The sequence below is a fragment of the Amblyomma maculatum genome, chromosome 3 (assembly GCF_055883805.1).
Source record: "Amblyomma maculatum isolate TAMU_Amacu chromosome 3, ASM5588380v1, whole genome shotgun sequence".
Lineage (NCBI taxonomy): Eukaryota > Metazoa > Arthropoda > Arachnida > Ixodida > Ixodidae > Amblyomma > Amblyomma maculatum.
This window is the reverse complement of record NC_139346.1, coordinates 32,394,948-32,463,692: the sequence shown is the minus strand read 5'-3', so window position 1 is coordinate 32,463,692 and position 68,745 is coordinate 32,394,948. Positions and strand designations below refer to the sequence as shown.

At 46.0% G+C, this 68,745-nt stretch overlaps 1 protein-coding gene across 1 annotated transcript; it reads left to right on the top strand.

Annotated features, from left to right (window-relative positions):
• Positions 1 to 8,775: 8,775 nt before the first annotated feature.
• Positions 8,776 to 67,207, top strand: RabX5 (RAS oncogene family member RabX5). The gene is made up of 9 exons (XM_084597418.1): positions 8,776 to 9,394; positions 25,770 to 25,861; positions 30,715 to 30,780; positions 40,998 to 41,099; positions 47,116 to 47,180; positions 47,936 to 48,072; positions 50,452 to 50,542; positions 56,826 to 56,942; positions 63,719 to 67,207. Exons 1-9 carry the CDS (start codon positions 9,350 to 9,352, stop codon positions 63,793 to 63,795), a joined length of 792 nt encoding a protein of 263 aa, XP_084453544.1. The 5' UTR covers positions 8,776 to 9,349; the 3' UTR covers positions 63,796 to 67,207.
• The last annotated feature ends 1,538 nt before the right edge of the window (positions 67,208 to 68,745 follow it).

Genomic DNA, 68,745 nt, shown 5'->3' with positions numbered 1-68,745 from the left:
AAGAAAGTTGTGCCGCGAACATTGAATGTAGGCTCACAGCACCGCGTATCACCCGTCAGATGCTGCTGCCGCGATTCCATAAATTCGCCACTTTCGACGGGGCGCTTGTACTCAAAGCAGAATAAAAATACGATAAGAAATCGCAAAAGTGCAAATGTATTAAACTGGTTTATAGGATAGGAAGCGCGTAGTATCCGTCAGACTTCTCCATGATTACCTGACCCACACCTAAGGGAGGGAGGATACTGGGAGTGAAAGAAAAGAGACAGAGGTGCGCCGCAGTAGAGGGCTTTGGATTCATATCTACCACCTGAGGAATCTTTAACGTGCACTGCTATCGCACAGCACACGGCCGCTTTCGCGTTTCACCGCCATCGAAACACGGCCGCAGCGGCCGGGTTCGAATTCGGACACAGTGTTCAGTAGCTGGGAATCATAAGCACCGAGCCGCCGCGGAGGATCGCCTTCATTTCGTGCTGTTGAAATTCGCCTTCAACTGTACAGCGTTCCCCTTAGCGACATATATTATGGTGAGGCTACAAAAAACAAAAAACAAAATAATATGCCTCAGCCCGTCCCCTTAGCGACAGTGATTATCCTTGGGGGGCTTCGAAAACTTGGTGTTGCTAATGCACGACAGCAGGCGGTTCTCATTTCTTCCTCCAGTGTGTGACGCACTCTTCAGCAACCTCGAACTCGCGTACCGCCGCGCAGGTTTTCGACGCCTACACAATTTCCCAAATGCTGCCTGTGCCGATCATCGGCGTTTGGGGGGAACGACTCGCCCCGCTTTGCAAGCCACTGGGGAAGATGTGTTGTTTACATGACTACTCGAGATGAGAGAGCGGCGGGGTGGAGCGCTTATCTATGCGATAAGAGTCACTCGTGCACTCGTTTTGAAAATAAAGAGCCACGACCAACCCTTTGAAAAGTACCGGTGACAGCATCCGTCGTCATTTGTGAAAGCTCGAAGCGAGGAAGGCAACGCCTGCATTAGCATAACATATTGATGACGTGGATGCCTCCCTTCCTGCTTTGCGTTTGTTGTCGATTTCGTGCGTTGCCCCGGCCCCAATTGTCGTTTGATTGGCCGCCGAGTTTGGAAACTGTTACCCGAAAAAAAAAAAAAGAAAAATACATTGATGTATTAGCCAGTACATAGGGTAAATTCGGCTTGATTGGTTGTAAGTTCTATGCTGGTCGATCAGTCAGTTGGAAAATTTTCAGAATAACTGTCTGTTTCAATCAGCTTAAGGCGCGAGTTGGTGGTTTATTTGACAGTTCTTTCTTTACTCAGTCCCACCGGGTTTAGTCAAGCGCCGCAAGTTTTCATTGGGGATTGAGAAACTATGGCGTGATTTGGGCAACGTTCATTCTCGAAAACAATGTGGTAGGGAACTGCGATTTGATGAAGGCACTTTTTGGGACTTCGATATCTGCGGAAGCAAATGAATACAGTATATGCGGGGCAAGGAGTACGCAGGCTTGGAGTGCATTCTTAACAAAGAGGTGCGTTCAGATAACCCTGTGCTAGCTCAGTCTATAATGGGCTTTAATTGTTGTTTATAATGAATGCGATGAAGGTCAAAAAGCAATTACAGACAAGGTATTTCTAATACTGCGGATGAAGCATGCATATCAACGCGGAGGTGTAGAGATCAAACTGCAAAGGCGGGGATAACATAATAATCTGCATCATTGCGAGATTGACTACATTTTAAAGCGAATGCACTATTTATGAGGTCTAACCGAGCATTAAGGATGTGCGTCGCAGATACGGCGCCTTTCCTATCCTGTAAACCAATTACTAATAGAAGCATTAGTATGAAATTATAAATAGTGACAATGGTAATTAATAATGAATACTAATTGAACAATAATTCACGATAATTAGTGAAATAAGGAATCCTTGTTCACTTTGCGAATAAAGAGATTCTTGATAAGTGGCTTAAGAACAAACACGAATTGTGAACAGGTCACAAGTGCAGTACTTATCTGAATGAGAAGCCGACAAAGTGGAAACGGCAGCTGCTGCAGCCTGCAAAGTCGTGGGCGCGTATGACCATGGATTCGGTTTTGCTTTGTATAGAGACGGGAGAATTCATGCGAAGTACGGAAAGCGGCGAAACCGCTTATCCAATCAAAGAAGAGCGCGATCTTGACGAGATAGTCTCCTAGGCCGCCAGTGTCTTGAAGAGCAGTAATACACGAGGAGAAGAAAAATTACTTTTCTCTACTTGCTTCCCGATGAATTGAAAGACGCTCTTGGTTAAAAATATCGCGCATTACTTAAACATTTCCACATATATCCGCGGTAACTCAATAAAAAAAAATTTCTGAAATAAAGGTATTGTTATCTTCATTTCATTTCAGCAATGCTGTTATCATGTTTACTGAAACTTGGCTCTGTTGATGGTACGTTCATTTTTCTATGCTATAACAGCTCGTTTATTAACCGCAGCGGTGTCGTCGTGGTAGTGGCGTGTCTTTTTTCGTCAATAAGGAACTGAAATGTGACACTCTTGACATTGTGTTTCCTGTAATGACTATGAATTATTAATGATAATTACTGGCGAAATGTTGGAGGCGACTTGAATCTAGATATGATGTGTGAAATTATTCATACGCGAGGTTTGAACGTAGTGATCAAAAGCAATAACTGTGGAAATGTCGTTTCTGATATTTCTGACATTGAAATGACAAGGTGAGATAGCCTTCATTGATAAGTGCCTTTCTTTGCAGAGTAATCCTTGATGTTATTGTTTTTTAGTTTTACGCGTTTTCTCCATGTAGATTTCATGTGTTTTCAAATAAAACTGCAGTTGTTAGCAAGCGCCCGTGTCTTCTATTCTTTCTTCAGCCCCTTGTATCATTCGCGCTATTGCACAAGATGAACTACTTCCAACGCGCCCAATACTGTCATTTCTCAACCAACTCGTATTACGTGTGCTACTGAAATTCTACTTGATCGTTTTGTTACAAATTATGATGCTTCATGTGTTCAGTCAGATGTGGTCCTATGTGATATTAGTGACCACGTTAGTATATTTATGGCAGCTGAGAAGCGTAAACGTTGTAAAAAAAATCTAGGCTTACTCATGCTGCTCAGTGTGTGTCTCAAAAAAAACGGAGAAAAGTTTCGAAATGATATCAGTAAGGTAGATTTCTCTGACCTTTATTCTTTGGAAGATTGTAATGTTGCTTATGAACTGTTTATTGATATTGTGAAAGCGGTGTACGCAATACATTTTTCATATATAACCAAAAGGCGTTTGAGCCGTATACGGAAACCATGGATTACATGTAATTTCTTGGATCGCATCAAGAAGAAAAAAAAAAAAAGACTATGCAGTGAATTCGTTAAATGCAGGGATCTTGAATTGTTTGCCACCTCCAAAGCCTATCGAAACCAACTAAAGAAGGGCGTTAGGTGTGCTAGAGATCGATATTTTTCTTAATATTTTGAAGGAGGTGAAAATAATTCGGACCTGGTATGGAAAACTTAATTCGCTCTTGAAGCCCTCGAGAAAGAATGACGTCATCAAAACTATAATATATGGCGATAATGTGCCTACGGGCACGGCTATGTCGAATGCTTTTAACACCTTCTTCACAGAAGTGACAACCATGCCTTGTGACAATACCGATTACTCATACATAAATGATAGCGTAGAACATAGCTTGTTCCTTCAGTCTGTTTCTGAAGCTGAGGTCGTACCGACAATTAAGCTTGTTTTTTATCGCCCCCAACGTGTTTATTTACCTTTTGGGTTTTAAATGGTATATTTCCAAATCAAATGCAGTTGCTAAAGCAGTTGTAGTTTAAAAGAAATGCGATAAGAACTTCCTTGGAAACTACAGACCGATTTCTCTTCTGCCTATCTTTCCTAAGGGCCTAAGAAAACGTATTTCTTCCCGGATAGAAAAATTCATATAAAAATGACATTATAACAAGACGGAAATTCGGATTTCTTAAGAACAAATGCACTCAGCTCGCGCTTCCCCCCGAGAAAAAGTGCATATTAGACAGGTTTGAAAAGAAGCATATTGTGCTATGATTTTTCATAGACTTCAGAAATACATTGGACTTTTTAACCCACGAGCTGCCTATTGGAAAGTTTGAATTGTATGGAATTAGAATCATTGCACTGACACATTTAAAACCCTTTCTTTCGAACCGTGCACAATATGCTAGCATTAACGGGCTTGAGTATAGCTTCAATTTTATTAAATGTGGAGTGTTACAGGGCGGCATATTAGTCTCTCCACAACTTGTATATTAGCGAGATAGTAAACATCAGCGTGGCGGGACATGGTCCATAGGGTCACGAAGAGTCGGACACGACTGAACGCCTGAACTGAACTGAAACATCACTGACCGATCACTGCTTTTTATCTATGCAGGTGACACTGGTATTTCACTACCCTCGAAAGATTGTGATGCCCTGATAGACAAATGAAACATTACCTTATCTCAACTAAACACCTGGACAGAACGAAATAGGCCAAAATTAATGCAAGCAAAACTAAAGCTGTTATCTTCTGACCTAGAAAACAAATGCTGCATACTAATAAACTTCGACTAATAAATTCAGAAGAGATTGAAATAGCCGACAAATTTTAAACGCTCGGAGTCATCTTTCACGAAATAATGTCATAGAACCATCATGTAGACAGTATAATGCTCGAACATGCTCGATTTTTTCAAGTTTCACTTAGTTATCAGCCCAACCAGGCAGATAAATCTTTCGAAATGTTTAGCTTTCGACATTTATATCGCCTCAAAACAATGCTCCAGTGAATATCAAAGAATTCATAAATATATGATTGTTTTTATCTCATCTGAAATATTGTCACCTTGTTTGGGGCATGACCACCCTGAACAATATTAAGAGAATTTACCTACTTCAAAAGACAGTGATAAGATGTATGTTCATGTTTAATTTCGGAGTACAAGACAGTATTTAGAAGACGCGGGTATTGTGACAATATTTGGTATGTATAGGTTTCAGTTGCTTTCGAGGTATAAAAAGGAATAACTGCGTTATACTGATTATTTAGGGACACTATCCTGTCTAACGCCGAGCATAAAACTGTATCCTACGAGACGACACTCCCCCATCGCAGATTATTCAAACCAAATCAACTCAGTTTATTTGCCATCAGGAAATGTCTAGATGGAGGGGAGCTGCAAGAAAAAGCTGCCCGTTGGCAGCTTGACTGGCCCGAAACAATCAGTTTGGCTGGATGTTGCGGGAGAAGAAGAAACTACGGGTTACAAATTATTGCTTCCCAGCTACGGAAACACCTAGACACGTTTCATCACAAAAATATTCATATAATTAGTACACCGTTCCGCGGTTTTCGTAACTAATTCCTGCTCTTTAAGAATAGCCTAGTTGTATATTCTTTTTACCTTTTGTTAGAATATGTACTTCACAAGTTATTGAAAATATTTCATTTTAGTTTTTATGGTATGTGTCTCATGTTATTTTCGCATCGTTGACTAATATGTATTTAAAGTTTTCCTGATCCCTTTGTAGAGTCTTTGTCAAAAGTCTAGAGCTCAAGGGGTCCGCTTCTGAGCCGATTCGTATGGATTGTAACGCATTTCCGGTTTTCTGAATTTTGAGATGGTAAGAGTTTTTGCTTTACCCTCTCCAATGGCAAGGATCTCCACAAATGCTAAATTAGCCGCACTACACAACACCACAATAGACCGCCAGGCTCTACACGTTTGACAAAGTCTGCAAATGTAGGGGCCGAGGGCTCGTCAAGCGCCTCAAGCTTTTTTCCTCTGCCCTTTTCATCGTTCTGACGAAGATATACCTATTATTATTAACATTATTTATTATTATTATTATTATTATTATTATTATTATTATTATTATTATTATTATTATTATTATTATTATTATTATTATTATTATTATTATTATTAAATTTATGATTAAATAAAAGCTGAAAATGCAAACAAAATAAATAAAATAACATCTTGCTGCGCGCCATGGTTGCCTGTATAGGTGCACCGCGCATTTGCTATGGTATGTCAGACCAAGCCAGAATGGCGAGTCAATCTGGTCCTTCTACTGTCTCGGCCGAAGAAGCGACCGGCTGAGTTGGAACGGGAACGTAAGCAGCTAAAATGTGTATATCCTACAGCGTAAACAAATCGAAACTTAAAGCAAAACCAAAAAGAATAATTCACCAACAACTAAATCGAATTTAACCGTAGTTTCGCGCGTCTAACTCGGTTTAATTCTTCGTTGAAACCATGCTAATTTCTTCACACACACACACACGCACGCACGCACGCACGCACGCACGCACGCACGCACGCACGCACGCACGCACGCACGCACGCACGCACGCACACACACACACACACACACACACACACACACACACACACACACACACACACACACACACACACACACACACACACACACACACACACACACACACACACACACACACACACACACACACACACACACACACACACACACACACACACACACACACACACACACACACACACACACACACACACACACACACACACACACACACACACACACACACACACACACACACACACACACACACACACACACACACACACACACACACACACACACACACACACACACACACACACACACACACACACACACACACACACACACACACACACACACACACACACACACACACACACACACACACACACACACACACACACACACACACACACACACACACACACACACACACACACACACACACACACACACACACACACACACACACACACACACACACACACACACACACACACACACACACACACACACACACACACACACACACACACACACACACACACACACACACACACACACACACACACACACACACACACACACACACACACACACACACACACACACACACACACACACACACACACACACACACACACACACACACACACACACACACACACACACACACACACACACACACACACACACACACACACACACACACACACACACACACACACACACACACACACACACACACACACACACACACACACACACACACACACACACACACACACACACACACACACACACACACACACACACACACACACACACACACACACACACACACACACACACACTATACAATTCTTGCTCTTGGCGCATGATAGCCTCAGTTGCTTATGCGCCATAAAACCCCAATACAATACAATACAATTCTAAAGGAGATGCTGTTGTATGGGGTACCAGACTTTTTAAGCGCATATTTTGCGTGAATGTTTCAGCAGTACTTTACATGCGTTGTTTCTGGGCTTCTCTCACTGACAAATTTTCGCGCTGCCTCCAGGTGACAATGTTATCAATATGATGCGCGTGATGATTTGGAGAAGTTTGGACCGCTCCTTTTGGCTTCCCACCACACCAGAATAAGGGGCCGTGTTATGCACGTCACTGATAAGAATGCCTCTTTTCAGCGATGATGTCGCGGAAGTCTACTGAACATTGCCCTTTTCCTTTGAAACAGTCCGCTAATGTTTCTTAATATTTCGTCTGATTGCCACTCTGCACAACCGTGCAATGCAATCAAAGCCTTCCCAGGAATTGTGGTTTATTCTAGGCTTCGAGCGTATCGGACGTAGGAACACACAGAGTTCTGAGATACCGCCACCGGCGCTGAAGTGTCCGGAGAGTAAATGTCGCGAGTGGTAGGCGTTGACCTTCTCGACTAGACAATGTGGCTCAAAACGTAGGGTCGAGAGCCTCTACGTTTCCCTTTGTTTTCGAAGGAAAAAGCGAATCTGCTACTTTCGCAACGTCACAATAGGTGGCGCGTGTCGACCTACTCTGCTATGCTGCGCAGACTGCACAGGACCTTGGGGTTCGCAACAAGCGCACGCACCGTGCCATAAGCGCCCTTCCCCAAGTGTTCGCTGAAGCGCACCCTGGGTGGCGCAACGCTCAAGCCATGCACCAGCCCGTGGAACGCAAGCGCGGGATTCACGCAGTGGGTTCTTTCTTCGGAGTCTGGCCACTATGAGTCATCTTATCGACTGCGTTTTCAGGGTCACCTGCTGATCGATCCAAGTGTAGACGGTAACGTGTTCGCGTCTCTCGCAGTCTGCCTATTCTTAATCTCCGCTGTAGGCAAGCCCAAACTGGAGCTCCACGAAACAGACGTTGTCCAGACCCGGCGCTCGTTGAGGTCGGTCCTGGAGCGCCAGAAATACGCGAAAGCGAAAGGGCCAGCGATGATGCCGGTGGCGTCGTCAAACAGCAGACGACCGCATGCGCGTCGCGTCGTCTGCTGTGCGGCGCGCGCGCTGGCCTCGGCTTCTTGGTTTCGCTTTTAGGTCTCCTCTCTCACATCGAGACCGAAATAAGCGCGCCTCTTGTGCACTCCTCGCACCAATGAGCGCCGACTTTATTGTCAAGCGCCGGCCGGCGAACAGCGCAGCCTCTTCATCTCGTCGCCTCTCAGAAGTGTCCCAGAAGCTCGGCGACAAATAATGGACGCCCGTTCGGGCAGCTAAGCGCCGAAGAAAAGGCCCAGCGCTAGCTAAGGGGCGTCTACTGCTTCGAAACTCGCAGGGCTGCCAGTGTGAAGGCGTGTGCCAAGTCGGGCGCCGCCGGATGTTTGGAGGGGGGAGGGGGGGTCCAAAATTAAACCTTTTGTTGCGCTCTTTAGCTTTGCTAGCTGGGACGCCAGCCGTGGCCTCACCACCGACGTAGGCGGCGGGCAGGGGCGCTGTTCCGCGCGCTCCCCTTCGCCCCAGCGCGCTCGGGCGTTGTTGTCGGCGGCGCTTGAACCGTGACGATCTGCGGAAAGGGACGACGCGACGCTATGCGTCATGACGCTACCCCGGAATCGGTAAATGTTCTCTGACGACGACGCAGGTGGAAGAACAATTCGTCGTACCTGCCCACTCGCTCGGCCGCCGCTCCCGTGTACCTGGTTGCCGCTTTCCCCGCCGACGGACGCCCGGGAGTCACGTTGCCGGAGCCTCCCATCCCGCAGCACTCCAGGCGAGAAGGAAGAATTCGCGTTACGTGCCGGCGACGCTGTGCCCCTCCTCTCTGCTCGTCGTGAGCGAGGCCCGGAAAACCCTTGCCTGTCTTTTTAAATGGACGCCGACCATAACAGCGTGCGGAGCGCACTGTGAGCGAGCGTCGTTTGTTTTGGAAAGTGCGCGGGTGATCGGAGGCGAAGTGTCCCTTCGGGAGTCGTCTCCCTGACCTTGATCGGTTGCACCCTGACGGTGTGCGCGGTGTCCGCCGGGCCTTCGACCGCTCCGATGAGGATTGACAGCGAGGGATCGGGGATCGAACATTTCCCGCAGGTGAGTGCCAAGAGTCCACTGTCGCCTCTTGTAGGTCACTTGTCGCGCTTTGAGTGGAGAAGGCAAATTAACGCGGAGGGCATGTAAGCGATTGTCGTAATCTTAGTCCAGGGTATGACAGTGCTCTATGGAAGGGATCGACATTTAGGAAATAACAGTAAAATATTAATAATAATTGGCTCACAGGAAGGGAAAATGCGCAGCATCCGTCACACTTGTTTCTACGGACACCTAGGAAATAATGCAAATATTGTATTAAAACCATCCCCAATCTATTTAGCGCTCATTTTTATCACGGGCCGTTAAGCATTGGCTTTGACATTGTGCCATGTCTTGACGAATGTACTGAACCAACGCGTAGATCACTTAGTAATGAATGAAGAGGTTTTTAATTAAAAAGAAAAGAAAGGTTGTGCCTATTTCTGGAGGTAGTGCCTAATGTTTCCGTATGCAGTGATGAGCTGTTTCGATGGGCTCTCCGTCTTACGCATCCCACGGTTTTAATCAAATGCGCATGAAAATCGCACGCTAGCGAAACGCAGAGGACCACTGTTTCTACGCCCGTATGAAGGCAGTCTTCGGACTTGTTCTCATGTTTGTGCGAAGCGTCTCATAAGTCAGCAGACGTCTTAATATGCTTAAACCGTTATAGAAAGAACAAATAGGAACAAATAAAATGAAATGATGCCTGCCGCATGTCTCTGCTTGCGTCTGTTCTCGCAACAACTTGTCAGCACTACGGCAGCGGGGTAATTCGACGTCCTCGGGAGATAAAATCACTTGACGGCCTCCATCAAGGAGGAGATAAAATCCCTCGGTCACCTCTTGAACTTTCTTCGATGCAGCATTTGGCAAATGAATCCTGCGTCTCCTCTCGGAGTCCAAGAATCCGTCTGAATACGGGCCTCACGAACACGTTCTACTGAGACTACCACAATGAATCCGCAGCTGTAACTGCAGCTGAAAATGCCTTTCACTACCACCCCCAAGTCTAAACGGCGTGGCTGTATCTTACCGTTTAGAGGCTTCATTTGAAGAGAGACTGAACAAACCCTTATCACTCTACTACGGCGTCCCCGGGTAGCCATGTTTACATGAAATTGACAAAGTCGATTCGTGTCCTTTTTTGGAGGGAAAGTGTAAACGCGTGAGCCCCCTTTCTCCTTACTACGAAATTCAATCTACATTCTTCCGAGTTCACACATAAAAATATATTGAGACACGCAGTACAATTTTATGCGTACTGCCGATCGTCCCGTAGTGAACTTACCTTGAAGCAGGGATATTCCACTTAGTATTTTCCCGAGTACGCGGAAACCTTTGCATGGCTCACACGCCTATCCTGCCAGGTGTATCGGCTTCGGTAGTTGGGCGTGCGTTGTGCAATCGTCGTTACGCACGAGAAGCGTTATAACGCAACCAGCGCGAAGAGGTCCTCAAAAACGACCTGAGCAGGCGCCCGTGCTTGCTCGCTTCATAGAGTAGAAGATCATAAAGCGGTTATTCACAGAGTAGTAGTTTCACGGTCTGCATTTTATAGTAGTTCACAGGGCCCCACACTCGACATTGGCCAGGAATCACTGACGGGGGCAATGCATTTATATTAGTGGCCTGACAACGCACTTTCTGCTCGAATCTTTATTCCCCCAGACTACCCAAAAGCGAACTTTAAACGCGACCGCAAGCTTTATGCCATTCATTTCGGCATAGCCATAACGTCATATTCTTCGCATATATATTCTCCACCGCTGTTGTGTGGCTCACTCTGAGCAAGAAGCTCGCACGAGTTTCAAAGCCTTTCTTTTTTCAGCTATGGCCAGTGACAGCAACCCCATCAGCGTAGAATATTGTGATTCGAACGTTGGTTTTAATGCCTGCCTCGATGCATTGTACCTTTATTCCGCCGAGGAACCAAGCGCCAGGCAACGTATAAGGGAAGACGATTTCAAGCCGTCAAATGTGAGGCGCGTGAAGTCACGAGTGCGACGCGGCTTTAGTCACAAAAGTTTGCGTCGACGCGAAAAAGAATACTGACAGGTGGCCTCATTTGTCACGCATCGCGTCGCATGCGGAAAACAGACAGCGACACTTTGTAGATCATTAAAGAAAAATCCGCGCCATTTGTCTGCCTGAAAGGCTGCAAAGATGCTCAAAAATATATTTTGCCTTAAAACCTCATCGCCTTGATGCAGTACGTCTTTCAAGTGCGGAAAATTGGCGTATCGCAAAAAATTATTAAAAAGTATATTGAGTTTCGATTTACTCTACTGCAGGCTCTCTAGCGGTAGTGATTTTTGTGGTTTTTATTTGGAGCAAGTATTTGTCAATCCGACGTCTGACGATTTCGCTATTTGCATTTGTCTGCGGTTAAAAAAATAATAAATAAAGATAAAAATCAAGCCGTTCGACGCAGCCGAACATTGATATCGAACATTTTGCTCATGATACATTAAGGGAACACGTCGATGGTAGAATTGAAGCCTAAATGTAAACACTAGAATTGTTTTTTTATTCATAATTTTATGATGTTACCCAGTGGTATGCAGAATATCACTTGGTGCGGCATCACTCCGAACTCCGTAATGTCCGCAGTAGAGGCGACGCTCTAAAACAGTCACCTTCCACGTTGCCGTCATGAGTGAGCATGAAAGGAGGCTTACTCTGCTCAATGGCGCCTCATTTCCGCTTCTGCAAGTGCTCGACCTCAGTGCGCGTTTAAGTTATCCACAGGGAAGCGCGATGGTGTTCCTAAATGTCAGCTTTGCAGAAGCTCGTTTAGGTTCACCTTCTTGCTGGCGGTGGATACGAGCTGCTCACCGAGACGGGGGATAGTGTTACGCCTTTCAGTTTTGCGCACGAAACCAGCGCGGAGTGAAGACTACGCATGTGCTACTTTAGCATGCGTGAAGAACGTGAGCAGCTGACCTACGAAACTTCGTTCAGGTTCGCGTTTTGGGTTCTTCTAGGCGGCGATACAACAACGGATACCAAAAGCAGTTCATACTCTAAACGTAACATTTTTCACCTCTCAATTTTTTCACGAACGGCTATGAACCATTCGGCGCGCGCTTATGTCTATAAACCGATACCGACAGAGACAATTCAGAACGGAAACCTAAATTCCTCTCCCCGTTCGGGCTAATTATTTATTCAAAACATAATACCGCTAAACTTGCGTAAAAGTTGCGAATAGGTGCCTAAATGTTCCTAACCCCAGTTTCTTCGGGACCCTAAGGCCCATAAACTTAAGCCAGACTCGCCTCTAAGCGTATTCTTAGCATTCAGATGGTCCCAGATGGGAGGTCTGCAGGCGGATCGCATTCGTAAACGTGTAACAGAGTATATTGCAGACAGCTGCTTAGGGCCATTGGCTATATAGGGACGCAGTCTGCTTCATCCGTGCGCGTCTTGGCGTGCAGGGCAGTAGCCTGCGCTGCCACTCGACTTCTCATGCAAAGCGGCGTGCTGGGGGAGGCTATATTTAAAATGCGTGGGACACCCCCCCTTTCTCAGCTTCTCCTCTGCTCGTCTTGACTTTAGCGCGCTCTGAGCGTGGAGTTGGCTCGCCGTCATCTCCGCACTTTTCGTCACGCCTAGCGCGCGTTCCTATTCACGGGCTCGAAAAGGACGACGCGCGAGAGATCGGTTGCACGCTGCTCAACAGCTTTCGAGCCAGGCTAAGCCGGCACGAAGACGTTTCAGCGCTTCAAAATGTGATGGCCAAGCTTGCGGGCACGAAGTTAACGTGCCGTGGATCTATAAAGGCGCATATGTCACGCAAAACATTCACAGCAGAGTGGCGACAGCTATATTAAGCTGCGTACACTGACGACACTGCCTCTGAACGCCTGGAGCTCCGCGTGAGCAGGAGTGTGTACTCGGAATTTTGAATGGCCTTTTTTATTTTTTTACATAATCTTTTCAGTGTTTGAGCTGGCAGAGAAGTCCCAGCATATCGACATTTTGCATTTGTTACTTGCACGCTTAACTTTTGAGTGCTCGAATGAAAAACAGCGACAGCTTAATATCCTAGAAGTGATGAAAGTTTCTGCAAGTGGATTCCGCTTGCACGTCTGCACGGCCGATACCTAGCTTTGGTCACTCCAGTATTTGCTTCAGTTCATATGGGCTGAGTGACACAAAGGCGCTTATGGCGGCACATTTAACATGGCCGAGCACTAATTGGACGTAGGGCTTCCTGACATTACGTTTGGCAGGAGATATGCCAACTCGGGTCTCTCCTTTTATATAGAAGGGTGACATCAGAATGAACATACGGCTCGGTTGCAACGGAGCTTTTTATGCATGCTGGTAGCTTATGCTGTGGCGTCATACCCTTCAAGGCGAATCTTAAATATCCCCCAAATTTTTTTTTTCAGTTTTATTTTTGTGCAAACTGGATAAAAGCTAAATTTTTATGAGAAACCGGTTTGGCTTGACCTAAGAGTATAAAAATAATTCACGGGTAATGATTACGATTCAAGCGGCGAGGTATGCGCTATGTGCTATGACTTAGACTGTATAGAGACGAAGTTGTGGTTATATATTGTTTTATTTTCTCGAGATCAACGTTCCAAAGCAACTCGGGCTATGGAAAGAGTAATTTCCGAAGGGCTCCGAAAATTAGGGTTCTTTAACGTGCACTGACATCGCACAGCACACGAGTGCTTTGCTCTGCGCCCCAACGTAAAGCATCCGCCATGCCCGGGATCCGATCCCGCATCACTGAGCGCGACAGTTGAGCGCCCTAAAAACTACACGCGTTTTTTTTTTTTAGTCATCAAATATCTTTATTTGCCTATGCGCCCTAAGCCTTCATATTGTTACGGGGCAGGAGAGCTCGAGCTAGGCCCGCCGCGATTATTTAATTAAACCGTATCACCGTCATTCGGCCATCTTTTCTCTGTTCTCCTTGTTCATCGGCTTGCTGCTCCGTATCAATATTCTTGAATGAGGTTAATTTTTAAATATATCCGGTCCTTTATGTTAAGGCCTTTCGTCTCTGGCGCCTCTAGCTACAAGAGGGCAGAGTGGTTCCCACTCTTCATTTTCTCACTTGCCAACTAACTGTGGTAAGTGTTGAGCAGTTTATGGTAGGTGGCAGAAGGCAAAGGTTTCTGAATCACAACGCATTTTCCGTGATTTTGTGCTACTCATCGCTAAAGCAATAGGGTTCGTAATATGTACCGATTGCTATCTCGATCCTTGATATTTTTCGCCAACCTCAATATCAGTTCAATACTCAAGTGTATGGTTGTCGCAGCTAGGTACGTATCAGCACTGACGTTACAAGTGGCAGTGACCTAATGGCGGTATAAAGAGGAATAGCTAAAGAATTGTAACATTTAAAACGGCTCGGGTTTATGCGGGGACCAAGCAGCGCTTTCCATTGTCGCCTTGAGCACAGAGTCGCATGTTTTGTGTTGCACTTTTAGTGTTATTTAGTTCGAGTAGAATAACTCAAAACAACTGCAGCAACCCGAAGCACTTCCTCCTGAATTTACAGCATAGCTTCTGGGTCATTACACGCGAAAGACGACAAGTAAAATGTTTGATACTTCTTTCCAGCGCGCAAAAAGTTATACAGATTGAAGAACGTTGTGACAAAACGAGCAGAAAGATTATTTTTACAAAAAAAAAAAAAAACAACTTTTGTTTTGACGTTATACTAAAAGTGAGGAAAAATCATTTATTAAGGGCAACTTCTCCTTAAAGCATGTTAGCTCGCGCAGGCGTCTATGGCGACATTTGGAAAAATGAATGTGTGCTCTTTCTTGCCTAAAAAATGAAACTTGACTGTCGTTACTTTCTACGGGAAATGGCACGCTAAACATCGTTAAAGTCGTGCTTTTTTTCGATTTTTAAAGTTTAACGTAAATGAAAAAGACTTCCTCGATACTTGTTTGAGGTGTTTTCTAGAACCTGGTTTCGCTGTTCCCTGTGTTTGAATTCCGAAATTTTATTGCATTGTTTTGTGAAAGAACGACGAAAGGCCTAAATGTCACCGAAACCGCCACAATCAGGGCAGGAAACATCATGTGGGCCCCCCAAATGTGAGATACAGCGTCCCTGAACGACCTATCCAATCTTCGACTTCAGTCAAATAAATGTCCAGAGCCGCCATAACCTGGGCGAAGCGTTATTGCGATTCTGTGCTATGCGAATTGCATACCTGCGCATATAATCGAAGCGACAGATGGGACCGTACTGTCTATAAGGTACAATCGTGCCTCAATGGTATACGCTGACTGCCTCGCGGCCATCTGGGTCAGGGTTTATTGCTAGGCATATCACTCTCGTGTTCCTAGCTCTGCTGATGCCTTTGAGCGTACACCTGCATTACGCGCGTGGTGCAATTGGTAGAACAAAAATGCCTTCTGACGGACAGGGTAGGGCACTTATGGAGGAATCCATGAGGTCCACTCGTAACAGTAGAAAGCCCCAAACGCGAGACCAAATTCGAAATCAGGTTGTGTGCCGCCCACTCCAGGCAAGCGGATGTAACGAACAGGTCTGTGCTTTATGAATCACTCGCAGCAGCGAGATGTATATCTAAACAAGAGAAACGGTATGCGAAACGTTGCAGACAGGTCCGTGTAGCAGCACTGTGCAGGTGTACCTAAGCTTGTCAGGGGCACAATGCGTGCACTGCACGTGGAGGAACTGGACAGGTGTCGGGACAGCCGCGTTGCGCACTGCGCATGCTCCACGCGCCACAGGGGCCACACCGGATTCCGATAGAATGCATGGTCCGCAGTTTTGCTTTACGCGTTTCGACACGGCGGCCTGCACAAGAAGGGAAGGGGCGTCCGGAATTGCCCAAACGCTCTTCCGCGCATTGTTTTCTCCTCCGCGCATGGGTGGCACGCATGCATGCGAAACTCTAGCGACGATACACCGTCCTGTCTCCCTCCCGGCCGACGCCTGTTTTGAGTACCTTATAGGTTCGCCCCGGCGGGATGGCCCTTGCCACGCTCATCGCGCTTTCTTTTTTTTTTTTTTGTTCAAAATTCTGACATCGGTTCATCACTGTAGCTTCTTTATGCTTTGCTATATTTTTCGGTTCTATGCGAGCTACAGTTGAAAGAGGCCAGAACTGCCCATAACAGAATGCAATGCATTGGCCCCACGTGGAAACCACGCGACACTCAAAAAGCACGCAATAGGAAACAGCGGGTGTCAGAAGCAGGTCAGGGCATCTACCCACATGCGTCCCAAAACAAACATTTCCTTTACTGAACGACACAAAAAAGCGACGACAGCAGCGGCGGTCGGTATTTGAGTCGTATGCCAGGAGGAACACGATTCGACATCCAGTGCTATTGGGTCTTCATTTGTTTTTCAAAGGACACAATGTCTTCTGTGAATGGTGCCTGACCCGTCTGATTAAAATACTCGTGGAAACGAATCGTTTATGTGTCGTCGCGCAATCAAAAAGACGTCAGCTGCAGCTCTTGTACAGCTGGAAAGAAACATTGGAAATTAAATACTTTAAGTAGCAGCAGGTTCAATCGAGACTGTCCTTGCCGGTTGCGCGCTTTTATTATTTACTGAAAACGTCAAATGATCATAATGCCGTGGCCGGACTAGGGACCTCAGAATAAAATGTGCAGACAAATGAAAATAATTGACTCTGCGATTAAAGCATGGCATTACGAAGACGTTTTTAGAATGTTTGCCTAATAAAAATTTACTAATCCCTTCAGCTCACGCAACAGAATTTCGAGACACAGGGAATCTAAATTTATTTTGCCCGCTTTCATGGTCCCAATAGTACTTAAAGCATAGAAAGTGTACCTATATGACGTAAACATTTTATAATAAATTTTTAATAAATATTTGTTTCGATAGTTTTGGCTTCGACAGCCGAATGGCGACAATGTGACATCGCAAGTCGAGTACGTGTCACGGAATGCGTACGAAAGCTGCTTCGCCATTTTTAAGCTCTACACTATATGCCACTAAGCTGCCCCAAAAGCTTTAAAGACGACGACCGGGCAAATAGCTGTTATATCGTATACCTTCCGTGCACCACCCGTGACCTCAATCATAGGTAGGACGTCATAGCCCCGTTTCAGTTACTGATATCGAAACGAAGCGTGCAGTAGGGGAGAAATATAACTGAATAATGTATCCTGATTTTATTATTATGCAGATTACTCTAAGACGTTCGAGCCCTAGAAGTTGACCCGTGAAATGTAATGTTTTCTTTGTTTTTTTTTTTCTTTTTCAGTCAGCTCTTGGCGTATTGCCCCTGGTAAGCATTATCAAATATCACATTATTCGCTAGGTGTCAGCGGTACATCCTATGAGGTCAGTGGTGTAGCAGCAAAAAAGAAAGATAATAAAATGAAAAGAACGCAAAAAGAATCGTTCAGTTACACGGCCGTTGCTATAGAGCTATCATAATCAGTAGCCTGCCTTGACTGCGAAGGCCTCTTTCTATATATATATATATATATATATATATATATATATATATATATATATATATATATATATATATATATAGAATTTATAAAACCTTGGGTACATTTAGCTCTAGAGCACTATACCCGGCGCACGCACACACACACACACACACACACACACACACACACACACACATATATAATATGTGTGTGTGTGTGTGTGTGTGTGTGTGTGTGTGTGTGCGTGCGCCGGGTATAGTGCTCTAGAGCTAAATGTACCCAAGGTTTTATAAATTCTGTGTACTCCAGCCCAGTGCAATCAATTCCGAGGTGTTAAGAGTCAGCTATACTAAACTGCAGTAGTTAATTTGTTCACCAAAGATAATTATTTAGTTAAGACTAATAACCTATTTTTAATTGCCTTGAGAGAAAACGTGTCAGTAGAAAAGTTGTAGCTCTCTTCGAAAAACGGCTGGCTAAGTTGTTTCCATCACGTTACGACTTACGCTGCCCTATTTATAGGCCTTCAAACAATACTGCCACCTGGCTAGCTGTTATTTTAAATCATATTTGCCAAGTGCGTACAACCAGCTTCATCGTATAGAGCATGGCCCAGAAAAGCGGATTTTGTTATCTCGAACGCGTTTCGGGGCGCAGTCACGATGAAGATTTTTTACTGCGGCAGGCGTCATTTTCGGCTGATAAGAAAATCACTTTCCGTAGACGCTGCGCTAGTTTCATAGAAACAGCGCAGCCAGCAGTTTTTAGAGGTTTACAACTTTTGCATTGACACGCTTTCTCTGAAGCCCATAATTAAAAATAGCTAATTAGTCTTAGTGAACGAAAACAATTCTGCAGATTAGCATAGGCGACTGGGAACAGTTCTTAATTGAGTTGACTGCGCTATCGCTCGCAGTATTTTTAAAAACCTTCGGCATAAATTAAGCTACGGGCGCATTCGCAGGCCTTCGTCGGCTGTAAATGCCACCAAGGCCCTGCGTTTGGGCTCATTTGTTTGCAATGTGTTTTCTGGTAGTAGGCTGTGGTGTTAATTCTGTTTGCCGAACTTCACCACCTAGCTCTTGAGCTGCATATTTCAAGGTGACTTCGTCGTTTCTAATAGCTGCTTTCGACCATAGTTGCGCCCAGTGGAAACCGCAAAACGTATGTGCTTACATCGCAGAGGCTTTCACCTCTCCTTTCAAAGCAGCAACGTCCGCACCACGCACTGCACCGTTAGCTTATACCCTTGTGTCAGACTTGAGAAAAAGAGTTTGGCAGCATTATGGACAGTATATACGGCACACATCTCGTGTTTGGGAGCTGTCACGAACGGGTTACTATATTTCGCAGTGCCTGGTTTAGCACTCCTTTCTATTTGATCTGCCTCCATGCTCTTTCTTAGCGTTCCCTGTGGCTTCAGTACCTTTCGGATATGTCTTGCAACGCAGGTGAGCACGCGCTACAGTTTGCACAGTTTGATCAGCAGTACAAGTACGCAACTGATTTGAGCGCTGTTACAGGCAGCTGATTCAAGGCAAAACAACCAACTTTAAAAACTGCGCAAAGCGATCACATCGCACCGAGGAGTTTCAAAGAAAATTAATCAACGCTTGAGCGGGCGCTTTTAAACGTTAGTCAAACCCAAAACAAGTATAGAAGTCCACTTGTATAAAAACGTTGGTCAGCACACTGAGGCCACCCCTCAAGCGTTGATTGGTTTCCTTTGAATTTGCATATCTGATTCTAGACTGAACCCTCAAAAAGGAACTTCCAATAATACTTTGGCAACCGCGTGTATGCAAAAGGCAGGTGCGCATTAAATATGCCTGTGGCCTGACGATGTTGACGAGGGCGGTTTCGCATTCCCCATGAATTTGAGCAGGGAAAACGGAGAGACGCCTCAGCAAAAGATCCGACTACTGTTGCCAGAATAAGGAGGGAGCATTGTGTAGATCTGATCTGGAGCTCCGAGGTCAATGTTACCACGCCGTTGCTCAAGTCATCACTGCGCCTGGGTTACACGCATAGGATTACACGCTTTGTCGGCGGTGCGTCGGCGCAGCCCACGCCTGCAACGACGATGCGTCACACTCGGCCGTCTCTGCGCCCCGCTAAATGCACACGCGCCATCTGCACGCTCTCGGGCTGATTGCATCGGGCATTATTTACGACCTCAGCACTGCTTCAACCTGCGCCCGCAGCGGGAGAGCCTTCGGTGACATCAAACATGCCAGTCGGGAACAATGCGTTACTCATGCCCTTTACATTTGTCATGAGTTTACTTTGTGTCTCATTTTCGTTACCTCTCTTGTAGCTTTCATCGCACACGCCACACTGCATTTATATTATTGATCCATATAAGTAATCCTACGCAAGTTAAAAAGGACGAAAATATGTAATGGGATTATGGTGGAAATGAAAAGATCTTGAATCGGTTGGTTGGATTGTGGGGTTTAACGTCCCAAAGCAACTCAGGCTATGAGAGACGCCGTAGTGGAGGACTCCGGAAATTTTGACCACCTGGCGTTCTTTAACGTGCACTTACATGGCACAGCACACGAGCGCCTTGCTTTTCGCGTCCACCGAAAAGCGTCCGCCGAGGCGATCCCGCGTCCTTGTGCGTATAGTAGTCGAGCGCCGTAACCACTGCGCCACCCCGGTGGAAATCTTGAATCGTATTGCACAGATCGAGCACTACAATATCCAAGAAGAAAATATATATAATTTGGATGTCACTGAAAATCGCATAAAAACGACTGAAGAGGCCTCTTTCAGCGAAATGCTGTAATTGTCACTGTAGTAACCCTCGTGACTGCATCTCGGAATAAATGTCATTAATTTTCGCAAGTCTACAGTGTTCTCTATTATTTGAAGATTACTCGCCCGGATTTATGGTATCTTGCACTCTTATGGTATTTTGCACAGCACAGCAAAAATCACATTCATTCATTCATACGGATGATCTGAGGCCTAGAAGGGAACCCGAGATGAAGTCTAGCAGGGCACTAAGCTTGCGCTTGGCATCGGTACTGGGGGCTGTCCAGTCTTCGTAAGTGTGATGGTGGTGAGCAGATGTGTAGCGGGCGCGGAGGCTCGCCGTGCCAGGATAGGTCCAGATCAAGTGCTGCAGGTCAACGGAGTCAGCAGTGTGGTTGGGGCAGCCGATCCTGGTTCGGCACCATCGACTTGGGAAGCGACAGGAAAAAGAAAATTGAAAAGTGCAGTGTTCTTTTTAATACAAATTGACGGTGGTTTTTCACGTGGCTACGCCAAATACAAATTAGATGCGCTAGCATTTCGGGCTTGACTTCTGCTTCGTTTTCGGGTCGCACACACGTATTGTCAGATACAGTCGTTAATCTACCAGATTATAGGAAAACCAGCCAATATGTACTGATTGAAATTCCGCATCAAACCAGCCGCAGAACGTGCCTATTTGGCCCATAGGAGTCGCATATCCTATTCGGAATCCCAGGGTGCCGGAGTGCCATCGTGTGCTCTACTATCTCAAAGGAGCTGCCTGAGTTGGAGCTGCTGCGTGACGCAACTTGACGGCCAATCAGAGCCGCTCGTGATAATTGTCAACTAGCTTGCGCCAGTATAATGCCCATCATTTTCGCTCGAAACGCCGACAAATTCGACGCCGAATTGTCTGCAAAACACGATCTCTAACGACATCTAGTTAAAGGCCTTGTTACGGGAACCCAGCTTTGCCTTTTATTAACGGGCCGAGACGAAGGCGACTGAGCGAGGAGACATTCAGGCTTCGAGCGCAGAAAAAAAAAAAAAAAGATATATCTTCATGGTGGCTAATTTCGATTAGGCCTGGACACGCGTAGGTAAAACTACCAAACGGAATGTTCACAAACTCCAACTCGAACGTTCTCGTCGCCGAAGCACTGGCTGTAAACCGTATGGTGTGATCGGCAATTCGGCGCCGTCGTTGTTGCGTTTGAATGTTTACGTAGAAGCAATGCACCGACATTCTCCGCAAAGTGTTTTACGGCGAGTCTTCTTGGCGTCTTCCGAATCTTCTTGCTTCCTTTGAGCGGCTTCTTCTTTTCCTATCCTTTCTCTCTCTTCCAGTATTCCTTTTAGCATCTTCCCAATCTTCTTGAACCATTCGATCTCCTTCTTCTTTCTCTCCTTCCCCTTCTCTTTTCCCTACTACGTCTTTTCTTCCGTGGCTCGGAGCAACTAGTTGCCATGGCTATGGCGCATGCGCTGTAGCGACTAGCGACGCTTACCCGAAATGGGCCGGTGACTAGCCCAGTATAGCTTTCGCTACAAAAATAACTTTGCAGATTACACAGAGCGACGTTTTTTGGCTGCGCCACGCATATTGCCGAGTTGTTCCTGTCGTTGGCGCTTCTTGATATTGATGCTATTAAGAGGAAGGCGAAGATTAGCGACCGAAACGAATGCATTTCGTCCTTAATGCATGGAAAAGGTCGTTTTCACAACAAGTTCGTTGCGTTATGCGCGTTGGCTGGGAACTAACGCAGATATATAGCCCTTCACATTTCTTCTCTTTAGCGTTGTGAAGCTATATCGCCTTCTTCGGGAGCAGCTGAATAACGTATAGTGCTAGCATGAGATCCGAGGGACTCTCCTGGTCTTTTTAACGCGATAATAGGCTTGAAAGCCCCATTTATGAGAAAATTCGTTGCTGCTGACGTGAGGGAGAAATCATGGGCATGTACTCGTGGCAGGTGAGGTGGCCAGATACCGATTGGCCGGCAGTTTATGTGACGCCCCGAGGCCACTTGATACAACATGACAGGAGCTATCAACTGTGGTAACTCATTTGAGATGGGAGGCCAGATGAGTATCCAACTGGGGACCCTGGTATCCCAACCAACCGCGCTATTTCAAGGCTACGGCTAACAGCTCGGTTGGAGAGGAGCTTTGTGTCTATGTCAGGTGCATTCTTCACATTATGCGGTGGCTTATGACTGCATACAGATGAGGTATATGATATATTAGACGCATTTTTTAAGGAGTCAGTGATTAAGTTATACTAGCGATGTACACGTGCCAGAATGAAGATCCGCGAAGGAAGCCGTAGCAGTGAGCCATTAACGCTTACGCGCCATACCCTGAAATGTTCACGTACAGGGTCATGAACCATGAGTCCAATATTGGAAAATGTCGACAATTTCCTGGCCCAATTTAGGGCAGGGCATTGCCAACATAGCGGAAATATTGGGCAATCGTTTGTGTTGCCTGAGTGGAGTTTACGTATGCACCTAACTTTGAGTGCACGACCATATGATGAATACTTTTGCTTCATCATGCTTCACAGAATGCTATTTTCACTTGAACATTGTTGTGCAAGTTGCAAGTCATAACTCTCTAAGCTTTTTAATCGGGAGCTGCAAGTTGGTTTCCTTAATTTTTTTATTGAATGAGACTGATAACCAGCTCACGCTTTATCAACAAAGCTTTGCTACATGGCTCTCACGGTTCATTATCAAAATCTGAGACAGGCAGAGGGCTACCCCGACTTACGATGGGATGAGTTTGCGAAACGTGTAGAGAGGTCGTGGTTGGCACAGATGAGGCGTGCATGCAGGAAATGTACTTTGCCTCATCAAGATCCTATTCTCTATATCTTACGATCTATGAAAATGTCTTCATAATCTCTATATTCTCGTAATACCGCAATTCTCCCCGTGCATTAGGGCCTTCTGGCTCACTTCTGAGGATCCGAGGAGAAAATGGTAGTCCAGCCGTCCTGACTTCTGCCTATATTAAGGTTTTAGAGGCGGTACTGCAGCAACATCCCGCAGCCCTGTCTTCGCACATATTACGTCCTAGCAGCCACAGCGCGACCTGATATATCATGGCCAGTTTAACTAAGCACCTGGAATTGGATGCCATCATACGATGACGCCGCATTCATTAAAGAAGTACTGGCAAATTAATAGTGCCACGCCAAGGGTAGAAAAATAAATCGCATTTGGGCGCCTAACATCTGCCTCTGTTCAGTTTGTAAATTATCAATACGTGTTACGGCTTTCGGTCATAATATATGCGCTTTCATGAACTCTGCACCCCATTGGAAACGGCGAACGATGTAGCTTTCTAAAGCTCATTACGCGTCACTAAATAACGAGTGTGCTGGGTCTCGAGTTATGTGGGAATCATAGGTTATGAGAGAGCTCTGCTTAATGTCGAGGCAAGCAAATAGAGTAAATATACCCTTTGAACATATACCCTTTAAGCTTGAAGATAGGTGGCAGCACATTCGGAATAACTCAGTAAATGACAAAATTCAGGTGTAATGCCTGTGTTGGGAGAGTGGGAATTATGTACTCGCCACGGAAGTTTTAATGAATTAATTTTATTTCGTCGTCGCATAGGGCACGCACACACATCTTACGCATAACTTCATACTGACAGGACAGGACACTATACGATGCATGCGATGATGACCTTAACGTAAACAATGTCTTATATATGCTCGTGTAGAAACATCCATACGCAAAAACAGCATTTTACACAGTTTACAGCGAATGTATTCTTTTATTCATCCTGCCTTGGTTGTAGGCTAGAATGCTAGTGTACACGTGTCCTGTATCATCAGTGTTTGAAAATAAGCGCATATCTTAAAGAAACTATAGATACGAATAATCAACATTTATGAATTATTAATTGCAATTATAAACAATTGTAAATCACAATTACGAAATTAACTGACCTGAGCCAATATCACAAACTGCAGCTGGCAGCACTTCTCGAAAATGAATAGCAGTATTTGTATGGCGGGAAAAGTTAGAAGGCCAAGGCAAGGGCTTGAATGACCGCGCAGCGAGCAAGGAAAAGTAAGATGACGGTTACAAAGTTTAGACTTTAAGGGAGCGATGTGGGATGTCACTTTGTTCGAAATTAACAAGAGTTGGGCGTGGGCAAGACACGTAATCCGAATACAAAATAACGGTTGGTCGCCAAGGGCAGCCACTGGATTCCAAAAGAAGGCAAGCCTATTAGAGGAGGTGGCAGATAGTGTGAAGGGCTGCCGGGGTAAAAACGATTTCGGTGCCAAGGTGCCGTAGATCGATGTTATTGGAGAAATATGAAAGAGGGCTTTGTTCTCTAGTATAAGGATGATGATTCTCTGACCGTGTTCTCAATTACTTCCACACGACTCCTACTGAAAGATAGTAGGAAAAAAAAACGGCGAAAGCGCCGATTACTATCTTTGCGGCGACATCGAGTATTTTGGTGTCCGCGAAAAAACGAAGAGAAAAAAAAAAAACAAAAAGGCTCATTTGCGTCGCCAGGAAGAGCTTTAACGACGCGCAGAGCGGAGACCGGTTGGCCGTAGCAGAAGCTTCTTTTCTTCTGTTAACGTGGTCGGAGGTTTGCGATGATTATAAACCTGATGCAGGCTGCCCACACTACTCGAGCGTTTCTCGCAGCGACCTATCATTTACGGGGCTTCCGCATAGTGCGTGTTGGATTGCCGTCGCGGCCTTGCTCTCCGCTGAAGGGAAACTGCGCAACATTGGCGCCAAGACTCTTCTTCGCCGACGGAGGACGACTCTTTTCTTTGGCGCAGGCTGCAACTGCACGTGCGACAGCTCGATTGCATGCGGCTGCCTTTGAAAGCCTTTTTTGGCCTTTCTTTGATCCATTAAAATAGGGCGCTCGAGTGTGAACGCAGTTGCAGTTTAGCTGACTTAACCTTACCGAAAGCAATTAATTGCCACCACGTCTTGAAACCACCCACGCTGGTCGGTAAGTGGTTAGTTCTTGATTTGACGTCATACTTGACGTCGCACCTGACGTTCCGCGAAACTGACGTCTAGAGTTTTGGAGAAGGCCAGTGAAGCGTCCTTTCAGTTTAAGCCGTATTTTTGATGGCTACCGCTCCCATTTCCTTCTTTCTGCCCTCTCTCCCACTGGTGCCCGGATTTCCGGACTGAACTGTTGCTTTCGGGTCGGTCACCGCGCAGGCCTACTCGTACCTGGACACGCCGTATCCGGAGACCGACTTCCCGCCGGACATACGCGATGCCTGCCTCAGGAGGAGCTCCGTCGGCGCAGAGTGAGTCGACATCTCGCTTGCATCATTCATTGCCACTTTGAACGTGCACTGGTTAAAATGGCACGCCATTTTTCCCTTTTAGTAAAGATGTATTGGCTGTCTCTTACGAGCTGTGCTAATGCTTTCTCAACATCAAAATTTCCATTTATTGCTTCGTTTTTCATAATGTGTTTTGTTGGCGTCATCGCAGGGGGCTTGTAAAATAAGCCACTGATGTCGACACCCGTGTTACGTAGTTGTATTACGTCTATACGCTATAAAAGCAGAGTTTTCTGTTAAATTTGACACCGTATTAAAGCCGGATGAAGCACCGACACAAAGACAAATCGGGTTATTCCTCAGTGTCCCTTAATTCAGAGCCCTGGTATAGCGCGGCTTGAGTTGTTAGCCATGTCGCAGGGTGAGCTTTGAACGGCAGTCACGCTATGATACATGAGCGTAAAAAGCAAACAAAGCGTTCTAACCACCACACCCGCTTTACTGGCTAGCTTCTCTAAGGCTCCTCTTGAAACGGAGGGTCAGTGCGCGACTTTCATGTTAATCTCAGGATGTTAATCTCAGGAAGCAAAGCGCACAAGGAAGAGAGAGAGAGAGAGAGAGCATTGTTATGAATGCAGAAAGGAAAAGGTTCACGAGTGCACGAAGCGAAGTGGTCGTGGGTTAGCAGATATTAATTCTACCCTCTTCGTCGAATACCAACTATTGCGGCCGGCGCAGCTGTACTACACGAACGGTGAAAACTATAGCAAAGCTGGTAGTGATATGCTTTCGTCGTGGGTGACATTTTTCACACCAACGGAAAAGAGTGTCCTCGATAGGAGGCATTGTAATTCTGCCCTTCTCCTCTAGCATTCTTGTAGCGATTCTGCACGCGTTTCCAGTGCTGTTTTTTTGTACGGCTTTATTCGGGCCTTACTTGTATTCCGTGTGAGCGCAAGATTGATTATAATTTGCGCTATAATGCTTCGAAGTAGCTTCTACATACAGGCTATACTTCCACGGTAATCACGGGGGCCCAAAAGCCTCCTGTACGCTGTGTGGCACTTTCTGATCTTGCTTCACACGCGCGCGTGGGCGCACACAAAAAGTTATATTTTGCCCTAAGGTAAAGTGTACAGTTATTGGAAGCTCCCATCAAAGTCAAGGTGCGTGGGCGGCAACCCTGCGGCGCTGATTTTGGAAAAGGGGCCTCTCATGTTTTCCTCAAAAGAACGCCTGGCGTTCACGCATCACTACATTGCTGCGACCGGCACTTGACCCCGTCACGGGCAGTGCTTTACAAATAAATCATCATCATCATTATCAGCCTGACTATGCCCACTGCAGGGCAAATGCCTCTCCCATATTTCTCCACTTAACCCACTCCTGTGCTAGCTGCATCCACTTCAGCCCTCCGAACTTCTTAGTCTCATCCACCCATCTAGCTTTCTGCCGCCCCCTGCTACGCTTTCCTTCCCTTGGAATCCAGGTTGTTACCCTAAGCGACCATCGGTTATCTTCTCTTCGCACTACATGTCCTGCCCATGTCCATTTCTTCTTCTTAATTTCCACGACTAGAATGTCGGTAACTTGAGTTATTTCTCTGACTCACTCTGCACGCTTCCTATCTCTTAATGTCACCCCTACCATTTTTCGTTCCATAGTCCTCTGGGTTGTCCTCAACTTAAGTAGAACCCTTTTGGTTAGCCTCCACGTTTCAGCCCCATAGGTCAGTACAGGTAAGATGCAACTGGGGTATACTTTCCTCTTGAGCGATACCGGTAAGCTGCTAGTCATAATCTCCGAGTGCTTGGCAAATGCGCTCCATCCCAATCTTATTCTCTTTATTGGTTCGGATCTGCGGTTACTACCTGCCCTAAGTAGACACATTCGCCTACTACTTCCAGTACTTCGCTGCCTAACGTAAACTGCTGTTCCTTCCCTAGGCTGTTGAACATTACCTTAGTCTGCTGTTGAGCATTATACCCCGGTCAGACGAGCAAGTTTAGTGTCACTTTCAACGAGTGCACTCGCCTTTAGTGTCATTCGCATCGTGCCACACGATGAACTTTAATGACACTCGCTGCCGAACACACTCAGCGCAGAGTGAGTTTGGGGAACTCACTACACTTTGTCCGGCAGGCGAGTGTGTAGTCTGGACAGCAGGACACTTCATATTACTCATACATTTTTTGAGAATTACAATGTTTTGAAATGTTTATCGTAATTTTATGAGCGTTTCTATTATTAGGCAAGGGATTTAAGCTGTCACCAACTAAAAACAATGCGTACACTTGAACAGCTACCCTCGCTCTAAGTGCTTGCGCTAAGAGAAAGGTGTTCGTCTGCTGCTGCACCTCGATGGTATGCGGTATCTCAAGCTGCATCAGCGAAGTTGGAGTTATTTGTAACCCAATCTCTAGAACGTCGTCACTTGACACGGCAGCATTTCGCTCAAGCGCCGGCCGAAGACAGCACCGCTTTTGCTCCCGCAAGCCACCAGCTCCATGCTAGCACCTTTACGGCGCATCCGGCCCCGCTGTCACCGGCGTAAGAAAAGTGTGCGAGAATTAGTTTTTCCCGTAAATAATAATCCCTGGAGTAAAGCAATGTCAGAAATTAATCTTTGTTGGGGATCGTTGACCCGTACCGAGTCGCTAGCAGGAGTAATAGCTGCGATACAAGCAAATTTCTGTTCACTACTTCAGAGCCATCGTCGCCGGCGGCGCGGCGCAGCTCACCCTTGTAGTACACGTATACGCTAGCTACGCTCCTAAGGAGTCGTCGATTTGAATTGCACGTTTCTATCATTATTCTCATTTCTCTCAAGGCAGCGCCACAAGTGAGCCATATATCCGATTAAGCTGGCCATACGAAAACGCCGCCCACTGATACTTCGATGCGAAACAAACTATAGGCCTAGCGACGACCACGGAGGAGCGCACGGCCATGCGCTACCTGCCCCGCGCGCTCTGCCGTTCACGGGCGCTCACGGGCGGCATACAGCGGAAAGCTAGTAGCATCCGGTGCTGTGAACGCTGCGAACTTCTCGCCTACTTTCGTGATGCTGCGGAAACTGGACATTTTTCGACACTGTGTTACAACTACACGCCAAGCAAACGCTGTGAAGACGAGACGATGCTGCCGTGCGTGGGAGCTGCGCAGCTGGACATTTTAGGCTGCATATAGAAGCGCCGTCGGAGATGATTTCGTGTGAAAAATGCACGCTACTCTGAATTGTACAACTCGTGCACTTTTCGCGCTCGAACACCGGTGACTCCGTTCCATACCTAGGCGCTATCGGTTAACGATGCAAATCAAAGTCGCAAAGCTACGTTCACGATAACCGCAGTTAGTAGCGCAACTATATATAATAAACGAGGTCGGTTTTGCTTGTAAACAGCAGTAACCATGCATGTTAGCGAAAAGTGCGTGTGACATCGCGATGTTTTTTTTTTTTTTTTTTGTGTGAAAACCATGTACTGAAATGCACAAATAAACTGAATATTAGTTAAGGTAATTGTGCTTGCAATAAAATTGAATTTTAAGGTATTTTTGTGAAAACTAATTTCCACATAGGGCTGCAGCATCCGCATCGGCACTGCCGTCATTTGAAAATGACACTTGATTTTGCCGTGTGACAGCGAGCACCGAAAGTGTCACTCTTCCTATGTAAGTGCACTTCGTGAAAGTGTCACTAAACTTGCCCGTCTGACTGGGGTATTACTTTCAAATAAAAGCCCGATCATTTTGCTGGTGGCCTATTCTCCCAATTAAAAATTGAATATTACTTGCTTTGCTCCATCAATCTATTGTCAGACTAGCCTGCATAATAAAAACAAAAAAATATTTCCCGGATTAGTTTCTTTATAGGCAGGAAATAAATAAGGAAAGCTTTAGATTTGCGTTGGTTTTACAAGTGTGTTACGCCATAGTACTGCCGTGCACAGCGGTGAGTATCATAAGATTTTAGTCGGTTTGTTGGCGTCAGATTCTTACTTCGGCTCACATGATAGGGAGCATGTGAAGTACGAGACGCACGTGAATTCTGTCGTTGTCCGGGATCCGACGAAAGCCAAGTGCGAGCTGTCGTTTTAGCGCTTTTTAACGTTAGCCTATGCTTCAGTTCCCCAAGGTCGGAAGAGCGACCGCCAAGCTGTACGACATAGATTGGTTTGGTATGTGCAATGGGGTGTTTGCGATGTAATGTTCACCCCAAAAAAACAAACGAACAAAATAAAATAAAGATCATAAAGGTGACCGAACTCGGATATTTTACATCAGTGTCACGCGGCAAGGCCGCTTCAGCGATCACGTCTTCATTTCAGAATTCCACCGCGCTCGCATCGTCAGTGACAAGGAAGGAGCAAATAAACTAAGGAAAAAAAGAACGCCACAAAGATTAAACAAACTCGGAGCCGCGATTGTGATGCGTCATTGAAGGAAAAGCCGCTCTCTGCGGGTCAATGTCACTGGGCGCGGAGGCAACGACTCCCTCCCTGGCCACGTTAATGACCCGACCGGCCCACATGCTGCTCGTGCTGAATGCAGGCTCTCGAAACGGTAAAAACAACAAAATAAAATAAATACCGAAAGCAAGCTGCAAAGAAGAGACCGGCGTTTCCGTTGTTATGGCGGCCCTCGCGGGGCCCCGCGGGCATTAATAGCATGCGCGCCAACGCGTGATCGTGAAGGAAAGCGTTTTTTCCCCTCTTTCCGTTTCTCGGAACAAAGTGGTCTGTCTGTCTCACTAAGATTGTACGCTTGTTCTGAGGCGGTATTTCCAAACTTTGCTTACATGCGTGAGGCGTTTTGTTCGTTCTAATGTGGTTATTTATTGCCCCTTTTTTCTCACCGCATGTTCCCCGGTGCAGCGTCCGCGCAGCAAAGGTGGTGGTGGTCGGCGACGTTTCCGTCGGAAAGACCTGCCTCATCACGAAGTGAGTGCGTTCGCCACTGCATTCGTCCGCAGTGACGACAAGCGGATGGCACGGACGGTTATACTTAGTGAGGCATGCTGGGGAGACTGATCGCTGTTGCACGCAACGAGGGGATTACCCGCGCACGCGCAGAATGTTTCAGTCGGGGGTAGTGCGCGGTGAAAGTTTAGACGTGTTCTACGAAGTACAACCATTTTAGTGAAACACTGAGGGGCTGCAGCAGAGCGGATGCAACTCATCTGTACTAGGCGCTGTGCTTTCCGTTCCTGGATGACCACAAGGAGGTGAGTACCTAATCTGAACATAATACCATGCTTAGAAGAGGTCATAGATATGTATTGATGGCGTGCAGGCCTGACGTCACGGGCACCTTGATGAAGCAGCGGACACAGCACATCACGCTGTTTGACTTGGCGAAGGTAGTGGCTAGGAAACAATTGCAGGGTTATGGATGAGCATCTTCTGTGAATCATAGCAGTCTGTCTCCATAATATCTTCGTAAGCAGGACATGCGGAGACAACTGCACGCGGGGACCCTCCCCAACGCAAACTAGTAATGAAAATTCATAAGTAAGGATATAAATCTCTTCGGCCGCTTTTGTAGCAAGAATGTGCAAGGTCTTTAAGCCTCCCTCAGAACTCTTGCCTGATCCCCGTAAAGAAGCTTGTGACAAGATAAGGTCCGGCGGTGACCCGGACTTTCAGTTCGAGGCCGTCGAACGGGCCTACATCGCCAAAGGTCTCCACGACTGGCTGTACTCTAGCTGTGAATTACCTCGATTATCCATCCCTATTGCGAATAAAGTTTTATTAGGCTCATCGTCTTCGTAAGCCACCTGTGATGTATTTCTCCCAAGCCTCATTTTTAGGGGAATGTTTTCTTGTGTTCCTGTCATTGCGTGGTTTGAAATGGACGGAGATAAACTGACATGGAAAGTACGACCACGGTTCTGTAGCTGCTTCGGGGCCTCTCAGAATGAGCACGTCATCATGACCACATTGGTTGCTAAGGGCAACTGCAGTCTCTTCTATGTGGCGCCAACTTATGGGACGCGAAGTTGGCGCATTGAAATTCATAAATGTTTATCGCTTCAGAACAGCTATGTTGTACGTACTACCGAATAAAAATTTACTATTTGAAAATTTTCAGTTTTTGCTATTCAGCCAGAAATGTGGAATTACTGATAAGCACAAGACTGATGAGCGTACGGCAGACTGGAACATCCTGCATCATGCGACACAGTGAACATGAACAATGAGGTTCTGTTTATATATATATAAGACGGATGGTGGCAGAGTACCCCTGGAACTGGGTGTGATGGCTATCACAAGTCTCGGGCAATACTGACTGAATGTCTAAACGTTTTTTTTTTTTTTTGACACCAATAACTGTATAATAGAATATTAACACTTGATTTAACGTAAATGTTGTAAGTATTTTTGAGATGTAAATAGCTTGATTCCTGAAAAACCGTTTCCCTGTTTCTTTTCCCTGCTTTTAAAACCACCAGCTCTCCGAGAAAAAGGTCCGCTTGCAGCCTTGAACCGCTGCTTCACGAACGGCCTGCCCCAGTGCGGCATTCGCTATTATGCTTAGTAGCGCTTCCTCATCTCTACACTTTGTTCTGCCAAAGTCGTTTACCTCGCCTTTCTCTCATGGCTCATTTGAGCACTGTATATGTGCTTTTCTGTTTAACTTTTATGCTCTCACTTCTTTTCTTTCCCACATCAGTCACACGTGTTCTCTCACTCTCGACTCAGTGTAATTTTGCAAGCCTCTTAAAGGTAAAAGAAGTTGTGATTAAGAATTAGATATTCCTAACCCCGTTCCGGAAATTGACGCTTGCATGGATGCTTATGGGCCCAGAGCATAACCCAGCCAGGCAACCATAACATTGTACAAAATGGTGTATTCTGTGGTGCTCAAGCGCTGTTATGTTTTCTCGAAGTCCCTTTTTTTAACGTTTGTGAAAAGGTTTCAGTCAAAGTTTCGATAGCTTTGCCGTATATGCTAATACATATTTCTACAATGCATGCAACTAGGTTTTAGTGATTATTTGACGGGACAGGAAAGTGCTGCGCCTAATGTTCAGAGTCAGAAAAAGAGACGAGTGCCTTCGGGAGTACATGCGACTTGATATGATCATCCGCCTGACTACACAAACCGCAGGGCAAAGACCTCTCTCATATCCCTGCAATAAACTTATCTTGTACCAGTGGCCTCCATTTGATCCCTTCAAACTTCCTAATTTCATCCGTCCGCCTAACTGCCTGCCGCCACCTGCTAAGCTTTTCTTTTCGAGGAGTTCAATTTGTTACCCTTAGCGCCCATTGGTTATCTTACCTTCAAGTTACATCTCCTGCCCATGCTCATTTCTTCTTGACTTTAATACAACGCCAATAATATTTGATTGGTTGTGATCATATTCTTATACAATGAATGCTTATACATAGCATTCATTGATTACGAAAAAGCATTTGACTCAGTTGAAACCTCGGCGGTGATGCAGGCATTGCAAAATCAGGGCGTAGACGAGCCGTACGTGAAAGTGCTGGAAGATATATATTGTGGCTGCACAGCAACCATAGTTCTGCATAAAGAAACAAAATTCTCATAAAGAAAGGTGTTAGGCAAGGAGACACAATCTCCCCAGTACTATTCACAGCTTGTTTAGGGGAAGTATTCAGAGACTTGGAATGGGAGCAGTTAGGGATAAGGGTAGATGGAGAATACCTCAGTAATATGCGATTTGCTGATGACATTGCCTTGCTAAGCAACTCGGGAGATGAACTACAAATAATGATTGATGACCTAGACAAGAAAAGTAGAAAGGTAGGATGGAAAATCAGTATGCAGAAGACTAAGGTAATGTTCAACAGCCTCGGGAAGGAACAGCAGTTTACATTAGGTAGCGAAGTACTGGAAGTAGTAGGCGAATATGTCTACTTAGGATAGGTAGTAACCGCAGATCCGGACCATGAAAAGGAAATAACAAGAAGAATAAGATTGGGATGGAGCGCATTTGGCAAGCACTCGCAGATTATGTCTAGCAGCTTACCGGTATCGCTAAAGAGGAAAGTATATAACAATTGCATCTTACCTGTACTCACCTATGGCGCTGAAACGTGGAGGCTAACCAAGAGAGTTCTACTTAAGTTGAGGACAACCCAGTGGGCTATGGAACGAAAAATGGTAGGGGTGACATTAAGAGATAGGAAGCGTGCAGAGTGAGTCAGAGAAATAACTCAAGTTACCGACATTCTAGTAGTGGAAATTAAGAAGAAGAAATGGACATGGGCAGGACATGTAGTGCGAAGAGAGGATAACCGATGGTGGCTTAGGGTAACAAACTGGATTCCAACGGAAGGAAAGCGTAGCAGGGGGCGGCAGAAAGTTAGGTGGGCGGATGAGATTAAGAAGTTCGCAGGGGTCAAGTGGATGCAGCTAGCACAGAACCGGGTTAAGTGGAGAAATATGGAAGAGGCCTTCGCCCTGCAGTGGGTATAGTCAGGCTGATGATGATGATGATGATCATATTCTACCGAAACCTCATCGCGGTGTGCGGTGGATAAGATGCCCGATTACTCTGCCGGAGTACCCGGGTTCGAACCCGAATGCCGACGGCTGCGTTTCGATGGAACCGAGACAGAGTAGCGCCCGTGTGCTGTGTGATGCCAGTGCACGCTGAAGAACCGCGAGTGGTCGAAACTTCAGGAGTTCTACACTACGGCGCCTCTCATAGCCTGAGTCGCTTTGGGACGTTAAACCCTACCAACCCAACCAAACCAAACGAAATCTTATTCTACTGAAAATCAAGTGGAAGTGGGCGTAACTAGGACATATAGTGCAAATGAAAAATAACCCATGGTAGTTGAAGATCAATTCGCATGACCACCCTGGTGCACTCCAGACTATGCGTCACGTGACGTCACTCTTCCATTCCGCGATAATTGCGTTTGTCATTCGGTGTTGCTCGAAACAGTTGCGTCGAAAACACAACGTAGCGTCCAGAAACTGAAAGCCAGAGAAAGAGAAGCCGAAAGCATGGCTTCACTTTGAACTCGCGCTGTTTTTCACCTCGCATTTTGCTGCGGGCTTTCAAGGTCATTTCTTTAGGGTCACTCATCCCGTTTATCACTGTGTGCACACCTTCCTTTAATGAAATTCTGGAGACAGAGCAGAAATATATTGATCTATTCAAGAGAGGAGGCACGTGCAATATCGCAGGGACAAAGTTCTTAAAAGCATTGGCATTGGCTGAGCGCGTGGATGAATACTCAAATGGCGTACGTTCTAGAGTGGTGATGCTGGAAAAGGTGTGTAACAGGTAAAATCGAAAGTACCAGCGGCGGAAAACAAACCCAGAATGACTGAAGGTTCTTTTTGTTTCATTGCAGGTTGGCACACAAGTAGTTGTGAAGTAGTTAGAATAATGCTGATTTCACGTATGAATGGATTCAATGACTTCTGATCGGATTAAATGACCTGTATCCGAAGTAGTATGCGTATTCTAATTTGGGCCTTATTTGAGCTTTGTAAAGATGGAGTTTTACGAGCACAATGGCAGCTTTGAAATGGCGTGAAGGATAGCAAGTATGCTGTTAGCGTTATTAGATACGATGTCATAATATATTTTTTGCAAATGATTATTTCGTATGCTAATGTCAGTGTGTTCATACAAAGAACAATTCCGAAGGCAGATAGTGGGATTGTCAAATAAACAGAAAGAGACTTCCATGTTACTGCCCTTGTGATGTTAAAGGAACCATGAAACATATTCTACGAAAAGTACAGAATACGCGTACGAGCGTTTTATCGGTTCTCGCTGCAACGCAAAAAGGTTCACTAACACCGAAGGTATCAGCGATTAAGAACGACGCTCACCCTCTCTCCCCTCAACTCAGCGCTTCACTGGACAAGACTATGAAATAAAGAGAACATATAGTCGTGGGTGCTTTACGGCGCTCCGTTCCGTGCACGCTGTTTGGGAGCATCTAATGAATGGGCGTACCAAGAAAGCCCAGGTGAAGCAAGCGGGAAAAGGGCGCGAGGGGAGCTCTTGCTCTAAATTCACGTTGCCCTGATCGGTTTCGCGAGGCCGCCATGAGCACATTTTCGAAATTATTTGCAAATTATGTGCTAAACGCGGAGCTTTTAATTCCGACTCGAATATTGACAAGAACAATTCTACGGATTCACTTAATTCGAATATTATCATGAAGACCGTTTCAGGGCAACCAACCTGGTAACCATTAAGCCAATTGCAACGCGAGGAAAATATTGAGCTAAGGTCATCTTGAAGAGCAGTACTTTTCCGGGGGCCGGAAATAACACAGTAAAGCACACAGTAATGCATCAGTGCATTGTGAAATGCACCAGCGCCGCCCGCGGACAGCCATTTACCACTCGAAAAATGTGCCTACTTTCCGCACTGAGCGTATTCCCGCATTCATTGCATTGGTTGTTGTCCAAGGATGTTCGATCGATGGCCGCGACGTCTCGGGTATAGGACGAATGTGCCAACTTCCGGGAAGTTTGCAGGCGCCAGCCGCGCTGCTTCCGTGACCGCGGAGTGATCACACATTGTATTAATTTGTGCAGGTATGCAACGCTTGGCTGCGCTGATTGCTTGCTGCAGCTTTAGGTCATCGCGCATGCACTGTCCCACGTGACACATCCTTGTTCCTGGCCTCATTTTTATTGCAAGTACCCGAGTCGGCCTTCGTTTCGTTCCTTACACCATCGCTTGGGAAAGCAGCGTACAGGGGAAGGTCGCTGTTTCAATGCGGGATTTACACTCATCCGAATGCGGCAGACAAGTGCCGAGAGAGTGGATGCAGGTCTCTCAGCTGAAGCCATGTACCGCTTGAATATGCCTACAGTGATCCCCTCCTAAGTGGCCATTTAGAGTATTCAGAGTTATACTACTCTCTCTGCAACTCGCGAGGTCATTCACTTGCGCGTTTGATCTTGAGCCGGGACCCGTAGTAGTGCAAGGCTCCGGAAATGTCGACCACCTGGGGTTCTAACTTCTACTGACCACGTGACTAGGCGGGGAATTTAACAGCTGCTTCGCCGGCGCTTGGTTGCTTATAGTCTTGCCACAGGTGAGGTCCGTGCTGGTCAGAGTGCGTCAACGCTTCGGTGCAGGTGTCAAGCTGATGAGTAGCGATGGTTAACAGAGCTTACACTTGGACAACTAGGTTTGATTGGGATAAACCTGCGATTTTTTTACGCGAAGCGTATACTCCTCGTTCAGTCTAAAAGCCGTTGGCGTCGTCAGCGCCGCTTGTCAGAAACATTCGTGCTCGAGTATTTCGATTGGGCGACATTTTTATGACGTCACAACCATATGACCTCGAGCGGGAACTTGAAACACCCCACATTCAAAATGAAGCTATGTAACGAATTGGGCAAGGGTCCAAGCGTGTTAGAGGAACATCTAGGGAGTGCATTTGGATGCGTGTTAGTCATTATGATGTGTGTGAGACGTGCAGTGATGGTTCAGTAATAATTATGTTAAAATTGAAATATTTCAAACAACAAAAAGGGAAAAAATTCTCAGTGAAAATGTGATGTTAAAGGGACTTGGCGTCTTATATTGAGGCGGAGCTCTAGCGTCCCCCCAATTTTTCATCTCGTGTGCCTGCAGCATATCAGAAAACCAGAACACAGTAAAGACTGACTGTTCGATCGTCTTTAGAAAAGGAGAAGACGCAGTGGGATTGCGCTCGACATTTTTTAGTCTGCAAACACTAAGAGCAGTCGTACACGAGTTACAATATTTTGTTATGCTTTGAACCTCCCAAGTAGAGCTTTCGCACTCCGAAAGGAAACATGCCTGTTTGAATATCTGTCAAATTAAAACGTATCATGCGGCAATACAGGGGCATCTGAATAGCCCTGCACGTGTCCGAATTGTATATGTCGCAGCTTGTTTGGGTGGCAATGAACGAAGATGGCATAAGGGGCTCGAAACGCATATACCGTTTGCAATATCTCAGGACGCGCGACAGTACATAAATAGATATACCTAGAGATTCCGAGCTTTCTGAACAAAACGGCAGATTTTAGACAAATAGCCTTGAAACTGTATACGCATTGATTCCTGCTTTGCTATGACAGCAGTCACACATGGGCAGGAGTAAAGAAACTGCCACTAACGCTGTTTAGAGCTACACGAAGAAAGTGCTTCGTTCTTTTGTAGTTCGCGAGTTCTGCTTGCATGAATCTATGGCGCAAGAAATAAGGAGCTGAACTTATAAAATATTTGGAGCACTACGAATGCAATTGGCTGACCGGGCCAATCAGGATGTCGCGCACTACGTGATTACGTTCCTACGCGCTGGTCGACCACGATGCATACGATTATAGTAGGAGCACATTCATGTGCGCTTTTTTCAAATTGACTCAGGTCGCTCAGTCACCATGAGTACTGCTGCATAGAGCTTTTGAAGCGGAATGTAGATAAAGGGAAAGAACACAGCCTGTCCACTTGCATACGTCACGTCAGGGCCACCGCGATGCCGCACCACGCATAGCCTACAATAAAATAAAATAAAATAAATGATTTCCCTCCTCCTAATCTTTACAACAAGCATGTGTGCTCGAAAAAAAAAAAGATAAGCAGATTAGACAAAATAATAGACTTTTGTAGTGCTCCTTCTCCTCCAACATGGCGGCTCATGCGTCGTTTATGCCAGCGATCCTAATGGAACAGGTGAATCGCATTATGCACTTGGTAATTATATAAGAGCCTCGTTTAACATTCCGCTCATTTCGTAGAGCGAACTTCGTGCTTCGAAGTCGACTCAATTAAGTCAGTCAATCTTCCAGAACCGTTAGGAGGATCTCTTAAAATATTTCATTTTTTTGCTGAAAAACAACAAGTTTAGAATTAGCTGCCACAAGACATCATCAGTCACAGTTTCATGGTGATGCATTTTAATAAGCAAGCGCGATTAGCCTCGCATCGAGTGTTGCTGCGATTGTTACGTCTATGTCTAATGAAAGAAGCGAAACGTCATAATCCAGTAGTTATTTGGAAATCGGCAGACGATTATGTCGTTACGTAATGATGGCGGCATTGATGCCTCAAGCTACAGCTGAGTGTTTTTAAATAAAGGTGCTAGCATCGGCTCTCTACGAGAGAAAGTAGCCTGAATTGCGGTTAGATGTCTTAGGATTTGAAACGTTATCCTTCGCTGCAGAGCGCCTCCAGAACAACGATGCTGTAGCACTTGGGTTCACCAACTCTCAGTTTCAGCACAGACATTAGGATATTCAGTAAGTTGCAGGATCGTTCTAGTTGAGAACTTAGCCAATCAAGCTAGACACAAAGCTCGCAGACTACACAGAGACGGGTGACGGCGGCAGAGAAGCGCTATGCGTAACGGCCATCACGAAGCCGTCATCTTAAAATGTGCGTTTTCGTATACTGTTAACACTGGGACGAAGACGGATGTAAGGATTGTGTTAACTGCACCTCATCGAGTACATAAAGCATATAAATGGGATGCAGTGACGTAATACGTGCTGTCCCAGCATTTTGTAAACAATTCCGAGAACACTGTGGAATGTACACTGCAGAAATGCGAAAGCCTAAGGGCGTTGGTCGTGCACACGGTGCATCACGTTTGCTCTCATTATCATTATCAACTAAATGCACCGTCATTATCATGCATAATGTCATCATTGTCATTATCACGAATTACAGCGTTATTTTCATCACTATCATCCTCACGGTAGACAAGGAGAATTTTGATGTGCGTGGGCGATCCCGTGCGTGACTCATTTGGTCAAAGCGTTTGGCTGGGAATCCAGGGTGGAGGTTCGATTCCCGGTGGAGACAGGATTTATTTGCTTTTAACAATCTTTCTCACGGTAGGAAAGGAAAATAAATGACGTGCGTTTTGGTTGATGACGTCATTTGATTGACAACTATAGGGGGACAGGACGTCATGAGCATGAGACATTAAAGGCTTTCGCATTAATATGACATTTAGACGAGTGCCGAGACCGATGCAACAGCTTCGCTTTGCTTGATATTTATTTAGAGCATGAATGGTAGGCAGCTAGCTATAAGTGGTACAAAGGTCGTTTTTCTTATAGCCGTACTATAGCCGAGTACATTTAGGAATTAGGATTTTGGAATTTGAAGATTTAGGGAAAGATTTTTGAAGATATTTCGATACTTACGTTTTCGGCATTTTCACAAAATCCCAGAACAAGAATGAGTCCTCCCGCAGGCATTATGTTTAATTCTTTCTTGTTTAAATTAAACTAGTGCTCCTGAAACGTAGTGCTGTTCTTGCCTGATAAGTAACCACATGCGCATTATTATTGGTTAAACCGAGACCTGTAAAGCTAAAACTTGCGTTCTTGCCGTCTTGCGTGCTGATGTGTGCGCGATTCCGATATCCTGAAGCCAAAATTGATTTGTACCTTTTGTTCAGCGCCATATTGTGATTTTAATAGAGCCCGTTACTTCTGTATTTTGCCGAGAAATTACCTGCATATACCAGAACACTTTTAGGGAGTATCCTCTTGAGATTGTTGACTTTATAGTGCCCTTGTTCACATGACAATAATTTGTTCTTCAATCCTTCAGAGACTGGATTTCATCCAAGGCACAGTTGAGTGTGCACCACCGTGTGGATACCTAATCGGAATTGGGCGCGCAGCTGTTGCGGACTCTTCGGCATCGAATAGCCTTGACGCTGATAAGGGCAATCGGAAGTAACCTACTGCGGAGTAAATGATGGTGTAATCATCCACGGAGTCGCGTGGCTCCCTGGCAAAAGAAAATTCACGACTTGATTCAGGTATCTGTGAGGATGGGCGCGTACGCATGGTAGGCGACGTTACATTCTTTGCCGTCCGGAAAGCGTTGAGTTTTCTGAATTGCGCTTTATTTGCGGTCGACCGCAATAAATGACCAATACAAGGTGTCCTCGAATGACTCCGTGAGTGCGGCTTCCATCAAAGGAGCTGCGACGCCGTAGAGGCTGAGAAGGTACAGCCAAAAACTTTGAAAAACTCACACACACCTTTCTTTTCGGTAAACGAGCGTGTAACAGCCGTTTCCACCAACCGGCTTTGTGTTCCCGGTGCTTAATGAGGTTAACCGGTTTGGCCGCTTGTGGCGGTACCTCTCGCTTTCACAGGTAATGATGAAAGCAAAGTTCAGACACTGTGATCCCTCCTCTCCCCGCAGGTTCTGCCACGAAGTGTACGACGCCAACTACAAGGCCACCATCGGCGTCGACTTTGAGGTGGAGAAGTTCAATATCCTCCAGGTGCCCTTCAGCCTACAGATGTGAGCGTAGCGCCGGCATTCCATTTTGTACATTCGCCAGCGTTGCTCAGGGCAGCATTTTGTAGCCTTGAGAGAGCTCATCTAGACTGCCACACACTTGCAGATTACCCGATATGGACCAAAATGTTAAGCGAAACGTCTGCATCCAGTTCAGCATTGATTTATGATTGCGAACTCTCGGTTGTGTTTTGGGGATATCGATGCCCGTGGTTCCCTAAAAGAAAAGATAGAATGATAAGACAAATTATGAGCGCCTTATTCAAAGGTTCCGAGTTGTCAGGGTTTTATTTCTAGCAGTTTTGTGGAGGGCCTGCTACACGCTACCTTTCTAAATAGAATTAAGGCGGGCATACCGTTTGCTTTTACCCTTTAAAAGCTTTACATCTTTAGTGCTAGTACAAGGGATCCATCCATGTTCGACTCAAAAGTAGCGGGGGGGCTGCACAGCTTCAGCAAACAGCGTTGCTAGAAAGAGCACAAGTCACTCAGTGCTATGACGACTACAAGAATAGCTGTAGTATGAGGTATCCAAATAATATAAGAACTTAGAAAAAGCATTGCATGGAATCTAGGTGGGCAGGGACTCAGGAGATCTTTTTATTCCACCTTTTAAGGCTTGATGCTGCTTTTTGTTATAGAATGGACCACTTAAGCACACTAGGACCGGAAGAACTACATGTGCGAGCGATTCACACTAAGAGCTGGCAAATATAACCAAAAGCGAAACAGTAGCGCACAAAGTCACGTAAATGTGAACTCTAAGGCGGCAGAAGTGGCGCACGTTTCTGAAGCCGCGGTAACTATTTCAGCTTCTGCTTGTGTTGCTCTACATCGCCGCCGTTCTCGCAAAGCGGTCGCGTGTTTCCGGGCACCGGACATTCCTATGCGCGCCGTCGCTTGCCGCTGGGCTTCTGTGCACACACCGTGGAGAGACGCACGCGACGTGGCAGTCACCTGCCTTAGCGGACCGCTCTGCCAGGAAGGGCTAGTCCTTATTGCCATGACTGGATTTTATGCCCGAATACTAAAGTGAAAAAAGAATTTAGAAGGGAGGCCATACACGTGTCCCCTTATTGAGCTGACTAGCCAGCATGAGTCACTATTTGAGAGGGAACCTCACGTGAAGGAAATTTCTTTTACGTACGGCTAGGAAGGAGTAGGGTCACGCGATCGTGCAGTTTTACATACCCAGTGCCCAGATCCAGATGTCACGCAGATGCTTTGGTCGCAGAATTGCGTGTTTTACCATGGCAGTCTTAGTTATGGTCAGCTGGCTATTGTTGAACTGTTGACTCCCTTAACTTGAGCGAACTGGATTTGGCATCTTGACTGAAAATAGCGTGCGGTGTGAAGGGCAGACAGAGAAAGGTGTTTCTCGATGAGGTGCGTGGTTTATTTCGGTGTCCAGCACTTAAAACTATGGTAGGGATGATGAGAAGTTTTGTACTTCTAACACTACATGGACACATTTTGGATAGGATCCACAGCTACGGCAGAGCACCTCGCTTCAAAGTCAGGTGCTTAACTGAATTCAAGAGAGAAACGGCCACATCCACGCTCATTCATACCCGATCAAACAAGGACTCGACGTCTTTTAAAAGCTCTCCTTGAGGGGCTTGCCAGTCCACAGTGATCGCAACATGATGCAGATTATGAGTCAGTAAGCAAATATTTTAAAATACGGGGCTCGTCGTGAGATACTGCACAAGCTGCCACAGTACCAACGAAACAATTGCGTTTTTTTCTCATTGTGATTAACGTGATATGATACATACTAAGAGAGCCAAAAAACATTGCATGAAGGAAGGTATAATGAATTGTTTATGCTGTCCAATCCGAAATAACAGTGAAATCACGAGGATAATAATTTAGAAGATAAAAGAACATGCCGCCAGTGAGATCTGAACCCGCGACCTCCGAATTAACACAACTAAAATATAGAGGAACTCTCAACCTTCGCCTTAAAAATTTGCGATGGCGCAATTAGCACCGCCTGTCACTCCACGAATGTTTCTACATTCTTTGTTTAAGACGATTTTCCGAAAAAGGAAGGCGCAGTATCTGTCTCGCTTCTCAACAAACACTGGCACTTATAAGGAGCGGCATACAACTGGAGCAACCTATGTCGTCGGTTCGAATCCCTAGCCTTGAACTTGACTAGCAGACGGAGGCTAAAATGGAAACAGAATAGTGGGACTGCATCCTGAAAGTTGCGCGAACAGTTGTCATAATATTTGTTTATGAAACTACGAGCGTGTAAGTGACATATATTCCTGTAGTCTGCAAAACTTGATTTTTCTTTGCTTCCTGCTCGTTTTTGTGTTGCCGGCTTTTCTGGTACACGGGCTCTTGATACTATTGCGCAAAATCCCATACGATTCATTTGATGTCCGCGGCAATTGGCTCCCAATTTATTAATTTGTCTCATGAAAATGAACCCACCAGAGCGGCTCAGTAGCTGGAATGCTGTACTCCAGGATGCCGGATCAAATTCCGGCCATGATAGTCGCTGTTCGCTGGACAGAGCAATTTCCCGGTTCCTATGGCAACGCCCTCCAGAAAGTTAAACGTCCATTTGCCAGACAATCAAGAAAAAGGGGATGCCTTTATATCCCGGACCTCACAGCACTGACTAGGGTAATGCACGTCAAATGAACAGTGCGTGCAGTGGAACGTTAGAAACCCCCGACAAGGTAGTTTTCGACCTGCGTCTTGTCAACCAGGCTCACAGACTTTACACACGAGTCCCTGTTGCATAGCTCCCTTCGCAGAGGGACGCCGCTCGCTTCCTATCGCATGTCAGCGGAGGATTTGTTACTCAACAGGAAGAGGTCAGGGGAGGACCCTCATTGTGCGCAGCTGAAGACAGTTCTAGAAATACTGACTCCACAGCTACTGAACCACCTATAGAGAGACCTAATGCGTGACGAGCGTCGCATGGTGGCCCTTCATCTCCGCGCACTTTCTAGATGCGCGCGGTTCATGTGGCGCTGCGCTCGCAGAGGTTTACCGATGCGCCGCCGAATCTTTGTATCTAAACTTCCCGGACGAATGGAGGCGTGCACTTTATGCGGGAGACTGCGGAACACATCTTTTGCGAGTGCATCCTCCCTACCTCACTCCTTGATCGCCTGAAAGAGGTATTCCGACTGCCAGGTTTCCCATACCGCATCGTGCGGTATATCTACCCGCTGCCAAATAAAACACGAAACTAGTTCGTTCTGGCACTCGTCGAGATAAGTCACCAAATCTGGATCTCGAGATGCCGAGCAGCCTTCAGCGCGAATTACCCGGTCTCCGTGAGGTGAAGAAGATCGGGAAGGAGATGTGGTTTCGTATTGAGCGCGAAAAACGTCACCTCTGCAAGACGTTTTACGAAGAATGGGCACACCCCATGAATATTTTCAAAGAAAATGTAAAGGCAGAAGTCAGCTATTAGAAAATGTGCTCGCGTCATGATTTGACCCGCCGCGGCGGGGAGCTCCTTGGCTGGGCAAAGCCCGCTCCCCGAAACAGCCTCCGTGCACCCTTGTTGCGCGGGAAGCCTTGCCCGGGGTCACTGTAGGATGATGATGGTCGCTAATTGGGGTCTGTATCCTCACAGGAGGACTGCATTTGGTGAATCCTTCCTTCCATCTGGCAAGGCAAGGTGGATTTATAGCTGAGAATATTGCATGTCCAATTTTTTCCTCCACTTCCTTCAAACTCGTGACGTCTCCAGCAAATGGCAACCCGTGATCGTCGTTTTGCTGTTAGTGGCGGTTGAATCTAGCCTTTGGGGTCCGCGCCCGAAAAAGCATGTCGCAGAATGGTATCCTTGCGAAATCGGCCGGCGATGGCGGCAGTGTCACTAACCTTTTTTTCCGCCTTATAACATGCTGATTACATGGGAACTTCGGTACGAGTGTACTTGAAATGCGGTACCATCGCAGGGCGATTTTCGTTTGCTTTGTGGGCAAACGCACGGTTTTCCCGGAGATGACAGAGCTCCCCACAGAATAGTGGGTTCTCGTCCAGCCCTCACAGGCATCGGGTAGCTAGGAAATGCGGAGGCGAGAAGGGTTGGCCTGTCGTTCGACGCGGCCTCGTGGGCTACCATTCACAGGTGCTGTGTCCAACCTCGCTGTAGATACGATTTGTGATGAAATAACGAGTATAAGCAGTGAATTCGTATTGGAAGCTTCCATAGAAGTAACTGTATTAGATGTCTCTGTTTTATGAAATAACATTTTCCTACAGATGCATTTAAAGAAAGAACCATGAGTCCCACTGACTATTTCTGGCTGAGAATGCAAATATATAATGATGTCCAGCACTTCCGTCCCGATTAGATGCGCCAGATTGCAGTTCCCCCGCTATCCAGGTTCCCCGCTGGGCTTCGGCCACTGCAAGCGCGCGTTTCTTCAGTTTAGCTTTATTGTGTGTGAAATTAATGGCATGGGTATAGACGGTCTGTACTGCGTTCGCTGCTCTTTACGGCATCACATATCGAGGTTATTTGGTTTCACAGGGTCGTGCTGTGGAAAAGAAAGATGTAAAGCAATTTCCATCCAGCCTATCGCTTTGTGATATGCGTTCCCCGCATGGAGCTACTGTCATATGTATCAGTTTTAGGGCCTGCGTGTTCGGGAGCTGTGAGTTGAAGCCGACCAAAATATTCGCCCTGGACGAAATCGTAGCCACCTACTCTATTTTATTGCGGCCCGTATCGGATACAGTTACAAGAAAACGGACATGAATATATCAGAGTAGATCTGTGTTTCCCCTCTGCCGAAACTACTTTCCGAAAACTTGTTTTCTAGGTTCATGAAACCACAGTCTTGAGCCTCTATTATGAAGAAATCTCGTTGTTCATTACATTCCATTATATCGAAGTTCGACTATGTTCTGGTCTGTGCCGCTGACTCACGAACAGACGTTGTCGCAGGTAGGCATCATGTTCTCGCCATAATGCAAAAAATACTGGAGCAGTACCTCTGAGCAGCGACACTTAATTTGCGTCTTATCGCAGCGTTGCAAATATTTGGGAAAGGGTAATACCTGCATGTCATTGTGCTGCTCGCAGAACTGTTGTGTTCAGCGGCGGAAGCAAAGAGGGAAATCCTGATGCGAGCAGTCTACACGTGATCTCAGCAGTATAAAAAGTGCGCGGTTTTGCTATTCCAGGAAAACAATTAAAATAGGTTTCTATTAGACGACTCTGAAGACTAGTAATTCCACTTCCTTTCTGGTTGGTTGGTTGGTTTCTGGATTTAACGTCACAAAGCAACTCAGACTATGAGAGACGCCGCAGTGGAGGACTGTGGTTATTTCGACCACCTGTAGTTCTTTAACGTGCACTGAGATCGCACAGCACACGAGCGCCTTGCTTTCCGCCGCCATCGAAAGGCGGCAGCCGAGGCCGGGATTCGATCCCGCATCTTTGGGGACAGTAGTCGAGCACCGTAACCACCGCGCCACCCCGGCGAAGTGCTCCCTGTCTGGTTGAATAGATTTTCCCGTCATCAGAAACAAAGCTTTCGCTCAGCGAGTTTAGAAATGGACGATTTATGCTATGACGACTAAGAGTTCTGCCTTAGGGTAGCTTTTCCACACTGACTTCTGTCTCAGGAAATTAGAGCAAAGATTTAGAATGCCCGCTTTTGCACTTGACGTAAACACGCGATGCGCAACCAGAGATCTTTTAAGCACGGGAACTCAGCTCTGATAAATAAACACTGGCTCTTCCTTCATGTATAGGCGTGTCTTGAAAAATAACCAACAGAAGACCGAAAATATGATGTCATAAGTTTGGCATCATATGAAGAAGCTTTCCCATAGTGGGGTGTAAGCAGCTATCAGACATTATGTTCTCTTGTTAGGAGCAAAAGCTAAATTTCTGCAATTTTCCATGCCGTATGTTTGCTTCACGGGGCAGTAGTATACCTCAGATAGTCCTGTCAGGAGCCGAAAGCAGTAGCTTTCCTCACATTCGTCTCCGTACTTGTGCTCAATATATTTCTTTCTTCTCCGAAAGATGGGACACGGCTGGCCAGGAGCGCTTCCGAAGCATCACCTCGGCCTACTACCGAGGGGCTCAGGGTAAGTTTTGTGCACGCGTTTTTTTCATTGTAGCTGTCGATTTGCTTGTAAAAGTTGTGGTAAGCTTATACGTTTGTAGCGTTGTAATAAAAAACTCGCTTCTTGGTTATGCATTGACAAACGCGCCACATTCCGTGGACCATGTACTCTTGAACTCTACCAAGTAGACGTGCCCAAATGACTGTTGCTTGAACTGAAAGCTTTCGTGTAATTTTCATAACGGAAAACGCCGTAGTTGCTGCTTATTGCGATTATTGCTTACAAACACTTAGTTTCTTGTCACACTTTCGTATTAGTCGTAATTATCTGCAGTGCTTGCTGACGCAATTAATGATCAGGACACATGGGCTGGCTCACGTTATGTAGCTATTTGGGGCTCCAGCCCATTGGCTCGAAGCCAAACAGACGTGGCCGCGCAATGTACTATCGAGAGCAAGAGCCTCTTGGACGCATAAAAAGCGGTTTCTACACAGTGCAACGGTTTTCAGTAATCTACTCAGTTAGCTGCCCATGTGAGTGTTAGCGCGATCTTCACCTGAACAAGTGTGATTGTAAGCCATTGGTTAATAGTTGTGATAAGGTTTTGCATTTCAGCCTACGCGTCCCGGAGACTTTTGTTCCCGGCAGTACGCATTCAAATATAGGCTTGGCAGGTGGTGCGGCGATCATATGCCTCTGACTAACACCGCCTTTACCGTCGACAACTCTCGCCAGAATTTCCTTCGCCTGTTTCTTATCCCACGTGCGGAACGCAGTTGTGATCCTGGTGTTCGACCTGTCACTGGCGTCCAGCCTGTACAACACACCGCAGTGGCTGGAAGAGACCCTGGAGAGCACGGGTACCGGTCACGAACCTCTCCGCTTCTTGGTGGGCACCAAGAAGGACCTCCTAGTAAGACTACCGTGCGCTTGTCCATCCCTTTTCTTTATCAATAGACAGTATTAGGCGCCCAGCTCATCGGGAACAATGCGTTGTATTTCATGAAAAACAGACGCTCAGAATAAGTGATTATCGAGATGGTTGACGCATGATACCCAATGACGGCAGCATAGGGAGAGAACAAAGCGCAACGGACAAAAGAAGACAGACCTCCTCACGCAAGCATATTATTCCTCAGCATTACTGAAATTCGTGCATAGAAATAGACAAAAGAACAGGACACACCACGAGTGCGGTTTTGTGCGCGAATTTCAGTTATGCTGAACAAAATCCAACTAGCCCAGCTTCATGCCTTCACAAATTCCAATGTTGCATCCAAGCACACGACCTACATCAACCTCCGCACCGTACTATAACCGGCGGATAAGTCCAAACGACAACGTTTTTTTTTCTCTATGCAGTCGTCATTGCGCCGCAGTTCCTGAAAATTCAGCCACTGGCCGGCAGGGGGTGATATCACCAGACAGAAGTGTTCACATTGGATAGATGGTATAACATCTCCAGAGCGGAAGTTGCATTTTATTGTGTGTTAAAAAATGGTAATGGTGGAATACGGCATTTTCGAGCCAAAACCAGATAATGCATACTGCCAAAGAAAAACAAGTGTCATCTCTCTCTCGACTGGCAAAACGTAATGAAATGTGCTGCGTTGAACGATTGGGCTTTGTAAGCTGCGTGAGGGCATAAACACGTCAATGTGAAGCTCCTACAAGTACAAAAACTATATCTGAGCAGCTGTGTCGTGCAGCGGTTACAGTAACAATAAGCGCAAAAGAAGCAGTTGGATTTTAGAGCGCTGTGTCCTGCATTCTCTACGTGTGTCGATAGATGTGCCAGATCGAAGCGTACGTGCTTTATCGTTTTTCATGAAGAGTTGCAAACTGTGACCGGTGTCAAGAAAGGTGTGAAATGTGGTCGTTGATATGTGCGTATCTTTCAGTGAGTGTGCTGCGCGATGTGTTCACAGCATTTTCTCGACCACGCACCGACCGAGTAGAAAAAGCCTCTATCAGTTTTGCTTCTTGGTTAAAGAAAGAACTGCAGCGCGCAGCTGTAGCGTTGCTTCACTGTTTCTGCATGTTATCTGCACTCATCTGTGTGACAGCATTGAAATAGGCGGTGGATATACTAGTACGAAAGATAGAAATAAACAATTTTGATCGATTGGAGGTAGCCTCCACGGGCTAATAACCTCCTTAAATGCATTTGTAACTCGAGTGATCATATCTTGTGAGTGACTCCATGAGGGCTCACAGTCACAAATTATGGCGCATTCTGCATTTCGAAGCCTCGCGGCTACCCACATGTGCAATTTGCTATGCTCCTAGGCGCCAGATTGCGTTTTGAGATTTTTATATGTGATCTGGTCTATAGATGCTTGGACTTAGGTCATGATTCCAGGAAAAACCTTGCGCAAAAGAAAAGGATTGACAGAGTAGAAACACAAACGCCGGGCTTCTGTTCTGCCATTCCTTGTATTTGTCTATACATTTTCCTAGAATGATGCATCTTCACTGCGTGCGTGACGCACCTTCCGGACACCTTTGCAGAAACTATCAGCTAGCTAGTCTAAAAAGATGTCGGGCTGTGTGCAGGCAAACATATCCGCAAACAACCGTGAAACAATGACACAAACCTCGACGTGGAGGTATCAGCAAATAATTATGTTACCGAATTGCCCGCGCATAACGCTGTTAGGTTTCACTATGAATGTTTACCTTTATTTTTAACGAAGGTGGTGGGCAAAAGACACGTCAGGGGTTCCGAAAAACTGTGCAAGAGTACAAAATTCGCCACCAATGGTTCAGCCGGAAATGCAGCTCATAAAGTGACGGTCCCCAGCAGCTTGACTTAACACTTCAGCACATCATTACGCACGAAGACTTTATTCATTATTATATCAATTACTCATTAGCCCACAGTCCGTCGCGAACGTCCGATTTCGTATAGTACCACTGTAACCTCATCCTTCACTTGTGATGCGATGGTTTTGTGATCGCCCAGACGATTTCGTTCTCAAGAGCGGCTGTTCGGGGTCACTGAAAAGGGCGAGCCAGCAAGTTTTGTTTTAATCGAGAGATACGAGTAAGTCATACGGCGTAGACATCAAGACGCCTGTAAAAAGACAACAACGAAAATGCTGGCCAGCAAAGTGAAGCAACTGAAGAAGGAACTTCAGTTGCTTCATTGTAGGATATCAGCGCAGCGAAGCGAAAACACACACAAGCCAATTGAGCGCTCTTCGCATTCAACGCTCAGGGTGCCCGAAGGACGCGCCGATCAGCACGTTCGTGTACCTGGGAGTAATTTACTATTACTTTATGTTCGCAGAACGATGGCTCCCTGGACGGCATGGAAGGAGACGCCACCAAAATCGCCCGCAGGCTAGACGCTGAGTATTGGTCCGTCTCCGCCAAGACAGGTGGGTTTGGCGAAGCGCGAAGATTGCACACTAACTTCTGCTGCAGGATTGGTGTACACCAGGGTGAACTGTAGCTCTATGACGGCGGAAACTTCAAAAATGCCTCGCGGGGGGTTTGCAAAATTTTGTAAATAACAATTATATTAGAGTGCACAGTTTTTGCACGACAAAGAAAGCATAGCCACCTGCGCGCGCTGAATGCGCGGCGCTAGAGCGCCAATACATTCAGGCAACACTAGTGTCTGCAATGTGTTTGGACGTGTAAGTGCAGAATATTTATGTAATGTTGTGACGAAGGTGGGGGGGGGGGGGGGGGTGGAGGGGGGGCTGCGACAGATGTACTTCGTTCTTCGTTGCACTTAGCCAGGGCCAGGGTATGTGGTGCAGTGCGGGACTACTTCACGGTGCTAGATCGTGTACATACGTCAACTGAAGAAAGGAAATTTAAACGCACAGATCGTTAAAATGTTCGCAGAAAGTGCCACGAAGGTACTGATAGCTTCCCCACGTTCAATCTGATCACACTTTTCAAATATAAGCGGCTATGTTACATGGATATCCGAGTTTCGTAAAAAAATACCTTTCATCGCCGCTCCAAGGACTTCTTGGCGGCCGCGGTGCTAGCGTTATCATTTAATAGCCAAACTAAGAAACGACTTCTGGGGTTATGTACTCTTGCTTCTGAGCTGTCTCTCACAGTCATATATAAAGCGATTTGAAATACGTACGGTAGGCTACTCATTCATGAGAATATGTTCCCAGTTTCGCGTGCCTTGCATTTCGAAATGCGAAAATGTAGAACGGTAGTTAATATGTCTGACTACAGATTCAGCTGCAGCGTAGAGCTTATAGTGTACAGCAGTTAAAATATACAGTAAACTTCCGACACTCAATAAATGCGTAGATTTCATTGGCGTACTTTTAAAACCGAATTTAAGAAGCGTAGAATCTTACGAAAGAAAATTTGGTTTGAAGAATACGTAGGAAGGAACCTAAACCGACCGTAATGACCGCAATCTTAAGCAGATCGCTAGGGTTTGCGAAGAAGCTCAGGGAATTAATACCATTTTTTTTTCTACGATATCTTCCTGCAGTTCAATGTGGCTAAGAGGTATAGGAATTTTCGACTAGGTTACTAATCTTACAGAACTGCGCTAAATATTAAAGCTGTGTGTGCAACGCCAGACGTTCGCTGAATGGTTGATAGAAAGATGATCCGTTGTGAAAGCACAAAAGATTGCGGAGCAACCTAGGGGCTTTTAGCTCCTATTCTTTTTACACTAGGGAAATGCTTTTACGCTAGGGAAATGCGCTAGATGCTGAATGGTGGCTTTTGTGTTGTAACGCTTGTGTCAGAATTTTCTTTACAAAGTCGACCCTAGATACATCCAACCCGTATCAGTTGCACAATACTTCGCTGTATCGACAGTGAGGCACAATGTATACTGACGTAAAGCTTATCGGCAACCTCGAAGGAAGATAACCATGCACAAGCGCAGGCAGCGCGCGTCTTGCCAGGTGACGCTTTGGAACTATATATTCTGCGCATAAGACGAGAGGTGTAATACCGCCATGAGAATGATAAAAAATTATTAGCATCACAGTTTATTCACAGATAACGGCAGCGCCCGAAGGCATTATTGCAAGGGGGATGTACAACGAAATCAAGCTTTACAAGTGCTATCGTCAGGAGATGGGACAATAAAACTGCGCATGGAACAGACATAAAATACAGCAAAATTATAAACACACACGCGTGCAATAAATTATACCAAGTTAAGATTCAGTGATCCTATGAATAAAAACGCGATACCCTTTCACAGAGGTACAGTCAATGAAATTTTGGGGGGCTTTTTTCCAAACAGGTCTTACATGCGGAAAGAACAAGTTCTGATAAAGTTTAGTTAGACATTTGATTTCACGCACCTTAAATGCATGATCCAACGTGCAGATACAAAATGTGGCAGCTGAACATATATAGTTCATCAATCTCGGTTTTGCTGAAATAGATGCGATAGAAGATTTGTAGTTTACTGCGCATGCGCCTATTGCCGTGAAGTTCTCAGCCAATACATTCTTTTATTACTGATATGCTGTGTCGAAAGTCGTAATCCATGGCGACAAAACGGGCTGAACGGTTCTATATACGCGTTCTAATCTATCCGATAATATAATCATACGTGGATCCTATACCGCGCTTGCATAATTAAGAGCAGGTCTAAAAGGGTACAACAATTTTGTTATACTTGTTGGGACTTTGTGGAAATTAAACCGGAAGAAATTCAACATTCTGGATGCTTTGTCTATCACATAGTCAATGTTGGTTCTCCATGTAAGGTGCTCTCTGAAATACACACTGGGTTTCCTAAATTCATAAATTTTCGTGTAAAAGCAACATACCTAAATTTATTCGAATTCAGTATCATTTTCTACTTGATGGATGCTCTTTAGGTTTTGCTGCAGAGTGCGAACATCGTGTTCGGTGTCTATTGGGCTATACACGACGCAATCGCCTGAGTACAAGCGGAGTTTTCGGGCAATGTTCTCGGCAATATCATTAATATAAATTAAAAACAACAAATGTCCCAAAACCGACCCCTGAGGTACACCGGAAGTCATATCTGCAGAGTGGGATCTAACATCATTAATTACAACATGCTGTCATCTATCGAACAGGTAATCGCGAATCCGTGTAATTACAGCGTGGTGGATTCCGAGGAAACCAAGTTTATGTAATAAACGGCATGCGATACGCAGTCAAGCACTTTAAAAAAAAATATGCAATCAATTTAATTTACACAATCATAACATAATATTTAAATTAACATAACAGTTAAATTAAGAGGCGTTGCCCGTCTTAGCAAGTTCATTTGGAACGAGTCGAAGCATATAATGAGATATCTACTCTTGCTATGAGGACATTAAGAACGATTTAATTTTACACTTAAGGTGCTTCGGTTTCCGCAATGGTATTGAATCAAGGAATGTAGGCTAGGCGAAAGCCGCCGGAAGTCTTTTGTCTGCCGGGTTGGCTTCAAAACATGACTGTAGTACTACGGAGAAAGTCACCTCTCCAGGTTACCGGTAATGGTGAGATTGGCGTACCCATTCTCCTCACCAACCGAGAAAAATAGTTACACCCGACTGAGCTCTAGACACGAAATATTTGCGCTAGCTCGTCGCGTTTAATTTCGATGTCGGTTCAAGGCTATGTTTTGAAGGCCTGGCTTCGGACGAAGTTCGGTAAAATTGGTGAGTGAAGAACTTAGTGGTAGCGCAGTCGAAATTTTTGTGATCGCTTAACGCACCTTCAAAAGGGCAGTTCGATAGCGGTCTGGGCTGGATGAATTCCGTAAGGATGGAAGCAAACTGTAAACGACGATGTGCAATGCACAGCGTGAGAGACTGGCGTTAAAGCATGCGGAGGACGATCGGCTGCATGTTAGCGCAGTTTGCTCTCGTGCAGTGGGCAGCGAAGCAGATCTGTTCGGGCCGCCGCGGGATCTCAGCAGAATTGCGACCATATTCATTTCTTTTTGAGTTTGGAGGCTTGATGCACTTAAGCAGCTTTCTTCTTTTTCGAGGTTGCTATCAATAGACCTTTGCAACGAGGGCCGCTTGTGCGTCTGCATAATTCTCGCTGGGCTGTTGTGTGCGCCTGACGTCAGCTCGGTGGAAGCGGCAGCGGAACCGGTTTGCAACAGTCCAGAGAGGCGGTGTTTTGACCTCTTCCTCGCACGATGCAAGGGCCTATAGTGCTAGCGCACTAAAATGGCGCTGACGTCCCACATTCTGAAGAGCCGGTTTTTTTCTGCGGTGCGTATGAGCTTGGGAGAGGCTGCGTAAACGCTGTTGCAGTTTCGAAGGTAAATCCCCTAGGATGAAACAAACCGTCGCTATGTAAATGTGATCCGTCGCGTTACGCGCACACGTCGCGCGGGTTCTCACAATGTGCCTTCCCAGGGGCAGTATTAGCGGCAGTATCTCTCTCTCTCTCTCTCTCTCTCTCTCTCTCTCTCTCTCACACACACACACACACACACACACACACACACACACACACACACACACACACACACACACACACACACACACACACACACACACACACACACACACACACACACACACACACACACACACACACACACACACACACACACACACACACACACACACACACACACACACACACACACACACACACACACACACACACACACACACACACACACACACACACACACACACACACACACACACACACACACACACACACACACACACACACACACACACACACACACACACACACACACACACACACACACACACACACACACACACACACACACACACACACACACACACACACACACACACACACACACACACACACACACACACACACACACACACACACACACACACACACACACACACACACACACACACACACACACACACACACACACACACACACACACACACACACACACACACACACACACACACACACACACACACACACACACACACACACACACACACACACACACACACACACACACACACACACACACACACACACACACACACACACACACACACACACACACACACACACACACACACACACACACACACACACACACACACACACACACACACACACACACACACACACACACACACACACACACACACACACACACACACACACACACACACACACACACACACACACACACACACACACACACACACACACACACACACACACACACACACACACACACACACACACACACACACACACACACACACACACACACACACACACACACACACACACACACACACACTTATTTGATTGCGGAGCGCGTCTTATGACCCATCAAAGCAACGGTTTGGCCCGAAACCGTTTTGCCAGGAAATATTCCTTTCACAATTCCGGTTACATAGGTGCATAGGTATCATGCAGTAGTCACGTCTTATTGAAAGATATGCGAGCAGGGGGCCAACCTAGGCCATATACTGTGGGCATATGCCCACGAGATCCCTATCTGCGGGATTGTAGCCTTCTACATTCGAGCAGTGGTAGGCCGCTATGGTCAGCTTGGATTCGCGTGTCCAACGTCGGGCCGTCGAGTATACAACTCAGGTCACCAGAGGCTAAGGACTGGTCACATATAGCGCGGAAGCCACTGCCTCATATTCTTTCTTGGGGTTTATCTTCCTCTTCTCCCTTGTATCCGTTGGAAAGCTGGGGGGTATCTGTCTGCACCAGGGTACAAGCCTGTAACGTCCAGAACGTGAGGCGGATGTTTACCTTTAATCCACCAATGGGGTTATGACTTAGCTATTCGAGATCCCATGACTGCGTCATTTCACTGCAGCAGAAACTATCTCACCAGAAAACGTTTAGGTTACTTGGTGAACTTTAACTTTCACAAGTGCCGTTCTCCTGGCAACATTGCTCAAATTCGATGAAGCCTCTCTACCAGGTCACGTTGTACTCCTGTGGAGTACACCCAGCACGTCTGTGGCTCTGCTGACGTCTTGGCAACGCCGCACGATCTGCCCACTAGCTTCATGCGAAATACGCCTTCCTGGTTGCATTTTTCGACACGAAGCCTGGGTAGCCGCTCTAAATTGTGCGACAGGGTTTAATAGAAAAAGCTGTTTTAAACGATAACGTTAGACTGACCGTATTGCGGAAAGCCGGTGCTGCCGTCGCTAGCCGTGAGCGCCGATTTCTGATTGGTTGACAGGCTAATGACATCACAGCCGCAGGAGCCCTCGACAAAATCTCAGGCATCCGATAAGTGGCGCGCGAAAGGAAAGGGAATAAAGCATGAAAATTAATGCGAATTGCAGGCCGCCACCTGCTTGAAATGATTTAACTTGATAAAATGGAGTTGCAGAGGTGTGCCATGAGCACTACTGGTTAATGTACGCAAGGCACACTTGTACGCACTTGGAGCAAGCGGGGCTGTTATGCGTGCCGTGTCTTCTATCAAATAAAATTGTTTCTTAGGACTGCATGGTAATGGGTCCTAATCATAATTTATTCAGAAAGGACCGTGGGCCGCTGTCGCGTTCGTTATGCCTAATACATTTCCCTGCGATAAAGTGCTCATTGACAAGCTGCTAAGAATCCATGATTATACAAATACGCTTTTTTGTTTTTGAAAATCTCGATTTAATCTTTTGTTGGTTTGCGCGCATCACAAAGCAGCTTGTAGATACGCAGCAAGTGGTTTTCTCCTCCCGAGCGCAGGTGAGAACGTGCAGCAGCTGTTCTTCCGGGTGGCCGCGCTGGCCTTCGTCCAGTGTCTCACTAGGGAGCTCCAGGAGAAGCAGTCGCCCGAGAAGGTCGTCAACAACAACTTTGTCCGTGAGTAGCCTCGGCTCAGCGTATGCGTATAATCTGCAGAACGCCCCCTGTAAAATGACCCCCGATGTGGCGCCGTGCTGACCACGAGATGCCGGATTTGTCGCGTAGCACGGGAGAGGAATGCAAATGCACGCGGGTCCGCAGGTTTTTGCTCGGGTAAGACAGGAAGGTCGCCTAGTGGGTTAATAGTTTCACCAAATCGAAAGCGGCACTTAGAGGCGGGATACGGAGAGACACGAACAGGCACACAGACAGCGCAGACTTCCACCTGATTTCATTTCGTGAAAGCACAGGACTTATAATGACCTTCAGCATTAAAAAGAAGGAAAAACACAAAGGAATCGTGCGTGAGACCGCGACAGGAAAAAAAAAAAAAGAAAACAAGACACGTGTTCACTGTTACTGCTGAAAAGGATGAAATGTGTCCATATCTAAGAATTGTATCCCTTTTCTAGATAGTGATAAGAAGAGAGCTAACGACGTTCTCACCTCTTTTGACAATTGACCTATCTGTGCAGAAGAAACGTTGCTAGTGATTACACCAAATTAATTTATCTTTCTTGATTGGGTATTCTGCCACAGAGTTCCTTGAAAGGACCACTAGCTACATACTCTCCGCAGCAGAGGTCTTACTCATCCTTGTATATTATTTGTATCAGGTAGAATATCATTAACATAAGCTCAATCCAATCTCCTATTTTAATCCATCTTACCTCTGCCCCTGTTATTTCCCCTAACAAAGTGGTCTACGCTGTCTTCAATTAATTTTGAGCTTCTTCATTAGCCTTCAAGTTTGTGCCTCGCAAAGTAGCCCCGGCAAGTTACAACTATCATGCACTTTGACCTTGAGGGAAGTTAAAAGCTGCGATCCATGACATTAGAAGAGTGCTTTTCAAATGCCAAGATTTCCGATCTTATTCTCTCAGTTATTTCAGCTTACTATCAGTTACGTACAAGGTATTTACCAAGGTAATCGCTAATAGAATCAGGACGACCTTAGACTTTAATCAAACAAATGATCAAGCAGGATTTGGGAAAGGGTACTCTACCATCGATCATTTCCAGACTGTAAACCAGGTGACAAGAAAAGTGCTGGGAATATCACTAACCTCTGTACATAGCATTAATTGGCTACGATAAAGCACTTGATTCGGCCGAAACCTCGGTAGTCATGCAGGCATTGCGAGATCAGTGTGTAGGTGAGCCATTATTGAAAGTACTGGAAGATATCTATAGTGGCTGCTCAAGAACCACAGTTCTGTATAAGGAAAGCGATAAAATTCCAATTAAGAAAAGTGTTAGGCAAGAAGACACGATCTGTCCAGTGCTATTTACAGTTTGTTTAGAAAGTTTATTCAAAGGCATGTAATGGGAGCAGTTAGGCATCAGGGTCAGTGAAGAATACCTCAGTAATCTGCGATTCAGTGATGACATTGCTTTGTTAAGTAACTCAGGGGACCAACTGCAACTGATGATAAATGATCTAGACAGGAGAATCAGGAAGGTAAACCTAAATATTAATATGCAGAAGACTGAGGTAATGCTAAACAGCCCGGGAAAGAAACAGAAGTTTAAAATAGGTAGCAAACCGTTGGAAGCAGTAGGCGAATGTGTATACTTAGGACAGGTAGCGACCGCAGATCCGGACCACGAAAGGGAAATAACTAGGAGAATAAGATTGGGCTGGAGCGAATTTGGAAGCTACTTAACATTATGAGTAGCAGCTTACCGGTATCACTCAAGAGGAAAGTGTGTAACAGTTGCATCCTACCGGTACTGACCTATGGAGCTGAAACAACGGGGTCAACGAAAAGGGTTCTACCTAAATTGAGGACCACTAAGACGGCAATGGAATGGAAATTGGCAGGTGTAACGTTAAGCGATAGGAAGCGTGCAGACCTGGTCAGAGAAATAACTCAACTTACTGATATTCTAGTCGACATTAAGACGAAGCGGGCATGGGCAGCACATGTAGTTCGAAAAGAAAACAACCCATGGTCTCCAAGAGTAACCAATTGGATTCCAAGGGAAAGCAAGCGTAGCAGGGGGTGGCAGAAAATTAGGTGGATGGATGAGATTGAGAAATTAGATGCAACTAGCACGTGACCGGGTTAATTGGAGGAAACTGGAAGAGGCATTTGCTTTGCATTGGGTATAGTCCGGGTGACGAGTGATGATGATGATGATATTTCAGTTTCATTTTCATGATAACTGGTCAATAGATGTCCTAGACAAATATGTTCTTTGAACACTTCCGTTGCCGCGCTGCTTGTTGTTACCTTCCGAGACTGCGGAGCATTGGTTTTCTTCACAATAATTTCCCGTCCCGGCGAAATTGTTTCCATGTACAGGTCCTCAGTCATGCGTCGCAATGCGTCCCCTCAGTTGGAGCGTTATTTTATTTATTACTTCCTTTAAAATGATACTATTTATTCTACCTTGGTGTTATGGAAAATAAACAACTTTGCTTTTGATCGTTGCTTTGAAATATTTTTATTTTCATGTGTTATATTTGTATTCTAGTTGCACTTATTTAGATTTGCCCCCCCCCCCCCCTCCTCTCCGTCATAGCGTATTGTGTACCATGAGGGTGTAATAAATAAATAGAATAAAAATGCTTCACTAACGGGTCTAACAGTGGCGATAACAGTCAGTGTCATCAGCTGCGGGAATCAGTGGTTGCAGATGGCCATTGCGCTTTGAAAAGGAAAAACACCTCGATTTTAGCTGGAATGGAGCCCGATGGTGGTATGGTGGGGTAGCGTGTGAATTTGATAGCTGTGCCCATTTTTAGTCGTTCTTGCCCCGTCAGAAAGAGTTGCGCTGAGCTTATTACCTGCCGGTTTAAACTACCAGAAGGGAAAAGCCGCCCCTTATTCTCTTATGGCTTTGCAGGTGTCTAGTGCTTTTCAATAAAATGCATGACTGAGCCCTTATCAACAAAGCAAGCTAGATATGAATCTGCACTCCCAAACATAAACCCACAATACCAATAAGGTGCTACCCAGTAGAAATGGCTCAATCCTCCACCACATCCAGCTTCCGCAAAGGTTAAGCCCTTTAATGTCCACGGAGCAGCTGAAGGAAAAATGACAGCCGATTTAGCATGGTTAGGCCAAATGATAATCTGTTGCTTTAGTTATTTCGGTTTGGTGTCGGATCGCACATACTCATTCGCATACATTGTGTTAAACACCTCCGGACATTGATACAAAGTCCCACATTAGCCAAGCTTACCAAGCGTGCTCGCACATAGTAGTATTGATGTGTCTCACTAGGGAGCTAGAGGCCCGGTGTGTTTAATTCTCATATCTAAAGTGCTCCCCAAGTTTGCAGCTCCAGCCAGTCCGGCCATAACATAAGTTGTCATGGCGTCATTGAAACCATCTGCCAATATTGCTTGGCCATGGCCCATTATGAGCGTGGGGGCAGCATACACAAACATGAGTTTGTGTTCCAAAACACCAAAATCAAAGGCTCAGTGGGAAATTCAGCCGCCGTGCCGGAGCACTACTTCAACGACTACTCCGCCCCAGGGCCCCAGATCAAATTCTTTTTTGCCTTCAGGGTACTCTCCGTTTTTAAAAACACGCGGTAATGCGAACTGGCACAAGTTTAATGTTAAAATAGATTATATTAAAGCAATGGAAAACGCAGAAATGCTATGGAACGAAAAAGGGTAGATGTAACGTTAAGGGATAGGAAGCGCGCAGAGTCGGTCAGAGAAATAACTCGAGATAAAGACATTCTAGTGGAAATCAAGAAGAAGAAATGGGCATGGACAGGACATGTAGTGCGAAGAGAGGATAACCGATGGTCGCTTAGGGTAACAAACTGGATTCCAAGGGAAGGAAAGCGTAGCAGGGGCGGCAGAGAATTAGGTGGGCGAATGAGGTTAAGAATTTCGCAGGGGTCAAATGGATGCAGCTAGCACAGGACCGGGTTAATCGGAGGAATATGGGAGAGGCCTTCACCCTGCAAGAGGTATAGTCCGTCTGATGATGGTGATAATGATGATGGGTTAAATTACAGCGTAACGGAAAGGCACCACCAGGATGAGAACTGGACACGAGGCTGACTACCAAATAGCTATGATACAGATCGTCCTCTGGTTATGTTATATGCTTAATCAGCTGGGGGCTAACTGCAGTTTTGTAAGAAACGGGGTTCGGCGGGTATCACGCGATATCGTACACGTTTTCCATAGAAAACGCTTCGCCGTGACTTGAAATTGCTCCAAATTTGTCGGAAAAGAGGCACGTGATTTCGTATGAAAACTGTGGCGAAACCGTTCTTTGCGTAGCGTTCAACGCTGTCTCAGATCATTTCGCTTCCAATTTCGCAATCATCTCATGATTACTTGGGAGGCTAATTTGCGACAGGTATTCGAACCCACGGCATATGTGAGCCTCCAACTGTATGCCGTAGATTGTAAGTGTAGGTTTACAACGAGAAAAATAGACAGACACGGAGCCTTTCGTTTCTTCAAAACTCAAATAACTAAAGGTAATTAACATTTCGCCAGACTTTGTTGCAGTCTCTCAATGTGGAACCGTCAACCAAAACCATGCAAAACCATGCCAAAGACTGCTCTCGCACATCTTGAACGATTTGAGCGGAGCTGAATGCCTGATAATTTTGCGCGATAGCTTATATAGACCGTTTTACTGAGGTCAAGCAGGAGAGCAGGAAAATACTCTCCAATGAGCCGGCCCATTGTTGCCAGTTCCGAGTGGGCTGTGCATTCGCTCGCTTCATGCATAGCAGAGCGGTCTTGCACCCCGGTATATTGTCGTTTGAGAGACTTTAAATACCTTTATTAGCGCCCCTTTTAGTGCTAATGTCATCGGGACAGCAATGCGTGCTCGTGGACTGCACAAACAATCCAAGAAATCGCCAGATGATTGCCGAGAGCGTATGCGGGAAGCATGCAACGACAGTCTGAGTGCAGCTGTGATACGTCTCTGCTTCACCATAATTAGCCTATGAACGTTTTGAGTAAACCAGACAGACTTAGTACCAATGACGTACTCACGAATATGATGCCCATTTTACTTCCTCTGCTGTAGTAAACACGCACGCCGGGCCATCCCGGGCAGGCCGTGCCTTCCGCAATCCCTCCGAGACAACCATACGGTGGATCTATTCCGCCAACGGCAGAAGAGCGTGGTAAAACATGTTTGTCACGAACAAAAAGCCGACAGTAAAAAAAAAAAGTAATTCCTTTCTTACAGATTTCTAACCCACACAGTGTTGTTGATAATTGCAATAAAAACAAGTTTCTCAACACAGCCAGCGCGGCTCATCGTCTGCACGCTGGCTCCGCTGCTAAGCCGTCACTGAAATTTACATCTTTCTTTTACTGATACAAGGAAATCAGCTGTAAGGCAGTTCCACGAGAGACAATTTAGTCTAGCGCTCAGAAATAACAAAGCGCCGTCGGGTATATGCCTTCGATGCGAAACAATTTAGGCCTAGCGGCGACTAGGGAGTATAGCGCTCAGCGAGAGTGCCATAGTCCGCCGCGCCAGCGGGCGGCGCCGCTTTCGTAAGCGCTGCTGTATGTGCGGCGAATTCATCGTATTCGTTCGTGGTGCAGCTGAGAGCGCACGTTTTTCGACGTTTTGCTCAACGATACGTCGTGCAAACGACGCTGCTACGATGGGACGGGGATACGATGTTGTTGCGCCACCGGACGTACGCCAAGGCTGCATATAAAAACGTCGACGGATGGGACTTTAGTCGCTAACTCATTTATGTGCGGTTCTTGAACCCTGGTTCAACTTGAAATTGTAAATTATTGAAGTAGGACAGCTCTATCTTACGATTTTCGCACTCTGTCGCCGGTGCACCATGCACAGACACGCATGCATTCGACAAGCTCGGTACGCGCTCTGTTAGCGGCGTAACCGCGATGAACGCTGCAAGTGCCTTTAATGCGAATTGAAAGCAGCGCAAAATCTATCAGATATACATATGCACTATAGAGAGGAAATACACGACCGGAAATGGGTCGCACTTCACGTTAAATCAATGTGGCGATGACTGGAAAGCATCGTTCGTAGTATCTGTATTCCGCGTTCGGTAGCTGTCCTTATACGGTTCATTCGCTATGCGTTTGTGTGTGGAGTTACCATTGCGATTGTAAAATATAATTGAAAATACATGCATCATGAAAGATACAACAGACACATCCTCACAGTTAAGTCTGACGAGATCGACCTGCGGAAGCGGATCGCAGCCCTTCGCCCTCGCCCCGGCTGCTAATGCTGTTTCTAACAGCTGCCGCCATGCAAAAAGGATGGTGTACGGTTCGCTGGCGAGCTCAAATAAAACACAAAATAGCGCCAAAATACCGCGAAACAGCACTTTTACACTGCCGCATCGCAGCATCAACACGCACAGCACAGCCCAAGATGGCGTCAATATGAGCCGGAGCGGACTTTCCCAATTTGGCTCATACGGGGTGCCACCATCAAACTAAGATGGCTGCGCCCAGGTATCGAAACTAAAATCGTCTATAGGTTGTTTCTCAGAAAGGTAGACTATGCCGTGCGCCAACAGTGGCCAAACGTGTCGGAAGAGCTTTTAGGCTATCGCGTCAACTCTTAGGCGCTGCATAAGCGTCTTACTAGATTCTTGCGATTTTACTATTCACTTTGAAGTGCTTTTTCTACGATGAATAGAATGGCTTGAGGCCTCTAGGGGCGATTTCACAGCTTTGAACATTGTAGATGACCATGGGGTCGCTCACCTTCCTTCCCGTGTCTTCACAGGTTTGCGGAAACGGAAACACGGCAAGAAGCTCAAGGCCCCGAAGTGTTCCGGAAGCCAAAAGTGCGCCACCAAGTGAAGCCGGCTGAAGACTACAGATAATAATTATTGAGTGGAAAGGAAGAACGTCGGACTACTTGCTAGTGTGCTCATTAGCAACTTCGCTGCTGGATCGGGGCCGCCCTGAGGAAAAGAAACATGTCAGCTCGCTGCCATCAGAAATATGGCGGACCGGAGCAGCAAAGTACCTCCGCATATCCGTGCAGCGTCTCTTCCATTCCAGCGAGAGAAAATGTGGCAGTGCAATCGGGCCTCCCATCTCTGCTGACTTGAAAGCAGAAGGAGAGCTAGGGAACAGTTCGAGGGAACACGGCCCCATTGTGTGAGGACTTGTTATGGTGGCTAATTAATCGCGTCGTAGTGGCGACGTCAGACCGTTGGCCATAAGGCTCGTGCCTTCCACGAATAGCGTCGTCGAAAGCAACTTTCGAAGCTAAAGCAATGAACGCACACGTGCCATCACCTTGATGCCGTTATTTTTAGACACGCAAGTAGATCGAAGCAGGTAAAGAAATGTGCACTATGTACTGTAGAAAATCGCTGCTTTCCTGCGTTGACTTGTTTCCTACCGAAATTTGAGGCGGATGTGAAGCGCAGATTATGAAAATTATGTCGTGACTATGTCATGACATATGACTATGTCATGACGCAGATTATGTCATGACCTAGCTGAGATTCAGCGCGTAGATGCTGGAAAGCAGCCATGACAAGTTTGCAGCGGAGGCTTTAGCTTTGTTCTGCTGTGATGTTCAAGCTAGGAGTGGTCATATGCTCTTCTGCTTTCGTGGATCGACTTACCTTGTTTTGGAAGCTTCACGGAAGTTCATCCCTCGGTGCATGCACTTTTGAAGGGATTTGCAACACTGCTTCCTCCAAGGTTTACGGCTGGAATTGTGTGTGGAATAAGGTGACCCGTGTCCCATGATGTATTATGTTTGCTAGCGGCATTGTCGGCTTCAGCAGAAGTATGCAACGAGATATGGATGCGTACTTATGAAGGTTCAGCGTACATTGAAGATGCACCAAGTGAGCGCTGCTGAGACTTGCGCAAGGATATGGGACGAAGCGGCGATCCTCAATTTCCAAATAGAATGCCATCTTGGATTGAGGGCATGTACTCTGCATTATTTCATTTGGACTACGTGTTGTGGAATATAAAACAAACAAACAAACTGTATTCTTCTTATAACTACATCCATTTTACATGCTTGCTTTATCTGGAAATCACTTTCCTTTGTAAGAGAAAGCAGCGTTCGGTGTGTTTCCTGTGGCTGTTCCGACGGCTATAGCATGCCATAAGTTCTGCAGGAGTTGTGCGGAGATATGTGCAAAGTTGTGAAGATAGTAAAATGACTCTTGTTGTTTAAACGTTGGGCCATATTCGGTGGCCAGACCTGTTTTGTTGTTAGCACTCTAGTAGGGACTGAAGCCTTATTCACTGGTCCTTTGTTTTGCTAATAATTTTAATGGTTAAGAAGCAGCGCGCATGAAAATGAAATGGTCAGAACTTTCGCTCACGCAGGTCAGCTGCAATAAATGAGGAAATGCCACTGCCATTGCGCGGCTTTCATTACAACCTTTTGGTGTTACAGAGTTACACGAGGGCCGCGGCAGCCGCTTTTCGATGGAGGCGAAAAGCAAGGCGCACGTGTACTGTGCGATGTCAGTGCATGTTAAAAAAACCCCAGGTGGTCAAAATGCCTGGAGCCTTCCACTACGGCGTCTCTCATAGCCTGAGTCGCTTTGATATTTAAACCCCATAAACCAAACCAAACCAGAATTACATGGCGCGCCTTGAACAATGGGTTCGAGAACGTTAACGCAGTCGTATACAGTTTCTTTCTCGTGGACACTGATGGCAGGCATGAAAGGAGTCGACTAACCTTCCTTTCTCCATGTGAGGACAAACACTACACATTAATAGTTGAAGAGTTACCAGTAGAAAAAAAAAGAAATCACCGATATTGCTCTCCAATTAGTAACCCCATTGAATCATCATTCGAAATTTCTAAGAAGGGTGCTAAAGCAGTGAAGGAAATCGAGGTCGCAAAATTCGACGGTGAACATGTGACAGCAACCGGAAGCAATGGCCTAAGCCTTTAGTTCTTGAGTTGCCTTAGGTGTAGTCTCGCAGTGCAATGCAAAACGTACAAAGACCTGTGGCCTCCGGGGGCACCGTGCCGTCCGTGCCGCACGACACTGTCGAAATGGCTACCTCGATGACTCAGCTCGCTTAACGCTGTTGTTAAACTTAGAGCTATCCTGCGTACCGAGGAAGACAAATCGACGTCTCATGAAAGAGCGGGTATGTATGGATGTGCACCTTAGAAAAAAAGTAGTGCACCGTCTTCATACCACGATGATGCTTCCGCGATCTTATACTTGAAAAGCTTTAAAAATAGAATAAAGGGCGTTGGTAGTATCGAGGCGCACACATGAAATTTCGCTAGATTTCCGCTTCTTTCGGAAGGTGAAGTAGACAGAAGCATAATTTAAAATAGCAGGCTCATTAAAAAATGTAAGGCTAGCAAAATTTCTTGCTCTTATTCTATGCATTATTCAATCAAATTTTTATTTTTGTTTAAAGAAAGATAATTTTTTATTCTTCATATGTTAATGTTGGATGCTAGCATAGGCTTACACTTAGCGACTCCAAATCAATCCGCACTCATTTTCAATATGCAATCGCGGCATGGACTGGCGCTGAGTATTTCATAAATGTCAGTGCCTTCATACAGCACTACCCCAAAATGTCACACCCGAAAACCCAAGAACATTTTGTACATCTTGCCAGAGCAAGCAGCAATTGTAGCGCTTTAAGGAAACTTCTTGATGATACCAGGGCCCGCTTGCACAAACGATCTTAAGACTGTCTTAGCTAAGTTCAGACTTAACTGGAGTCTTAAGGATAGGCCGCTAGCATGGCTACTTAAGACTGGAGCCAAGACTGGGCTTTAGTCTTAACTTGAATAAGTCGCTTGTACGATTACGACTCTAGGCCGTCTTAAATAAGACACAAGGACGCCCGGTACCTAAGTCGAGAAATTAGAAAATACAGAGATGCGCTGGACCTGTCCTCGCGGTGAGATGTAAACATTCGGTCAATCTTGCACTGTGTAAAATCCGTACCATTGCTTTTTGCGGCTTAAGATTGTGTTACGAGGAAAAATACCCCAAGTGGTTGCTGAGGGCGTTCAGGGAAGCCCCTCTGGTGATCCACGAGCCGAACCGAAGCGTGCGGCTTGTTTAAGTCTGGACCGTTTAAGTCTGGACTTAGCTCCAACTTTATCGTGCAAGCCGGCCCAGGCGTCTACATAAGCAGACAGTGTGTGCCTTTAATTTTTTTTACTTATTGTGTGAGGCGTCAATCCCAGTGGCTTGTCGCCATGTTAAGAGGCTTCAACACAGTGTCCACAGGAAGGACGTGTTTTCTCAAATGGGGGGGGGGGGGGGGGATTGGGGTGCATGATTGTACTTCTTCAGACTACGGCTAGACCTATCAGTGAAGTTACCTCTGCATATAGAGGAGCGACCTGATGTAAGATGTGCTACGTGTGCTCGTCCCAAGTTCCTGTCTAGTCACGATCGCGACAGGAGATGCGACGTTCGTTGCTCCTCATACGTCACAGCAAAGATTGAAATGTGAATCGGATATTTTGCAGTGTGTTGATTGTCTTCTCATTCTTTTTTTTCGGTCATTGTGCTCTTTGCATTTCAGAAAACGTCGGCTTGCTTTTGATGTCTTGTACATGTTCAAAGTGGACAGTGTTCTGTTTTATTTCTGCTTTTTGCTGTAGAACAGCGTTTTGTACATTATGTACGTATGCCTTAAGCAACTGTATAAACAATGGCACTGTTCAAGCTACGTGCGTCGATGCTTCTTCAGTACGGAAGGACTCCTACCTGTCGGTACGGCGATACTGACAGGAACTGACAGGCATTGAAGTAGCCGCGGGTGCCTAGTATATCGAGGAAAAAGGTATATGATAATTAGCATGAGCAAGCGAGCACTACAACATTGCCAAAGCACTAGGATGGTCTACAAGTGTGCCCTCGAAATTTGCACACTACCGCGTTAGCGGCACTAACCAATCAACCTTGTAGAAGCTGTCCGTACGCCACACCAGTCAAGAAAACCTGCACATCCGGCTTCCCACTGTCAGTGTTGCTGTGTTGCTAGGACTCGAGACTAGGACACTTGTAGAAGCTTTCGTCTCGCCTCCGCAACTTCTAACCCACGCGAATGCTTGCGATGCGCACTATTAGACGTTGTGCTGTCATACTCTTGCCTTGTCTGAGTAGCCTGCCGGTTTTCGGAAGCGGTGTTCTTTCCGCTACGCTGGTCACGTACGCGCAGGGAGATGACATAGCTGCTTTCGTTTAATACTTTGCTTTACACTTTTGAATATACGCGCAAATAGACCACGACAAAGTTTTCGCGTTCAGCAAAATTCGATGTTTCAAGCATTCGTTTACAAAACGGAACTTCACCGCAAGTTCGTGGAAATGGCGAGTAGGCTAGAGTTTCACTTACACTAAGCGAACGCTAAAAAGTACGAGATATAGTGAGCGAAGTGTGGACTGGTGACGTCATGATAGCAAGCTCAGTGCATTACTCGGCCATGTAAAATCTCGGAGAAGATTGGTTTGCACTTCAACGGTAGGTATAAGAACCGCTGCTGTCCCCTATATGCATCAACAGAGAGCTGAAATATTTGTTCTGATAAAAAATACTATAATGTGAATAGCATGTCCAAAACCATGGGCTTATTCGCTCCTCGTAACATCTTGGACTGAGATGTGACGTTTCCCAGACGTGTGTTGCTGGCTCGCGTGCGCGTAGGGAAAGCGCACTTGTGGAAGTCATGCGTTGGCGCTTGTAGCGTCCGTTGGGCTAGACGTAGTTTCAGATGAAATGCGCATCTCCACCGACGCTTTTCAAACGGGTCATCGTGGCCCTACTGTCATT

Coding starts and splice junctions, on each gene's coding strand:
- RabX5 (XM_084597418.1), top strand. CDS start 9,350: ATGAGGATTGACAGCGAGGGATCGGGGATCGAACATTTCCCGCAG. Junction 25,862..30,714: donor AGGAGCTCCGTCGGCGCAGA/GTGAGTCGACAT, acceptor TCCCCGGTGCAG/CGTCCGCGCAGCAAAGGTGG. Junction 56,943..63,718: donor CGTCAACAACAACTTTGTCC/GTGAGTAGCCTC, acceptor GTGTCTTCACAG/GTTTGCGGAAACGGAAACAC.